We start from the raw sequence: 61,694 nt of genomic DNA, 5'->3' as shown, positions 1-61,694 counted from the left end.
TATGAAATAGGTAAGGCCACTCGATGCGATCTAATGCCTTTTCCGCATCTAAAGAGATCACAAGACCATCTATTGATTGCTGTTTAGAAAACTGTATCACATTCAACAAGTGACGCATGTTATTGACAGAGTTACGTCCTGCAATAAAGCCTGTTTGGTCATCTTTAATTAGAGATGGGAGAAGGCCTTCTAACCATGTTGCTAGGATTTTGGAAAGAATCAGCAGCGAGATAGGTCGATATGACGAACAATCCTCTGCCTGCTTACCTTTTTTCAAAATTAAAGATATATTTGCCTCTCTCAGGGACTGTGGTAGACGACCTTTTACGAATGAGTCATTGAACATATATAATAAGGGGTCAACTCAGGATATTTTTTAATATAAAACTGGTTGTGTTTACTGAAATAAGAAAGTCATATATACACCTATGGCTTGAGGGTGAGTAAATGATGGGATTGTTTTCATTTTTGGGTGAACTAATTCTTTAATATCTCCTTTCAAGTTTCACAGAATAAGTCATCCCAGAGCAAAGTGTAAATAATGACTGAGTTTTCATTTTTGGGTGACCAATCCCTTTAACATGTGATAAATTATCATGAATGTGATACACATCACACACACTCAGTACAGCGTGACTGTAAACGGGAGGATCATTTTTTTTTTTTTTTATTATTAATGCAAGAAAACACAATTACAATAAGGCAATGCAAAATCACATAAAATCCCTAAAGAACAGAGCACAACTCTGTAGAAATTAAACAAAAATTACAAGAAAGAAAGAAAGAAAGAAAAAAACAAATTATACATCCAGGTCTTCTAATAGTTTATATTTCTTCAATAAACCATGTAATCTTCTTCCACTTTTCGATTGTAACATTCATAATGATTTACAGTAAATCCAAAATTCATTCTGAAAAACAGAAAATAATGGCTTTGTTTTAAGGCACTTACATTTATGGATATAAAATTTCCCCAAAATGAAAATATTATTCAGTATAAATTGAATGTGTACATCTTTCATTATTATACCAAAAGTAATGTCATTTTTCGAAAAATTAAGAAATCAAATTCATTGTAATTTTAAGCCACTCGTACATGTCAAACCAAAAGGTTCTACTAATTATCAGATCTGGGCCTATCTAAGAAGTTGGATGGGTAGATATCGTTAAACGTTTTAAAGTAACTTTGGGAGGTATAGGAAAGGAAAGATACATAGTTTTAAAGGAGAACTCCGGTCAATTTTAACATTGAGCTAATTTTTTTGTAAATTTGGAGTGCTGTCAATACAGAGAACAACGACAAAAATCGGTGTTGCCTACACCGTGTTATCCTCTTTTTAAAATTTGCACCCTGTTGACTTCAATGGGGCAAGTTTTAAACCTGCTTTTAGCCTCTTAACATCCTTGATGTGTCATTACAAGTGCACAGGTCATGTGAGTGATTCCTTCAGAGTGATCACGGGTGAATCTGACTGCAGTAGATGTGCAAGATATTAATAAAAATGATGTTATTTCAGCCAGCGCACATACCTGTATTTACATCCTGTTTTCGGTCAAAGTCCATAGTAATCGATTGTCGAGTTCACACGCATAGGTTTAGTTACCTATGATCAGGCGCGTGAACTCGACAATCGATTACTATGGACTTGGACCGAAAACAGGAAGAAAATACAGGTATGTGCGCTGGCTGAAATAACATCATTTTTATTAATATCTTGCACATCTACTGCAGTCAGATTCACCCGTGTTCACTCCGAAGGAATCACTCACATGACCTGTGCACTTGTAATGACACATCAAGGATGTTAAGAGGCTAAAAGCAGGTTTAAAACTTGCCCCATTGAAGTCAACAGGGTGCACATTTTAAAAAGAGGATAACACGGTGTAGGCAACACCGATTTTTGTCGTTGTTCTCTGTACTGACAGCACTCCAAATGTACAAAAAAATGAGCTCAATGTTAAAATTGACCGGAGTTCTCCTTTAAATCTATTAATTTAGCTCTATTAATTTGTTTGGAAAACTACTCAAATCCAGTCCATTTAGTTTTAAAGATGGTATGAAGAGCTTCAGTAACATTGGGCACTGCATTTCTAACCAAGAGAGCAAAGGCCTTTGGAGTAACGTTACAATTCAAAACCTTATGATTAAGCTTATAATCACATTGAAAATTACACTTTTCACAGAAAGTCCTGTGATTCATAAAATTACCTTCCACATATAGAAAATGAACAACAGACCAGATGCAGGCTATTTCCCACCAATCTCTTATAAAGAGTGACTTGTTCCTAAATAAAATATAGGCTGAGGGGTAAGAGGGAGGATCTAGTGTTGTTTGGCTTTGCTGTTGCTACGGCAACAGACAGAGCTCTCTGGAGAACGCTGACACGTTCCAAAACAAAGTTGATAACCTGCCGATAAATATGTTTGAATGCGTTTAACTCGTTGGAAAAACTTTGACATTAACACATTAAATGCTTTGAATAAATACATTTCCTAATCATAATGCGAAAGGCGCAGTCTAGAGTGTCGAGCGCCGTCGATGATGCAGTGGTGCTGCAGCTCCGCGCGCTCTGGAGAACATATGAGCATCTCTGCATGCAGAATGACAGCTGTCCCAGTGCAGTGCTCAAACAGGACATCCTTCACCACATCGACAAACAGCAACATATCAAAAAGGTATTTTACGAAGGGAAACGGTTAATAAACTTTTAAAATCTTTGATTAAGGCCTAACGTTACATCTGTTATTTAATGTGTTTTTATATTGGTCTGCTGACGAAACACTGCAAAAATGAAGACAAAAAAGTGCTCAGGGAGTTCAGTCAGATGTTTGAAGGTGCTCTTTGGCGTCGGGAATTCAAATAAATGTGGAAAAGAGAAAATCCAAGGCACTCTTCTTCAAAATTATTTAAAAAAATTATTTTACTGGAAAAAACATAAGCAATCCACGCGTAGCGGCGCAAACAGCCTTCTTCAGGGTGTGCTTTCCAAACAAACAATTTCCCCTTTTGTGTGTGCTAATTACAAACACCTGAGTGACATGGTTAGTTTCCACATGAAGCATGCCAAAGTAATACATACACATACAAAGAGAGTCCACTAGGTGGCCACATTGCGAATTAAATCCAAAAACGATTGTATACAGAAAGAATGATCACAAAAAAGGACTGAAATCTATTTCTTCATTCAACCCAGGGTACACTGTGGCCTGTAAATCGTATATATAGAATGTTTTTCTCTGTAAAAGTAATTTTAATCTGTCACTGTCACCATCCCCGATATTCTTTTTTTAGCATTTCTAAACCATCAACCATTAGGCCTTCTGGATTGCTATTGTTCACATTTTGGAAGTGTTTTGCCATAGGATATAATCCAAATTAGCTTTTCTAATGGCATTTTTATGCTCCAAGCCTCCAATACTCTGTCTTTGAGATGTCTCTTGGTCCGGCCTACATAAAAGCATCCACATTTACATGATAACCTGTATACCACAAAAGTAGTAGGCCTATTGCAATTAATGAATGCTTTTATGTTATACATCTTATTTGTATTGAAGTTACAGAATTGTTTGCATTCTTTAATATTGGAACAGTGATACTGCCAGGAAGCCAGGAAGGGAGGGGGAGGGGACGGGATGAGGAGGAGAATGGGTCGAGCTAGCCTCCGTTTTGTTTGACAATACTTTGAACGTCAACATGAAGTGACCCAACATCGCTTAGAGAACCTTTAAATTTAAACAGAGATAAGACACACCCAAATTTAGATTGGTCAAGCAACATTTGCTGTTCTAAAACGGAAATTCACTTCTTGTCTTTGCAAACCAAGTACACTTGAATTGGTGTCAAATATAAGTCGTCACTAATCTGACGCAAAACTTGCGGTAACATACGAATCCGTTTAATCTACTTGGGAAAACAATTTCAGAGTCAGTCAGAATAAAATCAAATGTTTACAATTTATTGACCAGGTAATAGAACAATAATTCAAAATCCAATTCATAGAATAAAATCATCGGTCAATCAAATATAATAACAACAATTAGGAAATCGAGGAATTATAGAAATGTTTACCTGGCAACGAAAACTACACACAGCGATCGTGTGGGAAGTTTACCTGCAGACTCCTCGAACCTTTTGCCAATTTTCCTTATAAAGTCACATAATTCAATATGCTTACCAAATGGTGGTGTCTGTCATCATAATTCGATTTTGGTCCCCTATTGAGGGGTTCACTTCTGTGGGATCAGAATTTGTAATTGAATGGATTCTTGATACCTGTAGATTAGAAGAATACTTATTTACATACAGGAGGTAGTGGAGGATCTGGGGGAGGGAACACCTTTAAATGATATACCAAACATGTATAGTTACTCTTTTGTACACACTTAACATTGCATAGGTTTTTAGTGAGCTTTAAGTGAGGAGGAGAAGAGGGGGAGCAGGGGGAGATGATGAGACTGTAAAAGTGAGACTGTAAAAACGTCTCAGATGTTGCTGTTACATATGCAAGAGAGAGTTCAAATGTTAATTCTCATGAGAGCCTTTTGTTTTCTCGAGGGGTAGCCCAGACTTGCTGGCACCCGCCATACATACACTAGAGCTAGAAACGATCAAATTCACGACAAAAACTAGGTTTAACCATACATTCAGGCAAGCAAACAGGAATACACCACAAAGCACACAAAACAAACCAGCGAAGACATGAGAGAAAGAGGCACAATATAAGGCTACGTTCACACTGCAGGCTGAAACGACCCAATTCCGATTTTTTTGCCCCTATGCGACCTGTATCTGATCTTTTCATGACAGTCTGAACGACACAGATCCGATCTTTTCAAATGCGACCCAGGCCACTTGGGTATGTGGTCCCAAATCCGATACATATCCGATCTTTTGAAATGCGACTTCAGTCTGAACGGCCAGGTCGCATGTATCCGACCCGCACGTCATTGATACGCGAAAAACGTCATAATTCTGCATTGAAGTAGTCGTCGGTTTGAAAACGGACTGCATATTCGTCGAGCTGAGGTAAATCTGCCGAACGGGTCGACCTCGACGAGCCCGTTAATTAAAAAAAAAAAAAAAAAAGCCCACGGCCATTATATATACGTTATGTTAACTTATTTGTGCTGAATCTGATATTAGATAGGTCAGCGGCTGCTGTCTGGCTCTTGTGTAACGGTCGCTGCGTGCGCTCGTGTGTGTGTGTGTGTGAGTGAGAGAATCACAGTTAGTTAAAGCAGAGACGGGCTCTGGTTAAAGTTTAGCTACTTCCGCAAACAACAAGTGACGTCGTTGACCGTTGAGTACTCTTTTGCGCATGCGGGTCACTTCTGAGTCATTTCACGTTCACACAGGAGATCACAAAAGGTCGCATTTAATTGGAAATGTGAACGGCCTTGCAAAAAAATCGAATTTTTTCAAAAAATCGGAATTGAGCATTAAGCCCTGCAGTGTGAACGTAGCCTAAAGGGACCAGAGCACATGAGGATCAGGTGAGCAAGGACTAGACAAACAAGGGGGCGTGGTAACAGGAAACAAGGAGGCGGGACAAGAGGAGCACATGCCAACACAAACAAAGACAGAGCCATGTGCTCGGGCTCTGACAGTTTTACTTTACATTGCTTTTTGTGCGTTACAGTCAAAATAAATGTTTTTTTTTTTTTTGTATTACAATAATTAAGGTGGAATTCAGTTCAGGTGTCTTAGTATGTCACAACGCAATAAAAAAGAGAAAAAGGCTGCGGAGCCCCTAAAGGGACATGGTGAAGGTAAAAAAATATGAGCTTCGCTCTCTTGAAAAATGTGTTCCCAGACTTCCTTTATATTAATGTTTTGTTAAAAATGTCTACTGCATGCATCTCCTTCTCACTCACTGTTTCTGTTTGTTCCTCTCCCTTCCCTGTAGATAACGCTGTCATTTCCAGATTGCAGGCCCTTGGACGCTATTCCGTCCAGCCTTCAGCCTCTGTTAATGGCTATACGAAATGAGCGTTACACACATGCACAAGAATTCCACATCTGGAGTCTGTCTCTCAAGCAAAAAGATATAGTTGAGCTGGTGAGCACTGATCACACTTTACTGTAGATCCTAGTTTTGTGATTGGCAGTTATGGAAATCTTGTTGGATGCTTGTTCCACAACACAAGAGAGGGAAAGTGTCTTCCAGGGTAGACAAGCCTGCTGGAATTCAAACCAAACCTTTCTGTGCTAACTAACAAATGCTTGTTTGGTCACATCACTCACAGTAAGATATGTGTCTTTTATTTCAGCAGTAAATGGTAATGAGTCATAACTGTTAACATTTTATCTTAACACCAGATCAGTTTAGCTCTGGAAAGAATTTTGAATTACACAACAATTTCAGGTTCCAGAACTCTGAATGTTTTCTGTCATCTCTGCATTTTGTTGCAAAACATTTTGGCTTTGCGTGTTAAATGTACCTGCTTACTCTCTCCCTTTCCATTAATCACATTCTTTTCATCATTATCGAAGTGAAAAATGAAACATTCGCAATGAAAAATTAAACAGAATTAAATATAAGTCGTATCACTTTCATGATACTTTTGTGATGCTATGGCATTCCTTTTCAAGCTTGAAAGCTCTAGTCCCCTTTCATTGCAACTGCATGGCAAAGAGAAATCAGTATATTATTTAAAATGTCTCCTTTTGTGTTCCACACACCAAATTGCCATGTTTGATTGAAATTTTGCATAAACAAGAAAGCATCTGACATTGTTAACTGTTGTTTTGTTTTAGAGACACATCTGTTCTCTTTTGGATTTAGGAAACAGGCCTTATTATCATTATGGTGGGGCTTTTCTAGTTTTAGAGGCCACTGGCAGCCAACTACTGGCTTGTGTTTTCAACAAGAACCACAATACCTCTGAGGCTATGGCGGGCTGTCAAACCCATGGAAGCCTAATTAAAATCAGGGGATTTACTCGGCTACTGCCAAAACTTTTGATTATTTTTCCAGCAATATAAGACTTGTAACTTCTGTAGGAACTTGAAAGAAACCTGAGAGATTACAACACATCATAAACTATAATTTTTTTTTCATTCAGAACTGATACAGTATGTAGTCCTATCAACAAACACTTAGTTTGAAGCCAACATGCATTGTCATACAATTTTTCATCCTTGTTTTGGGCCTGAAAATAGCCTAGCATATAATGTAGATCAGGCTGCGTCATTGTCCTGTAGATTTTTAGTTCCAACTTGGAACTTGAAGACTTAGTTTAGATGTTTTCATGTTTTCATATTATGGCTACTTAGACCTTTATTATCCTGTGGTCCACACCCATTTTCATTCCCTTCCAGGGGCAGCATGTTCACACTTTAACTCATATAAATCGGAAAAATCTGTTCTATTAAAGGGTGAGATTTACTTCCAGAACAGCTTTGATGCTGCGAAAATCACTGCCATATTTTTCCAGACCTGCAGACAAAGAATGTAAGGAAAACAATATGGTGGAGAAGCATGCAATTGAAGTTCTGCACTTAAATGCTGTTAGGACAACCCTGACATATACATTTGGCACATACACAGATTATATGTGCCGGTCAGACGGTTATAACAATAAGTGCTTCAATAAGAGGTCCTTATTTTTAAAATGTTGATGAGATTCTGGGAGATTTATTTCTGCTGTAGATCATCACTAACCTATGGAATGATGTTCAAGGGGAGCTTTATATGTAGGGTAAGAATGATATCTCAATGGAATTACTCTTTCTCACAGTTAGAAAGAGATTACACACAGCCGCTTTGTCAAGAACTGCAGCTTTGATCTCTGTAATACTAGCTATTTATTTTAGTAAACCAGTTTGAGTGACATCTTCCCAACTGCTTAGCAGTGTTTGTGAGTGCACAAACCAGCGTTTAATCTCTTGGACTGTGGTGGAAATTGTGCTATTATGTGGTCTTTCTGTTGTATAATAATCAGTTGTATATTAAAAGAAGAATGAAACAAAGTAGCGCTGATTAAATTAACCAAATTTGTATATTCTGAAGAAAAAGTGAGTGCTGTCTGCCTGTGCAAAACTCACTATCACAATGCTAAAGTGTTATGGGTGGTTGTCAGGGCATTGTTGTAACGTCCAGTTGACTGTGTGTGTGCGACATAATAGTAATTGTTAAATCCATGATTGTAAATTTACCACATGGAAAATTGTGCATTTCACCAACCCAGCTGTTTGTTCTGACAGTGTCTTCTTTTGGAGAAAAGGGGGAGGACAGTATATCCCTTCAGATCACTGGAGCTGCTTGATTGCAAACTGACTGAATGGTCTCTGGAAAGATTGGGCAAGGCTTCAGGCATCAGCTACCTCACCACACTCTGCCTGGACTACACACTGTGAGAGGACATCTGATTGTGTTTTGTGTGAATGTCCTCAAATGCACTTTGTCATTCCAGTTTGTCAATCACAGTGTACATCAGAGATGGGCAACTTAGATCCTGGAGGGTCACTGTCTTTCAGAGTTTATCTCCATCCCTAATAAACACACCTGAAAAATCTTATGGGTGCTTTAACTTATATGCTGCCTTAATAGAAAGTCAGTTCATATAAAACTTTTTAATATAAAGTATTTTTCAAATAATAATTTTAATAGTAATTTCGCGCCGTGACCGCAGCTGCCAGAAACATTTATGACGTAGCCATGCGCACATACTAGACCGTCTCATTCTATTGTTTGATGTTGAGTAATACTCTAGTCTACAAGCCTCTGAAGTGCTAGACTAGGAAGGACGCAGCCTCACTAGGATGCAGCCTTCCGTTTGAGAACCACCCTATGTCTTCAGGATTGCTTGAAAATTACAGGCAGGTGTGTTTGATTAGGGATGGAACTGAAAACTGCTGGACGGTGGCCCTCTAGGACCGAAGTTGCCCATCCCTGGTGTTATCAACCTGATCTCACAGGAAAACTTAACTATGTTATGAGGTGGAAATTTCATATGAATTCATATGATGTGAATCGTACAAAAAAGTAGGATTATTGGAAAAAGTAAGCATGAAGGTCCACTCCTAAGCCCAGCCCTAAACATACCTGTCACTGGGGCGCAAGTAGATCATACGAAAACATACGAATGAGATTGTACAATTTTATACAAATTATTAGCCACCAATTCGCCAAAACGTAAAAGTTACAAATTCCATGAGATTGTCCTATGACAAATTGCCATGAGATGAGTATATTAAGTGTTTCACCAAGGATAAGCAACTGCAGTCCTGCAGAGTTTAGCTCTATCCCTAATTAAACACACCTGAAAAATCTAAAATGACAGGCATGTGTGTTTTATTATGAATGTAACTAAGCTCTGCAGAACAGTGGCCCTCCAGGACTGTATTGCCCATCCCTGTGTTATACTGTCTACATGGCAAGCATGTGCCAAGATATCTATAGAAAATTATATAATTTCCAATACCAACAGTGCTTTTTAAACAATGGGTTGTGATTGTAACCATAATTGTAAAATTGTTTTGCAGTATCTTGACGTAATCTCTTTTTTTTTATTAAAGCTACAATATGTAATTTTTTTCGCCGCTAGGGGTCGCTAGCCCCTTACAATAACAAAGGCGTAGGTTGATGACGCATAAGCATAAAGCGGAATTATGGATCTTGTCGTCAAGCTGATGGGTCTCATCATGTTTAAGGATGAGTGAATACATTGATGTTTTTAACATGACTGTGGTTTGAAGCAGGGCACAATTGCTAATGAGAGACAGATATCAGCGCCACACGCGAGTCCCGCGGATATATAGGAATAAGGACAATTAATTCTACCGAAATACACGCAAGTGCTTTATTACTACTCACACAGGTCAGTTTATTAGACAAACTAAACTTGTGAGGTAACGCAGCGCTGTTTCACTTGGTCTAACGTTATACTATCACATTCAACTGCATTTGAGTGTGTTGAATGTTATTCTGTGTGTTAGTTTGTTGGCTGTATGAGACTAGCAGTAAGCTAGATCAACATTAGAATAACATACATATCATATTCTAACATTTCATTATGTTGAACTATATAACATTGATTCGTTTTATGTACATTTGCTCACCTGTCTAATAAAGTACATGCAACACTGGCGTCTCTGTCAAGTCGAAGTTAGTCGCGGACGCGGAGCTCTCGGCATCTCGAAAACGCCACGCTGATTTTGATCCTCGTTTTAGTTCTCCTTTTGTCTCAAAGTCTGCTTGCCATGGTCCATAATGTTTAAACAAAACAACAATAGCATGAGCGTCCCGCTAGGCGTAACCCAGTTGTCCACGTCTGTTGCCATGGTTACTATGGCAGTACGAGCGGATATGACGCCATTGACTGGCGATTCCCTCACACCTGCTCACACGTCCCGGTTTCTTGGTTAAAACTGCAATTGTCTTACGATTCACAAATAGTTGGAAACATTTGGGATATTATTAGTAATCTACTAAACAAAATGTATAACACCGGCCTAGTGGTTTTTGGATATTTTACTGAAAAAATCTTACATAGTGCACCTTTAATTGCCATAATGCTGAGAATCAAACCCATGACCTTGATAGGGGCCTTTCACACAGAACATGTTTTTGTATTCAACTGCTGTACTTTTTCATTGGTTTTCTAGGTAAACGTGCTAGACGGAGGTGTTTGACCGTTACGCTCATGTCTTGTGATTTTTGTAGCGTCTCGTGCATGACATGCCATTCTAAGAAGTTAGAAGAAGTCTAGAAAAACGTGTTTCTAGACCTTGCGAACCCCCCCATTCCACCACCCTGTGTCCCACGTTTTTAAACACGAAAACATTTTCTGTGTGAATGGAACCTTTCAATGCTATTCTACTGTTTGAGCTACAGTACTTTCGAAAATGTTTTAGCCTTTTGTTTCAATGGTTTTTGTATGTATTTTTTCCTATTTAAATATTTTTTTTAAGTCATCTTCAATGTGTTTTTAAAGGTGTAATAATGACCTCTCTTCTCTGTCTGCTTGTTTCTCTCTCAGCGTAGGACAGGAGGGATTGAAAGGTTTGCTGAGTGGAGGTTTGGGGACCAGTCAGATATGTTCCTTGAGTTTATGTTATTGTGGTTTGGGTTCATGGAGCGGAACTCTGCTAGCTTCACTTCTCACCAGCAGTTCTGTGAGGTACGGAGGACTGTTATGACCACTGATTCTTATGTTTCCCATTAACCTGTGACTCTCTGCTGTGACTCATGGGATCCATTATCTTCTGCTGAAATATTTCATCACATATTATTTCATGAATGTGAGCTTCAGCTGATGACATCTTACTGGGCCACAGGGGTTTGGAATTACAGTAGGAGAAAGGCTATTTTGACAACCCAATAGAATTTTCTGACTTTTCGTGTAGTCACTATCACTATGAACGAGTACAGAATCTCAATCATCAACATTAAACAGCATATAAATCAAAACTGCCTAATGTTACCGAATTAAATGTTGACCCAGGACTAGATATAGGATTGTGAAGCTTTGGAGATGTTGATGACTCAATCTACTCCATCTATGTTTTTATCATCGTTCTGAATCCGATCCAGATGTAGTCTTTGACAAAAATGTGATTTTTCTCAGCTTTTTGCTTGAAATGTTGCTTTTTTTAGTGAAACTTTCCCACATTCAAGTGTTGTCAAGTGTTCTTTTTTTTTTCTTCTTTTTTTTAAAAGCAGAGGGCCTGTACTTTCTTTTGATAAAATGCATGTCCAGATAGTCATACAACAAAATATTCTGGGGGCTGTGAAACTTTTGTGAAAATTATCAGAAATGCTGGTGCTGGCAGGCAACTTTTTTCAAAAATGCTGGCAGGGATAGAGTTAATATGATCATTGCATGTAGTCCACTCAAATATAATTTTTAAGATATATTTTTGGCATTTCTGCAATGTTTGGAGAGAGACAGGAAATGACTGAAGAAGAGATAGAAGAATTAGATTGGGAAATGACCACAAGTGAGACCTCAAACGCTGGCAAGAAGCACTGTTGTGGAAATGAGTCTTGAAATGAGACTGAAATGCATTGGTCCAGGGTCTGTTGTAACACTGGTCCAAAGATTCAACCTTGCACTAGCAGCTGCCATCTCAAGTCGTTCCGAAAGACCTCAGGCAAGGGAGATTGAGCTAACCAAACTTGGTGCCTGGATTGCACTAGAGTACCAAAGTAGTTGATGCAATGACACGCATAGCCTGCACCTCAAGTTCAGTAAAGCAAAAGCAAAATCAAACAACAAACTGGTGTGATGTCTTTTTGAACAAAATCAAGTTTCAAAACAGCTTGCCAAAGCAAACTCTCTGGAAACGTTCACTCCAACTGGTAAACACCCATCACTGACATCGCTGAGGCTCCGCTTTCTTTGACATGGAAATCTTTTCCGGTTAATTTCTTCTGTTTAGTCAATCGAGGTCAGACGTCTGCAAGTAAAACATGAACACTTTGGAGAGCTGCTTTATATAGAAATTGAAGTTGCAATTATAATTGAAAGAGAGACTGACATTTGTTTTCTCATGTTTAATTAAAAGCTGCTGTAAAGCTGCTTGCTTTGAAGCAATCTATTGTATAAAGTTCTAAATACGTAGCATTACTTGATAGCAGCAGAATTACACAACTCATGCAAACATATCCAGCATCTCCATGAGGTGCTCAATATTGAGGCAGGAAGGGCACTGATTATTACCACCCATGCTATCCATCACACTAAGGCATGTAGACCTTCTAACTGTATCCACATTGAGCTTCAGTACTCACCTAAGAGCAGTCCCAGTGAGGTCAAAATGAAAGGGATACAGAATGTGTGTGTTCACAAAGTTGATATGTGCAGTCCGGCAGAAATGTGGAAGTCATCTCAAACCACTTGGCCATCCTGGGTATGTCTTTTGGAGAACAAGCCGCTTGTAAAATCAGCACGTTCTGAAGAAGAAATGGTCATAAAAAGAAACGTTCATAAAACAGCTCTTTGCAGGCATGGAAAATTGCAGATTCCAGAGGAAAAAAAAAATGCAATGTACAAGGCTTAATTTGAAGCTCTTTTCAGATGAAAACTGCATAGAGTATCATAACTAATCAATTTCATCAACCGAAAATGAAGAAGAGATTGAGTTGACATGTTTGGGGGCTTTTATAGCTCAAGAAATATCTTGCATCACAGAGTGATGCATTAACTCTGTAATTGGCTTCTTTTTAAAATGAGAATGCAGGTATTTCCTCTAGTCACTCTGACAGTCTGTAATAAAAGGAAATAGATGTTATATACAGTGTCTCATCATAAATATCACTCTGTCTTAAGAAAATAAAAATATAAACTAGTTTATATAGGATTGGTCTTTCATCATAATTTACTGATAAACAGGAGACTGGCTTGTCTGTGTATTGAACAAAGACTTCTGACATCTATCTTTAAAACTGAACACATAACAGAGTCTATAGTTTAATGTAAAATTAGGTAAATGCATCGACTGTTCTGAACTGAATTTTTTTTTCCTTCATTTAATTAATTAGTCAGTCTCATAAAGTAGGCTTACTTTGTCAGCCCTAAATGCATTAATTGGTTGATCTTCGCCTTTAGGGAGCTCTACATCAATGGCAATGAGCTGCAATGTGTGGGTGCCATTGAGCTGCTGAGACCTGTGGCTGAAAACAGCCGAAAAATGGCCACATCCATCACAGGTGTGTATGTGAGTTTATCAACTCTCACCTAATTCATTCAATAGTACAGATGTATTTCGTCAGTGGTGGAATATCTGAGAAGTGAAAGGCTATATTCTGGTGATTGTCCGATTGGACGACGTCTGTTGGTGCAGTGTGAATTGGTCTTAAAAAGATCAAGATAAGACTTCAAGATAAGGTTTCTCTGTTTTTCTAAACCTCAGAGTTCTGCATGAGTGGGATACATACATGCAGTGTGTCATGTTATGCAATGGAATATGTCAAGTAACTAAATTATTAGAATATCTCCTCATCATTCTTTTTTCTCAACTTACTAGTAGACAATAAAGGGTGTAAAGTAACCCCATTTTGTGCAAAGTGATGTCATTCACTGGTTTCCTCCTTTCAGACGAGACAGAGTTGATCTCCCAAATGAGCAATACGTCTTCCAGGCAAAAGAAAGCAAAGAACAAAGGTACTACTAATTTTCTCTTCCTCAGAAAAACATATCAGGAGCCTCATAAAGCCTGAAACATATATATTAGATTATTTAGCTATGTCCAAACATAAACATATTCATACAGCCTTAAAATAATAATAAAACAAAAACCTAACTAAACTGTCTCCACATATTCACAGAGTTATCACTAAGAGCTCTGATGGGATCTTGGTTTCCCTCGTGTTAAACAGCACAAAACCCCTATTGAAACCACCTGAACAAATATTCTCGCTTAGGACTCCTGTTACAGCACCTTGACAACACAACACATCCACAGACAATGTGGAGGAGAAACAGGAAACATTACAACTGTATTGGACACACATGCTTGTACAGTCCTAGGCAGATATACACCAAACTCTTTTAATCAAAGCAACTTATTTTTGTGGCTTTCTGTATATGAGAAGGAACAGAGTAATAGTACATGAAGATTCGTGGCCCATTTCTTTTCCATTTTTGTCTCATGACAATATTGATATAATTAACATGAAAAAAACTAATAGTAGATAAGGGTCTAATTCTAGCGATTCACATGAAAGATAATCCAAGATAATCCATTAATTCATAAAAAAATAAAAATAAAACACACCAGCTTTGCATACATGCATAGACAATAACTGACAGAAAGCAGTAGAAACTACATTGTATACAGTAAATATATTGGGTGAGAGAGAATGGATACATAGGATGTTAACTTACTGAACAAGTGTGGAACATATTCAGTAACTAAGGGAACAAATGAGAACATCCGAAATCACCCTGTATAAAACTATAGCTTTAAATAGGGTACTATTTGAGGGGACATATGTAATGGTGTCTTGAACCATAGTGGACTTTTAAAAAGTTTACATTTAAATGTTGGTGCAGTCTTTTGTGGGTCCTCCCACTTTCTATGGCGATTACTGCCATTTACATGGATTACATGTATTTTTTTGTTGAAAGATCAGCTGTAACCTTTTCAAATTAAAGTGAGACCAGCTTCACTCATCAACACAAACCACAAGTTCAGTTATGGCCTCCCTTTGACAACATGATTGATTTATGTGTGTGAAAACATTTTCATAACATAACCTATTAATGAAAACATAACCACGCACATGTACGGGCACTTATAAATTACAAATGACAAATGTTTTCACACACATAAATCGATCATGTTGTGAAAGGGAGGCCATAACTGAACTTGTTGATGAGTGAAGCTGGTCTCACACTCTGGTTGCCAAATTCTCAGTGTGACCAATGGCATTTCGCCGTTTCCTCAAAAACCTTCCCTCTATTCTGTAGACCAGGGGTCTCCAAGCTTTTTTCATTTGAGAGCTACTTTTTAAAAATGAAAGTGGCCGAGAGCTACTCATGTAATACATTACTTAAATCTCTTAAATAATGTCTCATTACTCATATTAACAACTATCCAAACTGTTTAGACCTAAAAGAGTTTTTGTAGGCCTATATATGTCACCCTTAAATGTCAGAGAAAAGAACAGAATCAGAGATTAATTTCTTTTATAGAAAATTGTACTTTGCAGATTAAACTTTTAAACACAAAAAATTTTGTAAAAGCATAATTATAGTTGATTTTAGTTGATCATAACTAGAGATGAAATGGCATGAACATTTCATTACGTGATTATAGTGACCAAAATGATCACAGTTATCACAGAATCCTGTTTAAAAAGTACTAATCATGGCTTGGCTTCACGAACGAAGATTTAGGAAGGACATCCACGTCATCTACAGGCACGCTGATGGCTGACGAGGCCTATGCGGGACAGGCAGGTCCTACCACAACGGCTGCAGGTAAAGGTCTTGTCCAGGATAGGTGCTGAGGGGACACGGTTTTTTCTTCTTCTCCTTTTGTCCTCCGTACTGGCTTTGCGGGCATCTTCAAAGAGGGAGGTAGCCTGATGGACTGTGCGCCGCCAGGAGTCGTGATCAGCTGCTTGTGCTGCCCACTGACGGTGAATGATGCAGCAAGCGGTGAGTGACGTCTTCAGGGAGTCTTTGTATCGCTTTCGTGGTGCCCCGATGTTGCGGTAGCCAGAGGACAGTTCCACGTACAGCACGATCTTAGGTAGGCGGTGATTCTCCATCCTGGAGACATGCCCTGCCCAGCGAAGTTGTACCTTGAGGACCATGGCCTCGATGCTGGTAACTTCTGCTAACTCGAGGACTTCAGTGTTGGCGACGAAGTCACTCCAACGAATGTTGAGGATTGTGCGGAGGCAGCGCTGATGGAAACGCTCGAGAAGTCTCAGGTGATGACGGTACGTGACCCAGGACTCAGCGCCATACAGGAGAGCGGTCAGCACAACAGCTTTGTATACACTGACCTTCGTGTCTTTTTTGAGGTTGTTTTTGTTCCAGACACGCCTGTATAGTCTGTTGAATGCACTGTTTGCCTTGGCCAGCCTGTTGTCAACTTCTTTGTCGATCTTGGCGTCAGACGAGATAACGCACCCCAAGTAGCTGTAATGGTGAACTACCTTCAGTTCTGTTTGTTCGATAGAGATGCTTGGTGGATGGTACTCTTCTTGTGGTGCGGGCTGATGCAGAACTTCAGTCTTCTTCAGGCTGACTTCAAGGCCAAAGATCTGAGCAGTTTTTGCGAAACAAGACGTGATTCGCTGCATAGCTGCCTCTGTGAGAGCAAGGAGGGCGGCGTTGTCAGCAAACAGCAGCTCCCAGTTCAGTTGCTCCATGGTCTTTGTGTGGGCCTGCAAACGCCTCAGGTTGAACACGCTCCCGTCGAGACGAAAACTAATATATACGGCATCAGTGTCGTCAAGGTCCTCTGTAGTCTGCTGGAGCATCATGCTGAACAAAATGGTGAACAGTGTGGGAGCGAGAACAGTTTGTTTCACACCGTTTGCAATAGGGAAGGGCTGCGAGAGGTCGTTACTGTGTCTGACTTGTCCAAGCTGATCTTCATGAAGCTGGATGATCATGGTAAGGAACTTTGGTGGGCAGCCTAGCTTTTCCAGAATTTTCCAAAGTCCCTGCCTGCTCACGGTATCAAATGCTTTTGTCAGATCCACAAAGGTAACATACAGCGCTTTGTTTTGTTCCCGGCACTTCTCCTGAATCTGTCTCAGGACAAACACCATGTCTGTGGTTCCCCGGTTGGCTCTGAAGCCACACTGTGTCTCTGGAAGGTGATCTTCTGCTATCGCGGGTACCAGTCGATTCAGCAGTACTCTTGCAAGGATTTTGCCGGCGGTGGACAGAAGTGTTATGCCACGATAATTTGAACAGTCTGACTTCTCCCCTTTCTTCTCGTTCTTGTACAGAGTGATAATGACTGCATCACGGAGGTCTTGAGGGAGTTTTCCCTGCTCCCAACAGCAGACGAAGAATTCATGGAGTTTGGTGTGCAGTGCTGGGCCTCCGTTCTTCCATACCTCAGGAGAGATGGCATCAACTCCTGCAGCTTTTCCGCTCTTCAGATGTTTAATGGCTTCCTCAGTCTCTTGTAGTGTTGGTGCCACATCCAGTTCAGTTTTCACTGGTTGCTGTGGGATGCGGTCAATCGCTGGTTCTTGGACTGAGCGGCTAGCATTGAAAAGGGTGTAGAAGTGTTCAGACCAGCGGTTCAGGATAGAGTCCTTTTCGGTGAGCAATTATTTTCCGTCTGCACTCCGCAGGGGGCTCAGGATTTGGTTTGAGGGGCCATATACCGCTTTCAGAGCTTCATAAAATCCCCTGTAGTCACTGGTGTCAGCGCAAAGCTGGGTTCTTACTGCAAGGTTGGTCCACCACTCGTTCTGAATCTCTCGAAGCTTACGCTGGAAGGTGCTGCATTCCAGGCGAAAGGCTGCTTTTTTATGCGAGCAGGCTGGTTGGGTCAGGTGGGCCTTGTGTGCTGATCTCTTTTTTGACAGCAGCTCCTGGACTTCTAAGTTGTTCTCATCGAACCAATCCCTGTTTTGCTTCGTAGAGAATCTGAGGGTGTTTTCAGAGGTTTGCAGAACAACAGTTTTGATGCGACCCCACAGTGCTTCTGGGGCCAGAGGCGAGTTGGCTAGGCAGATGGGTTCCTCTAGCCCAGACCGTAAGCTCTCCTGGAAAACTGCTCTAACTGCGGCAGACTGAAGGCTGCAGACCTTGAGCTTCTTCCTCGGTGTGCAACCTTTCCTTGGTTTGAATTTAAAGTGGAATGTGATTTTGCAGCGGACGAGGCGGTGGTCTGTGTGACACTCAGCACTGGGCATTACCTGGGTGTGAAGAACATCTTTTAGGTCACGCTGGCACACTAGGATGTAGTCTATGAGGTGCCAGCGTTTTGACCGAGGGTGCATCCAGGTTGTCTTCAGACTGTCTTTCTGCTGGAAGATGGTGTTGGTAATGGAAAGCTGCAGTTCAGCGCAGAGTTCGAGTAACAAGCATCCATTATCATTGCAGCTGCCCACACCATGCCTTCCAAGTACACCTTTCCAGGTTTCTAAATCTCTGCCCACTCTGGCATTGAAGTCACCAAGGATGGTAATCTTGTCATTTGCTGGGACATCCTGAAGAAGGCTGCGTAGATCAGAGTAAAACCTGTCTTTGTCTACAGGATCTGCCTGGGGAGTTGGGGCATACACACTGAACAGTGTGGCGTGTTGCTGGGCACGAAGTGGTAAACGCATTGAGATGATATGATCAGAGTGGCCAGTTGGCAAGCTTGCAAGCTTGGTAGCGATGGAGTCCCTGATCATGAAGCCGACACCTGAAAGGCGTCTCTCTGTTGCTGGGTTGCCTGACCAGTAGAGGGTGTAACCTTCGCCATGCTCCCTTAGACTTCCTTTCTCTGAAATGCGGATTTCACTGAGTGCGGCGATGTCAACATCCAGCCTAGCAAGTTTGTGTGCAATTAAAGCAGATCGACGCTCGACTGTCAGCTGAGTCTAGCATGGTTCTGATGTTCCAGCATGCGAGTTTGAGTCCTTTCCCACCTTTTAAGGCGAGTGGGATGCGCCACTGTTTCATTGATTTAGTTCGACCGCATAAGAAGATGCCTGTTGACTGCAGTTAGCCAACTGGGAGATGGGGAGATGAGCTTTGTTTAGGCCACCTTTTCTATGCCCCTCTCCATGTGGAGCAAGCAGTGCTGTCCCTAGAAAAGGTCGCTTGGTCGCTCAGGGTGCTGCCGGGTGATGATGTCGTCTCCAGGTCATCATCAGACGATCACTAGCGCCTGAGCCGCCTGCATGCAGGATCGAGACTGTGGCTTCCAGTGTCATCTTACACCTGCCGATTTGCCCGTTTTCAAGTGGAGTGCAGTGTGCGCAGAACTGACCCCTCCCTTTAAGCCCGGGCTTCAACTGCCATGGCCTAGCAATCTGGGACGGTGACAGCAAGGTCCTCGGGCCGTAGGTTTTACATCAGATTTTCCATCTCCTAGGCAGATGGCCAATCAAGGCTGAAGAGATCTGCCTCCCCTGCCATTTGAAACCATAGCTGGTAGGTGGCCGGTGACTTCGTCGTGGGAGTTCATTCACCCAGTGATGCAGTGTAGAAACATCACCGGTGTACTGGGGTGTGGCACTAGGAGCCAGATGTGAGAGATTTAGGAGATGGATGAGGACCAGTGTGTCCGTCCACTCAATAGTTGAGTGCAGCTATTAGGAAACAAAGGCACTACCTCTACCCAGAGCTCCTTGTAATGAAATGACGAAGATGATTCAATCGCAAGTTCAAAGATATATTTATTAAGGTGAGCAGGTCAGAGACGGTGAGAGTGGTGAAAGATAATGTCCAGGGATGAATTGCACTTGGCAGCACAGGGACGCTGAGGACAGATTTCCAATGGAGAATGACAGCGATGATGGTGATGAACTCAATCCGGAAACCAGAAAGTATGTAGCACGGGTGACAGAAGTGCAGGACGATGACGAACACACAGGCTCTGACGACAGGCAGGATCACACGGGAAACAGGCAGGATTATACGGGAAACAGGCAGGAACACACGGAACATCCAACAACGCTCTGACAAAGACAAGGTGACAACAGAGAGACTAAATAGGGTGAGCTGATCAGCAGCAGTGATCAGCGGCTCCGCCCATACACACACACACTCAACAACAAGACGAGAGAGGAGACAGTAAATATATAAACCGTGACACTCCCTACCCCCCCCCCCCCCAAAAAAATACTAATACTACACAGTGAAATCAATTCACCAAGTTTTATGTTGAAAACCAGCAAATAACAAATAAAATTAGCATAAACATTAAAATAATAACATTAAAAAGTATGGCCAGATTTTAAAAGAGTGTCTTGCAACATGTTATCTACTAACATGTACAAGTTCAAAAAAAGTTTTGACAAAAAAGGTTTTATAAAAAGATAAACCTCACATATTTCAGCCTTTAAATAACTTTTTACAAAAAGAATGAATAAAAAAAGGTAAACTACTGACATTTACAATGCATATTAGCGTATCTTTTATTATTAATAGTAAAATTCGGTCCGATTGTCGTTGCTATGCAACCATGCACTGCCCTCTCCACAACGACAAGGAAGTTTTAGTAGATAATGGATTTCCACCCCCGAAAAACACTTGCTGTAGTTTTGATGCAAGATTTATTTACGGTGAAGTGAAAAACACCCGTAGTGTTTGGGTGCACCCCATCCTTCATGTTGACTGAGTTTTCAATGTTGTTACGGAAAGGGTGAAGCTGATTGGTTGGTTCTTGTCACATGACCTGCGGTGCGTTTGTGGCATTCTGAAAAGTTGAGATTTTTTCATCTCGCTGCGCCTGGAAAAAATGAACGCTGTAGACCAATGAGAGAACTAACGGACAGACAGCCTCTGTCACTGTGTGTGTTTATATTTACAGGCCTCTCAGTCGGAGTTAATTAATCTAGTTTTCTAGTTTAATTATATTTTCTTGTTTATGCACTGTGTTATTATAAAATTGAATTGCATCTCTTGATAAATGGGAGGAGGTAGTGAGTCATGTCAATTTGATGGATGCCAGATTAGTCTCAGCTGTTGATGACATGTTGTTGTGGTTAGGAAAGAAGACGAAGAAGAAAAGAGGAAAAACAAAGAGCGGTCCTGGTGCTGCAGGGGGTCCGTGGCTGGAGAAGCTGCACATGTTTGATAACTCAATTGATCACTCAGGAAAGGAGGGACCAAATCAGCTAACTCAATTCTTGGAGCTCCTTTGCATGTGAGTGTACATGACTCTGTATATACAGTTGAGTATATTGTTCAAAATGTCATCTGTCTTTTCTTGGCAACTGGAATTGTCAACACAGATGATGTAATTTTGACCATAAAAGATAAGTTTAAAATGCGTTGACAGGCTTAACGCTACTGTAAGCAATGCTAACTTGCACCAGATAAAGCTACTGCTGTAACATGTATGTTCTGTGTTCCCTCCTTCATTTTGTTTTTGGTTCTGTCCTGTGACCTGGTTTTCCTCTGTTTAATTAGTCATTATATTCACCTGTGTCTTTTTAATTAACTCATTAGTTCATAGTAACAGAAGAACTGACCCAAAACCGATCAGCATGGCTTCACCTGCTGTGTTGCTGCTTTGCTTGAAGCAGGAGCAGAAGAGCCTCGAGGTCCACTCATCTGGATTCCAGCGAGCCTCACGCACTATCCAGACCACTCCCTGTGCGCTTTTTATTTGGCCAGTTTGAACGAGCGCACAAAGGCGTGGTTTGGGTCCTCGAGGATCATTCACTGAGTTCATTGAGTGGGTGTTGGTGAACTGCGGTTCAGCCTATACCATCGGCCCCGCTGAGGATGACATCGTCACCAATCCCAGTCTGAACACACCGCCAGAGACTAGCCATCCACCACCGACCGCGACTGGCATGATGGAGTTGCCTGTGGTCACCGCAGACCGGCCCGCTGCGATGGACGAGTCCGAACCAGAGAAGAGGTCAGAAGGAGTCATCGCCCCGGGGCCTGTACCATTGCTGGAGTCTGATCAGGTGCGTGAGCCGGCAACTTCGTGCATCGCTGAGGGAGGGCTTGGTGGAAAGCCCCACCCTCTACCCCACCGCTGTGGATAAGATGTTAATTGCCTCTGGTACTTATTTTGAAGAATTAAAGGATTTATTTGAGGTAGATTAAATGGGTTTTTTTTTGGTGATATCATTCCCAGTTTCTCCAGTGTTCACTGTATCTCCAGTGCTTCCTGTAAATCCAACGCCCTCTGTATCTTCAGATTGCCAACCCAGCCTCCCTCTCCCACCTCTTCAAACAGCCTGTGCCTCAGCCCCGCCTCCGCTCATCTCCCACTTACTTCGAGGATCTGCCAAGTGTCTTCAGGCCACCAGTTCCACCAAGCCTAGAGGATCCCCTGGCTCCACCTTCAGCCTCAGGGCCCATCGCTCCACCTCGGCCTGTTGACACTTCGGCTCCACCTTGGCTCCTCCCTCCCTCAGCTCCACCGGAAACCATTGGCCATACCACTCCACCAGGCTCCCTCGTCCCTCTGGCTTCTCCTTGGCGTGTCCTGCCTCCGCCTTCGTCCTCTGTTCCTCCAACTCTGCATCAGTCCTCTGGTTCACTCGGATGTTCGTGCTGCAGATCCACCTTGGTCTCCAGTACCATCGGTGTTGCGTGGACTCTTCGGCCTGTCAGCTCCACCAGTGTCTCCATCATCGGTGGCTGCATCTTCGCTGGGGGTCTTCCATCAAGTCGTCTCCACCATGGCTCCTTAAAGTCTATATTCTAGTATTATTCATTGTCTTTGTGTGTTTCGATACCACATTCCGTAACAACTGCACTGCAAAAAGTAATTTTCTTACTCAGTATTTTTGTCGTTTTCCAATACAAATATCTGAACATTCTTAACTCAAGATATATTTACCTGAAAAGAAAAATGTAAAAAATAAAACGAAAAAATCTGCCAATGTTGTAAGAAAAGCAAGTTTTTCCCCCTCACCCCATTTGCAGATATTTTTTCTCAATTTAAGCATAAAATCACTTTTATTTTGATCCAAGTTTTTGCGATGCCTGTATAATATTTAGAAAACAAGACTTTTTTTGACATCTTGCTTCTCAAGTAAATGTAGCTTTCAGTAACACTTTAGCCCCTTCAGACCTGAATTATGTTTTAGGTTTCTGAAAAATATAAAAGTACATTTTCCCAGCTCATGAGGCTTCTATAAATGAGACCAAATTAAAAAAAAATTAAAAATGTTTTGCTTTAATTGTAATTTTTTTTGTCCATTTCAATGGACGTCAGGTCAAAACAGGTGTACTTCACAAAAATGTACCAACATAAAATTAAATAATAAACATAAAAATTGTTAGTATATACTTAAAGCTTTTTCTCAAGGTCAAAAACTTTTCAACAGTATACCATTTCAACTTTAATTTTGAGGTTTTTGTTTTACAGATTGCACATTGTTTGTAACAAACTAAATATCTTAGTATCAATCAATATGGTCATGTTAGAGTCATTTTCTTTGCGCATCTTTCTTTTTTAGATCAAAAACTTGAACATTACAACATTTCAACTTTAATTGTAAGGTTTTTGCTTTATAGATCGCCCATTTGTTTATTCATAACAAAATAAACCTAGGAATCAATCAACGCATTCACGTTAGAGTAATTTACTGTGTGCATCTTTGAAACAATTTCTCTGTTAACGATTTTCTTGTATTTCTACAGTACATTATGGCAGCACGGTTGCCATGCATGATGCATGTATTTCGATTTCCAGTAACTGTACTGTAATTCACTTTACAGTACACAAGATCAGTACTGTAAACTACCAAATAGTACTTTACTGTATTTGTACTGTATTTCGTCATTTGATCTGCTTTTGCTGTAATTAATTATACGGTGTTGTACTGCAATATCTATATTGATAAATTACTGATAAATATTATTATAATTTTCAAAATAATTACTAATAATGATAATATTATATCATAATAATATAATATGTAGTTATTAGGAAATATAGGCTATAGTAGGAAAAAATATGGAAATCAATGGCTATACTGTCAACTGTCTAGTTACCGACATTCTTCAAAATATCTTATTTTGTGTTCAGCCGAATAAAGAAACTCATACAGATTTTGGACAACATAAGGATGAGTAAGTGATGACAAATATAATTTTTGGGTGTACTATACCCATAAAGGGATAGTTCACCCAAAAATTTAAATTGGCCCATGATTTACTCACCCTCAAGCCATCAGGTGTATATGACATCATTCTTCTTTCAGACGAATACAATTGGAGTTATATTAAAAAATGTCCTGGCTTCCAAGCTTTATAATGGCAGTGAATGGTTGTTTCTGTTTTGAAAGTCCATAAAAGTGCATCCATCCATGATAAAAGTGCTCCATGGCTCTTGGGGGTAAATAAAGGCCTATTGAAGCGAAGCGATGCGTTTGTGTAAGAAAAAATAATTCATTTTCAAGTTACGCTTTAGATTTATGTCAAATCCGAATGTTTCGTTTGGCCGGAAGCTAGTCATTTTACTTTATAAAGTTTTAAATACAGATATTTTCTTACATCTCCATCTTCCTCATCATCACTACACATAGAGTCAACATCTGAGATATTTCCATCAGCTATATGTTCAAGCACTTCAAGAACTATATATTCTGCATGAAAAAGTAAAAAAAAAAAGTATCGGTACTGTGATATAGATTTTTTATATAAGAAATTTCAATCAGCATTACTGGACTTCAATTACTGGAATGTGATTTCAGTAACAGGCTTTTGAACCCACTGTCCATTCTAATGGACAGACACATTTGAAAAAATCCTGATTTAAAATTTGAAATTCTACAATCGATTTTTAACTTTAATTAATAAGTTCAATCTTTCTATTTTACATACAAACTATGAAATACTGACAAACATATCAAAAAATGTAAATAAAACTACAGAAAATGTTGCTTGCTTCTGTGTTTGGAGTGAAGTGCTGACATGCTTCTCTTCAAAGTAGTGTTTTTTTCTATAATTACTACATGCAGAGCTTTACTGCCCTTTGATTGGATGACAAGTGTCCAATCTAATGGACTGCAGGCTTTAAACTAGGTGAAATGCTCCAGAAGTAAAAAAAGGGGGGTTGACACATAGGGGTTGACATGTCATGTCCATTGTAATGGACGCAGGGTCTGAATGGGTTAGAATAGTTCTGTCATTGAAAAAAAGTAGTCACTGATTATCTAAAAGTGAACTACCAAATTCAACTGAGCGCTATTTCTTAATATTTCTGTAATCAGAGTTTCTTGTTAGTAAATAGTAATTGCTATAATGTTAATATTGCGTTACTCATTTGTTTCTGTGTATTCATTCATTAATGACGGAAGAGTATTCTAAAGTGTTACCTATCTTTCTTCATTTAAGAATGTTAAGATATTTGTACTGGAAAACAAGACAAAAATAGAGAGTAAGAAAATCACTTTCTCGCAGGTCACGTACTTGACCTGCATGCTGCTGTCTTTACTATTGGGCTCTTAATTTGCATTCATTTGCTCTTAATTTTGCTCTTAAAATATATTTGTAATAATTACACATTTGCAATTAAGTTGCAATTTCAGCATATTTAAAATATTTTTACTTAATATCATTGAATACACTACAGAGAAATTATAATCAAGTGTTTTACATGTGGTTTAGTATGTTTATCAACACATCAAAATAAATGTACTTCTTTAAAGCATGACAAAAGTTTGTTAAAACAGTGATTTCTGTTTTAAGTCACATCTACATATACTAGTTTCTGGACTGATACGGATGCGTGTAATTTGTTGATATGATAAGTATGATCATAGTAGCCATTAAAAATAAAGCATTTCCCTTCTCACTCTCAACAAATCCAATACATTTTTAGTGAACAGAACATTTTCACAGTAGTCTTAAACGAGGCAAATCATGCATTACTGGTTATTAATTTTTTCCCCTGAGCCTGAGGTCAGTGAACAGACTTTTGGCATTGCCATCTGAGCAACAAAACACACTAAATTTCTGATTTACACTAGCATCTGCAACATGTATGCAGGTCTTATTTATTTGAACATCCATATGAACAGATTACAGCACTTTCAGCTGCACAGCAGAACAAAAATTGCAAGTAAAGTTGTGCACATCACATGTAGAACTCAGAAAACACAATCCAAATACACACCCATTGTTTGAAAAAATATGCCTGTTGAACTTGATACAGGTTCCACATGTTGTGACAGGCACACAAACAGCAGTTTCTACTCAGTAAATCTGACTGAATCCAGATGATTTAAGTAGTTTATAGCTTCACTTTGGTGTTCTGAGTAATTACCATTTAGATTTGATTGTGGTTCCCTTTCTCATGTAAATTGTATAATTTATGACCATTATCATATCGGAAATGTTCAGTAACCCAAAATTTAATATATTTTTTTCTGTAGGCTATAAAACAGCAGTTTGGTTGCACAGCAGAAAAGCACAATAGGAGGCTGCTGTTGTAGTTACGCTGCTACTTTGCTTTCTGTACAACAGGAAGGACCAGAGAGAGGGCGGAAAATGATCATGAACAACTAAACTATGATTGTTTTTGGCGCAAAACAACATTGGCTAACATTATAAGTGAAACTGATTTCTTTGGCGACTCACCAAATATTCTTAACTAATACTGTTTAAAATACCTTCTGTTGGCATTTGCATCGTTACATCGTTTCTCAACATGTTTGTATTAATTGTTTTGTTAGATGGTAGATTTAAGTTAGGATTGGCCACAATGAGAGAATACTTTTACCATATGTCAGAGCAGTTGATTCTATAATGCATCAAACTCAACTGTACATGCCTATAAATGTCTTTCAGTCTTGTCCAATTCTCCAGTCACCTGACCGAACTGGACCTTGGTGAGAATCACATCGGAGAGGATGGTGGGAAAGTGCTTTTAGAGGCCCTGAGAGAGAGACAAACAGGTGTGAACTCTAATATGATGGAAATATGACTCTAGAGGTGACCTCATGAAAAGATTTTAGGTGACGTAGTTACATTGTACTTACTCAAATAAGTACTGAGTAATATGAACTAATTACATGTACTTAAAGATTCAGTCCGTAACTTTTGGCGCTCTAGCGGTTAATAAACAGAACTGAATGCTTTTTGCGGATGATCATTGTAGCCGGAGCTACTTCTCTCTGTTTATGTCTATGACGACGAGTCACACAGGTACTGGGCTACTCCGCAGCGATTCGACCAGTATCAGTCTAAAATAGTCTGAATATAAACACTTATTATAGGTGTACCATAGTGATTCGGGATAAGACAAAAACACGGTTTGGAAAATGGATTCATGATGTACTCGCTCAATATATAATTTTTGGTAGATTTTGAACACAAAAAAAGTTACGGCCTGCTTTAAAGGGGTCATCGGACGCCCATTTTCCACAAGTTGGTACGATTCTTTAGGGTATTTATGTAAAGTTTGTAATATACTTTGGTTTAAAATTCCTCAATGGTTGTGTAAAACAACACCCTTTTTAACTCCTCAAAAACAGCTCTGTTCACAGCGACCCGTTTTGGTGCATGTCTCTTTAAATGATAATGAGCAACTGCTCACCCCACCCCTCTCTTCCATGTGACGTGTTGAATGGCTGAGGGCAGAAATATGCTAATACGGGACAGTCCGTCAGCGGTCGTGGGCGGAGCATGAGCATTATGACATCATAGTACTCTGATTATTGAGTGTTTAGACTCTCTGAGGATTAAAAAAAAAGAGTGAATGGATTTTTTTCATTGTATGGTGGTTTGTCCACACACTGCAAAGACATATATATGCAAACACCATATAAAAGTGAATTTTGCATCCGATGACCCCTTTAATATTGAGTTATGGTTAGGGTTTGGTTTAGAGTTAATTGTAATTATGCATAATTGTATCTGTTGGCGTTCCTATTATTATTATTATTATTCCGTTTCTTCTTCCGCTCTTGAGTCTATGGTAGCCCATAGAACTGTATGGTTAAAAGTTGTTACATTTTGCACACAGATAGAGGTCAGTCCAAACATTCACCATAGCAAATTTGGAGTCTCTCGGGTGCACATTGCAATTTTGGCCACAATTTGGCTGTCTGAGATCAATTTTTCAAATCCTAAAAGATTCCTCTGATCCAAGCAACAATCGTAAAGGACTATTATAAATCGCAGTGTGCACCCGGCTTAACTCAATCCCTTTACCACCAGCTGTCCAAAGTTGCACTCATGTTTATGCCAATAACCTTTGAACCGTAAGGGCTAGAGACAAAAAAAGTTTCCTCTGATTCCTTGTCTAATGAATAACATGACCTGAACATATTCAATTAGTGAACTCTGGAGATGCCATTTTTAAAAAGTAAATAGGCCTACTAATTATTTTATCTTCTTTCTCATCACTTCCCAGAATGTTCTCAGACAATTCCCTAACCTAAAGTAACAATGTTATTGTTAAAAACATTGTCTATACATCATTCATGGAATGTTCGTCAAACATTATTAAATGTTAGTTTGTTTGAGAGAACATTCAAAAGTAACATTCTTGTAATACTTGCTAAATGAAATGTTCCCTTAATGTTCACATAATCCAGAGAGCATTCAGAAATAATGTTTTCATAGTCTTAGAACATATTTTTGTTAGCTGGGTTCTTTCTCATGAGTGCTACATTGGAGAGGAAAGCTATTGCAAATCAATGACTTCAATTTAGGTTTGTTCCTCACACAAACTATGGCTTTTATGGATTGAGAAGCCTTGATACTGTAAAAGTCTGGATATGTGCTGGATGACAGTTTGGTAAAATGAGATTGTTAACCATTTTCCCATCTCCTTGACAGCTAAACTATCTCCAATTAAAATCCAAGTTTCAGCACGCATGTCCACAGAAACATTCAGTGCCATTTTGAAAAGCGCAAAGGAACTTAAATCTGGGAAAAAGAGAAGAAAGACAAAGGTGCGGTAAGATGTTGTGATGCTGAAAAATGTACAGTGGCCCTAAAAAGGTTTTGGTAATGCCTGTATTTATGTGTAAACAAATGATGCTCGAGCGAACTATCTCTTTATTTTTGCAACACTTTTTTAGTCATAAGGCTTCAAATAATTTTTGGGGACTCTGTATTTGCTTGAAATATCATAAAAAAATGTTAATTAATTCATGAAGAATAACTATCTGTAATAACTGTCTTATTTGATCATTTCTAGGGAAAAACAAAGTAATGCATCTGTCTGGAGGATATTGAAAGTATGTAACTGGTTTACACAAGAATGTTTTTTCAAACTATTTCACCATGTTTTCAGTTTGTCGCCATAGTCTTTTGGGAATCATCCTCTTTTAAGTCTGAATTGTGTTTGAATGCATTACCAAATGTGAGCGCACAACAGACTCATGGATTATGAAGCATGTAGCCTATTTGTCAGTGGTGCGTAGGGATTCTGGATGGGATCTTATTTTTTTGTCACTATTGGGAGCTCGAAATAACATGTTATTATAATAACGAAATGTTTGTTCTTCTTTAGTGCTTCTTCCGTTTCCTTCTCCTTTCATCTTTGCCGACAAAATGTGAGTCCTTGTTTGTGTGTGTGTGTGTGTGTGTGTGTGTGTGTGTGTGTGTTTTTTTCCGGAACAGTCTAATACATGCAATGTTTACATTTTACAGAATAATGTGGAAAAAGTTGTAAGCATTTATTTGTGTGTCTGCCCGTCATGTGGAGAGCAGAGCAGACTCGTGGATATTTTTTCTGCTAAATTTGGTTTTGTCTCCACCCTATGGCCAAGAATGATACTGCACTGTTGTATTCATTTCTATTGATTAGCCATCCACAGGCTAATCGCCTGTTTTACTTTTGCCTCTGTTATGGTACCTCACAAAATAAAGTGAATCCAAACATGAAGTTTGACTGCCTAATGTAGAATTTGTTTTGTCTAGCTTACATTTAATAAGGAATTATTGGTTACATGGCTCCAAAATATAAGGGTGCAAAATAGTAAAATACCATAAACCGCAATGAACAGGCAAAACCAATCAATAACAAACGTCTTGTAACAAACCGCCTAACATATTGCAGATCTGTTTGTCACTACCAAAATGATCAATTATCAATATCTTTTAAGCCAATAGACCTTACTTAGATTACTTGACTTTTTCTAAAAACATCCATTAGGTCCTTCTAAATAAAATTATATTGATTGTTCTTAATGGTATTGCAATTTTGATTTTATTACTTTTTGTTTAAATCTTTTAACTAATTCAGAACTGTTCTTCTGAACATGTTTTTTTTTTTTTTTGTCCTGTTACAGAATTATGCAGAAACAGAATAAACATTCATTGTGTTCATTACAGTGGGTTTCCATGAAAAATGAGAGAGAAGTAGTAGCTGTATTAAGTTGTATAAGTTATCAACTGTAAGATGTATATGCATGCCAGTTATGACATCTTTAGGTATTAGTGTCAAAACTAATAATAACAATAATTATTGAGAAAGATAAAACACATCAGAATGAGTTATACAGAAAATACACAATCTGCCCGGATAAAGCATTGTTTTGTCCGCCGCCACAAGGAGTCGCTGTGATTTATTCACGCGGCACAAAGTTAAGGTCACGCATGCGCACAAACTATTTCCATTCATTTCTACGGAGTGGAGTTGGATTTGTCCTCATTATTAGCTCTGCACACTTTAATACAGAGCTACAGTAACTTTATCATGGATTTGGAAGGCGGCAATTATGAACCTGGTTTTGTGGGCATCAGGTTTTGTCAGGAGTGGTGAGTTTAGATGAGTTTGCGCATGTTGCTGATCTGATGTGCGTGTTTGTTTGCGGCTCTAATATGAATCTCTCTCTCTCTCTCTCTCTCTCTCTCTCTACAGTAATAACATGTTGTATCCTAAAGAGGATAAAGAAAACCGCATTCTGCTCTATGCGGTAAGTTCTTTTTTGTTACATGAATAACGTTAGACCTTTAATCCAGGGTAGAGTGTTGTTTAAGCAGTGAGTTTGTTTTACGTCGATTGACTCAGATTGATATATTTACAGTTTGATATAACTAACTTTTAATTATTTGGAATGCATCGAGCTAACTTTTGAGAAGAGGCTTAGAGGCTGATGGTGTTCACAGAAAACTGTATAAAGAGGTTTAACAGAGGGGTTAGTGTTCAAACTGACAGAACAGTCCCTTACTAGTGTGTGTTCATGTATGTTTTCAGTGCAGAAACTGTGACTATCAACAGGAAGCCGACAACAGCTGCATCTATGTGAACAAAATCACCCATGAGGTCGAGTGAGTGTCTTGCTATTTTTTTTATTATAATTTTTTTTACAGAGAAGTTGCGAAAGGTATTGACATTAGTATTATTAACAAGTGACATGGCATCTTTCTCATCATATCACTGATTGGCCAGAGAGAATCTTCACGACCAGCGTCATTGGATTTGCGACACGAACTAACAAACTTCGTCTTGCAGTGAAAACACTATAAATAGGTGGTACTATTTAAGTGAGCCGTACCATCCAGTGGAAAAAACACCTATAGTGGCAGTATTCATTCAAGTTACTATGAAAACTGAATTGACAGTTTTTTTTTTAATGGAATATTGCTGTATTTTATAAATGATTTATTAGTGCACATAGTTTTTTTTGTTGTAAATTCATATGCCCTTATCTCCAATCACAGTAACTTTTTTTCCTCTGATGTGTTTCCGAGGGCGGGACAAACTGTCACTCACGTCACATGAGATCCACAACCATCCAATCAATATTATTACAACACTTAAGCCACGATAGAACTTTATTCAGATCATTTTTATTTAATAAGATAAAGTTCTGAATGTCAATTTCACATCTTCATATCAATCTTATTTCGTCCCTTTCCTTCAATATTTTTCCTTGTATTTTCAGGTAGAAATTAGTTGTCAAATAAAAATATTTGCACATTTTAATGTTTTCACATGCATCTAAATCTATTTGTTTTTACAATAAATGTTGTTTTAAGCAGTTTTAGAAAGAACGATGACCTTACTAAAACCCTAATCAACAAGTCGAAGGTGACCGTATTCAGTTATGAAATGTAATTGTGCTAAATCATATTTGTATTGTTATAGGATAATGAATAAATTAGCCATTAACAGCGCATAACGTGGACACTAGATAGCGCTATGGAGTTATTTTTGTTGTGAAATAGCCTACACAAAAACGTAAGACAGTTCGATTTCAAGAGAGCATATAACCAGTATCACCGACCGTATGTAACAGGTGAACTCCCAGGTAATGATGATTCAGGCTGTTTTAAGTAACCTTCTTCACCCTCTCACAGCATTAGACACATTTTACGGCTTGCATTTGCATGTCGAATTAGGATAAAGGGTAAACTTATGCACAATACTCTTAATCACCGAAATACACGACCTGAAAATATCGATACTTGGCTTCCGTGTATCGATACAATATCCCCACGCAAAATATCGCTATACTATGCTGTATCTATCAATCTCCCCACCCCTAATCATAATTATATGAACCTATTACAGTATGCACATATTAAAAAGTCAGTCTGTAATAATACTTACAATGGGACACAAGACAGATAAAACATTACAGTATGGAGAAGCCTAATGGTTCTTGTACAGATAAACTATATAACATAGCATGATATTGGAGGTGCCACCATTTCTTTAATTTCCACTGGCACATGACACTACAACCGGATGTGCCTCTCAATGTGGACATGTGCTGATGGCTTCCTTGTGTACTTGGATGCCATGCCACTTAATGTTAACACCGCTACTGGAGGATGCACAGATGTCACTTGTACTAAACTGGACTTAATGTGTCTATATGCACGTGAAATGACTTTGGCTTTGTGACAGTGTTTTTCAGGTCACACGGGCATATTTAGGACTGCAGAGACTTCAGAGCTAATGTGGATAAAATAAGAATAATATTTACTTAAATAGCCTATCCAAAGCACAAATGCTCCACCTACCACACTCATTAACTCTGATTCAGTTGTTCTATAATGTTTATCGGCTGAAGAGATTTTTCTGGACACTTCTAACCTTGTCTCGTCCCTCTTCTCTGCAAGTGAACTGACTCAGATTATCGCAGACGTGGCCCAAGATCCAACACTGCCTCGGACGGAGGACCACCCATGCCCAAAGTGAGTGATAAATATGTTTTGTGATGTACATGTATATTAATAATATGATATGATGGCCATTTTAAAATGATTTTTTTTTTTAGGTGTGGCCACAAGGAGGCGGTGTTCTTCCAGTCTCATAGCATGAAGGCTGAGGTAATCTTTCATGCAGATTATACATTGAATCCACGTGACAGATTTTGTGACTGGAATTAAGTTTAAAAATGCTTATATTTTGGTGTTTTTAAACAGACTATAAGTAATATAAATAGCTCTGTTAATTGTAATTACAGCAATATTACATGATACCTACCTACTAAAAAAACTGAAACTTAAGAGGTGCGTTTTGATTTTCTGAATGCAGGACGCCATGAGGCTTTACTATGTCTGCACCGCCCCACACTGCGGCCACAGATGGACTGAATGAGAAGGATAAAGCTATGAATGTCAAAAGATGAGGACGTGCTCTTCGGCCCCGTCTCACCACTGCTCCATTCCTACACGTTATTTCTCAGGTTAGGGGACATATGATGTGGAGCGGACATATCTGGTCAGTGACCCAACTGTAGGTCACTGATGCATTTGTGAATAAACTAGTGTTTATTTTTAAATTTTCCCTCTGAGCGTGAGACTGGTGCACTAACACCAGCATGAAGTCCGAGACTTTTCTTCCCTCAAGGATCTTTATAGTTTCTCATTTTAATATTTCACACTGTATTTTTTGAAGGTTTGTAATAAAAGATTACAAAAACTGAGTTGAGTTTTTATTTTTTTTAAAGTACTAGTTTTATAGGGATCCTATTATGCCCTTTTACAAAGTCTTGATTTTGTTTTTGGGGTGTTTTCATGCTTGAATGTTCAAAAAATGCATTTCCAGTCTGGCTCGAACATGCTGATTTCGTTGAAGCCCTTCCTTCGAAATCTGAAATGTGCTGTGATTGGTTAGCTGTCCCAGTGTGTTGTGATTGGCACTGGTTAGCGCGTGTTTGGGAAATGTCCCGTCTCTCCATAACTGCAAGTTCTGCGCTAGACATATCAATGATGGCATCAATTTCAAACCAATTCGAACCAGATTCAGACCCTGACTATGTTAACGCACGAGATTTCATGCACAGACTTAGCTAGCATGGATTTCACAGGACATTTGAGTGATATGTATTTTGTAAATTTCTTATACATTGGATACAATATACATTATAGATGTTATTTGTCAGAAAACTAAGGTATTACAAACAGTAATCGACCACAAAACCATGGTTATTTTTTTTAAGGAGAGGTGAACCATCTTACAATAGCAACAAAACAAGCTGTTCTCTTCATCGCGTGTCTGGAGATTACATTGCTGGAAAAATTTAATTAGATTTTTTATAACACCCAAAATTAGGAATAAACATACTTCATTACCACAACCATGTTGGAGAAGCTGTGGAGATGTGAACGTGAATCATTCGCATGTGTTCTGGCTCTGTCCTAAGATCGCAAAATTTTGGGAAGATGTTCACTTAGTTATAGGCAAAGTTCTGGGTTATGCTGTACCCAAGTCCTGTACATTATTATATCTTGGTGTCATTACGGGAAATGTGTTGAAAGAAGATAGATACATATTGAAAATTATGTTAGCAGCCTGTAAAAAGGCAATTACAAGAAAATGGTACAAGATTGACCCACCATTACAGGATGATTGGATGACAGTTATGGACGAATTACATATTATGGAGCAACTGACCTACAGAATAAGGACTCAAGAGGATCAATACTGCCAAAAGTGGGAGAAATGGACTGAATACATAAATTCGACAGAACAAAGACCATCACATTGACATTGAGAAAGGATCAAACTGTAGAAACATGGTGATCCAACATGTTCTTTTTCATTCCTTTTTTTTTTTTTTTTTTTCTATGTTTTTTTTTTTTTTTTTTGTTACCCCCTACCCCCCTGTATAATGTTTAAAGAAAAACAATAAAAAGAAAGTATAAAAAAAAAAACAAGCTGTTCTCCATAAAATGTGCAGCACACAGATAAATGTTGGGATTATAATGTTCAGGAACAGTGTTTAAAATAAATTTGAACTCTAATGCAGCTCAACCAGGCCTCGTCCCCTTTTTTGCGTATTCCGTGGGCGGGGATTATTTAAATGAGTAACATTATGACTTCATAAGATCTGGAAAAATCGCGTTGTAGTCAAAACGAGCCGTTCGTTGTACAGTAGTTGTTGAAAAGGGGATTTTGTTAAAATATAGACTGAGCCTTGTAACCTTGCAGATCTTTTTTGCAGATCTGCTCAAACAGCAACATTACACACTAACTAAAGTTAAAAAAGTGGAAAAGCATGATAGGACCCCTTTAAACTTCAGAGATTTTGATAACAGATACCGTTTATTCCATGGTGGTTTAGAGTAGAAATAAATCTGAATAAAACCTAAATTGTGATATGGTTCAGTGCGATTATCAAATCACATAGGCTGTGATTTAATTAATATTTGAGTGTTCTTTTACATACAAGCTGCACATCTCAGTGTTTCAGGGTGGCACGTTTCACACGCAAGCTAGATTTGAAAGCATTAGATCCCACCCTCCCTTCCAGTGTTGGGGAAGCTACTCTGAAACTAGTTTGACTAGCTACTAATAAGTTATAAAGTAGTTAAGATCAAATTACACTTCTGTAGAAGTAGTTGGCTACACTTACATTTTTTTTTTTTTTTTTAAACTATGGCACTGCATATTACAAATACCTGAATAAATGTTAATCAAGAATGTAATCAAGATTTGGTGTTTAAAAAAAACGTAATGCAATACAATTATGATTTCAAAGAGTATTGTTTTATTTTGTAAACTATGTAAAAAAATGGCAGTGCCGGCAACCAGTCCAGCCCTGATCCAACATACACACAATACTCAAGAATATAGCTCAAAGTGCAAAGTTGCTACAAATATAACATCAATGTAAAAAACAAGTTTGCAACTTGATACACAGGAGTAGTCAAAAATGCACGTTAAACTCACATGCAGTGATGGAGCTCGCAGCATTTACTGTGAACTGAGCCGCTCTGAGACGTGAATCATGCGCTTCACTCTGCTCCTTTCAGAGCGTCTCCAAAACCACTCCTCCTTCAAAACACATGAACGCACATAGCAGAGTCTGCAAAGTGTCACAAGAAACAGTGTTAAATTACCTCATGTCTCAAACCACATAATATTACAATAATAATGAAGGTAAACAACTTACAGAGCTCTTACTTGTACCACCTGACTGCTGCAGATTAATTTCAGCGTTGAGTGTTGACATAGAAAATGCACGGGTTGCCATCTTGTAATTACGGTTACGACATGGTGTGAAAGCAGCATAAGCTTGTTGTTTTGGTTCAGGAGGTACTGTAAAAGGCTGCAGCTGTTTATCTGCTGTGCTCTGTGGCTGTCAGTCTACAACTTTGTATATCATACAATGGTGTCTATGGTAACTAAAACTGTTTGGTTACCAACATTTTTCAAACTACTTTTTTTTTGTGTTCCGCAGAAGAAAGATGTAAAAAGTGAATGTGCAGTGGTTGCTTTAAAGCTACACTGTGTAGGATTTTCTCCCATCTAGCGGTGAAATTGTTTATGACTACCAACTGAATATTACTTTCCAGCCCCTCCCATTCCGAGGGCGTTTTAACTCCTACGGTGGCCGTATTATTTCAAATCTGCCGGCAGTCGCGACTAAAATCTCCCCCTCGCATTTGTCACACTTGTATTTCCAGGTATGTCCCTCTTTGGCTAATGTATTTTCAAGACAACATCACAACATGGCTGCCGCCATTCGAGCGACTTGCTCGTATGTATTCTAAATGGCAGATTCTACGCTTACGAGAATACTTGATTTGTTGGTATAAGTAATTACACATTAATTAATACAATCGTTTAAATTAAATCATTTTACCCTAATCATATTTTTCACTAATCGTGTTTTTTGCAGGGAATCAACTTAAAAAATTACACAGTGGTTGCTTTAAGGAGGTATTTCTACCTGATTCAACCTATAAAATAAGAATGTGTTGTGGTTACCTAATTCAATCAGGTTTAGGTAACATAAAAGGGAATGTTGTTTTAACTTAATTGAGTTACACTGACCCAATATACAATTTCCAATAAAGCTCAGGATGAACATATTTGACACATGCGCACTACGACTGCACCAGACCTCTTGAGGGCAGTATAGTCGTGACTCGTGTCAGCTACATGACATTCTGTTCTGAAGTACAAAGAAGAAGAAAGGTTAGCGTTTGGCTGCTCCTTGCTGAACGGCGGATTTTGCTTCAATGTGAAATTGTGATTTGTGGTTATTACACGTTGCGTCAAAGTGAAAATCACAATTGATGTTATAAAACAAATATACACTCAAAAAAATGTTTTTGCCTCTTGTTCAGTTTAATTAAAATAAGCTAAAGTAACACAATTTAACATTTCGTCACAACTTAATTTATTGTGTTCAATCCACCCAATATATTTAAAAGCGAAGTATATTTAATTCATTTGAGTGAAACTAACTGGGCAGTGGCTCTGTACTTCCCAGCATGCTGCAAGGGTATGCACTGGGAGAGTAAATTTGGGGATCAAGTGTTATTTTATGTGTTTTTTAGGAATGGGAAAAATGTTGGTAGTTAATGTTAATGTTATGTTGGACATTTAGAGGCGTTTCTGTTATTGAATTTTGTGGCTACCATTGTGCTGAAGAGTAGCACCTGTGGACACTCAAAGTTCTATACCAGTATCAGTACTTATATTTCAATTCTTACCAGTTCATTATTTACTGTATAATGATGGATAACACTACTGGCTTAAAGATTAAGGCTTTAAATTAATTCGACCTAAAGCAAATAAATTGTGTTGACCAAACTAAACTGATTTATTTTGAAAGAACTAAATTAAGTTGCGGGTAAAAATTCTTAAATTAAGAAATACATTTTTGAGTGTATTTACATCAAGGTGAAAAAGGACTTTCATCATATAAAACAAAAAAAGATTATACCAAAGTTATTACAGTTTTTCTCAATTGCTAAAACACAATTTCTGAAACCTTGCTCCATTTTCTGAAAACATTAAACCTCATCTTCAAGCACTATTTACAAAATCTGTGACTCCTTTTGCAAAATGAAACTTTCGCCTCAAAACAGTTTTACCCGTGTTCAAAATCAAACACTGCCTCAAATCCTAAACAAAGTGATCAAAATGATATACACTATCAATCAGTCAGTAAACAATACACCAAAAAAAATAGAAAACACATTGTTCAAAACATATAGTTCTCAGGGAGAAGTACATTTTTAATCTCAAAACAAATGTCCTATTTTTCCGTCATTGTCTTTTGATGAACGAAAACATGTTCTATCATAGTAGCTCAAAATTGATCAGAAATGACTACTCTGCTTTGCTCTTTGCAATTTTTACCCTGTACCCTGAATCTCACAAACTTGTCCTTTGTCTCTACTGTAATTCTTGTTCTTTGTTGATTTGAACCTGCAACCAGTCAAAATCTATTGAGCAGTCAGTATTGTTAACAAATGGAAAGCACAATGTTCAGGGCCATACAATTTGTTCATTGTACAGTATACAGCCTACAATGCAATGTAAAAACAGGGGCAAAAATCAAAGGAGTAAACATGTGATCAATGTGTTTCTTCTTGTCTTTGGGCTGGGTCACGCCAGGCCAGAGCACTTCATCAACATCACAAGCAATATTGTCCCTCCTCCTTTCTTGCCCTCCTCCCCCTCTTCCTCTTTCTTGCCCTCCTCCTCCTCCTCCTCTTTCTTGCCCTCCTCCTCCTCCTCCTCCTCCTCTTCCTCTTCCTTGCCCCCCCCCCCCCTCCTCCTCCTCCTCCTCTTCCTTGCCCCCCCCCCCTCCTCCTCCTCCTCCTCCTCCTCCTCCTCCTCCTCCTCGTCGCCGAACCTCGCATACGCACTCGTCCTTGTCCTCTCACATTGTTTCTTCTATCCATTCTCAGACTTTCTCCTTCCCACCATCAACAACCTGTTTGTTCTCTGAACTGGCTTATATTGGTTGTGTCACATCATTTGAAACAGGTTAAATCAGTTTTGAGTGCTTGTGTTCAATCAATGACATCTGTTCTTTATTTGTATTTGACTGTTGCCACTTGTGTTTACCAGTATGGATGACATGTGCATTAGAGTGCAGAATGTGTTTTGAGAATGGTAATGTGTTTAGAGTTTTGCTGAAAAGTCTAAGTGAGATCTGCAAATTGTGTTTTACCATGTGAAATGGTTTAAGTTATTGACATCAGACTGCAGAATTAGCTAAATGAGTTCAGGCAACTGAGAACTTTGTTCAGCCAATGAGTTTTAGTGTTTTAGCAATTGAGAAAAACTAAGTAATTTTGCTTTGCTGGAGAAATCAGATTATATCAACTGACAGTTATGCTTCCTGGATTGTTTTTTTCAGGTTGGTTGATTAATCAGTAATCTTAAATAATTTATTCATTTCAACAAAACCAGTTATTTTAGATGTTACCACATGAAGTAGGCTATATATTTTCTAAGTTGAGCTGACAAAACATATATATATATATATTATTTATATTATTTTATTTTCACGAGGGTTAGCAAAATATGACATTTTGGATGAATTATCCCTTTAAATCTAATACAAGGGAATTCACACTTTTGGGGTCAGGCTAAATGAAGTTATAATTAAAAAGAGGATAATCACAAGGTTTGACTTGTTCTCACCATGTTCAGAGATTGTGTAATTGCTGTGTATATGCAAGTGTAACTCTTTTCATGCCAAGCTGCAATGCACTTCTGTTATTTTTGCAATGGAAAATATCACCATTCTTTCATAGCGGCATTTCCATAGATCTATAAAAAGCCCGTGCAGCATAGGCTAATTTCTTCATGTTGTTGCAGGACTCGCGAACAGAATGTTTTGCACGAGACAGGAAAGTACGCGGAAGTATCAACAACACGTTTGTACCTCCCTGTCAGTCAAAGCTAATAAACTTGTCAGTTTGCAAGTCATGTAGCCTACATTCGCCGGCTGTTGAAAGAAAAGTTTGTCGCTGATATGGACGGACACACACCTGGAGAAACCGTGGACTTGAACTCGGGTGAGAGCAATCATCCACAAGCGATCGCGCACGCTATTTATATGTAATTTCTAGCATTTTGATCTGACCACACTGTTGTTTCGCAGCGGCTGTAGTGTGTCGTCGTGCTTGGAACGCAGTGGATCCTCGAGACAGGACAGCGATGAAGAGTCCCGCGCAGAATGTGATCGTTCACCACACGGCGCTCCGGTACTGCTCGCGTCCGCGCGATAGCGTCTCTCAGCTCGCGCACATCCAGCGCATGCACATGCAGGAGAGGAGCTTCGACGATATCGGTTATAAGTAAGATGTTAGAACACTACATTTAACTTCTGACCACACGTTTATTACGTATCTAATAAATACAAATGTTTGTAATTGTTTTGCAGAACTAGGCTTGTATAAACTTTGTTTGGACGTCAAATGGTAATTCCATGGATTCATGAATAAATTTAGCATGGTATGGATCAATGACGTGACTCTTTTTTGCCCCGTTCAGACAATTTAAATGCGATTTAAACTAAAACAAACAAAAGAAAACTGTAGGACGTTTTCTATGATGAACAACACGATTAATTTTCTGAATTATTTTTTATTTTATTCTCACTTTATTTTACAGCCCTGTTCCCCATGTAGCCTACTTACTTACCATAGTGGGCAGCTTTAAGGTATAGCCTAGTCTAATTACTTGTAAGTGCACGTAGCCTACTGTAAAATAAAGTGCAACTAAAATGTCTTGGTGCCGGTGTAGCCTAACTGTCTGGTTATATCACCCAGCTAACAAAAATATATTCCAAGAACGTTTTGCTAACGTTCCCATTAAGTTATGAAATGTTGCATGAATGTTCAAAACGTCCAGTTTTTTAATCGTTTTAAAACGTGTTATAGCCTAGAACGGTAAAAGAACATTCCATCTGACCATTTTGCAAACATTATGGTACGTTTGAATGTTCTCTGAACATTCTGAAACAAATAACATAAAAAAAAAAAAAAAAAAAAAAAAAAATTAGATAGCGTCCAACTAAAATGTTTCAGAAAAAAAAGTTCCATGAACAATGTGTAAATAATGTTTTTGTGCCAACATTATTAACTTTAAACAAACGTTATTTTAATGTTACTGGAATAACTCTCTCGAATTTAAAAAAAAAAAAAAGAAGAAGAATTAATAGACATAAATTCTGTATTTATTATTAATTATTATTAATTAATTTTCACCAAATCTAAGTCAGGGAGGTGTAACCTATATGCAGGAAGCCATTTTTAGTCATGTGACAAGAAAACCATAAAACAAAAAGGTGCCCTGTAGAGCCTTATGACTGTCCTGTTTTTTTATAATCACATATTTTCATCTCTCTATAAAAAGGCATGTTTTGTCCCGTTTCAATTCTGCTGACATAACCGGACTGCCTCTAGTCTATACGTTAATTATCAATTCTGTGTTCCTCCAGCTTTCTGATCTCTGGAGATGGGGTGGTGTATGAAGGGCGAGGATGGGGGATTGTAGGGGCCCATGCAAAGGAACACAACTTATATTCTGTTGGCATCGCCTTCATGGGTAACTTCAATGGTGAGAACACGACCACCTCTATTATTACATTCATTTTCATCTTATATTTATTGTCTGTTTACACTATTGTGATATTTAGTGGTTTTGTAAATGGAAAGAGAAATCAACATGCATAAGAATTTGATAGTAATGAAGTACTGAACCACAGTTCACACATCACAAAGAAGATATGTTGTATTTTCTATTTGTCTGTAGATGATTTGCCCAGTTCTGCATCACTGTCTGCTCTGCTGAGACTACTGCACTTTGGAGTGCTTCACGGTCATGTGCGCCCTAATTTTGTGCTTGTGGGACATAGAGACGTGGCAAAGACTGAGTGTCCGGGCGAACATTTATACGCTGTGCTGCCAAAACTAAGAGACCAATTACGAAACCAATGATGACTGCGCAAGTTGCATTAAACCCCTGTAGTGTATGTAGGACTGTGTGAATGTGAAAGTGTATGATAGGTTTATTTGTGTGTGCCTTGTGAAAGTCTCTTGTGAGAAATAATGGATACATATAAATTCTATCACAACCAGTTTGGAACCAATTCTGAACGACATAATGAAGAGTCGTCAAACATGATCCTACTGAAGAGAAAATAAATTCAGAAAATTCTGAAGATCCAGTAAGATCCATGTTAAGAGGATTCCTCTGGTCAATCCTACAAATCCTATTAGCATTCCTTTATGGTTTTATGATATATTTTACTGATTAAAATTATTTTTTTCTTGACTAGACTACTTGAAAGCTACAAAATCATGATTATGGTATGTTTTAATTTATCTGCACACACACACACACACACACACACAAAATTAAAATGGACTGTACAGTGACGTGCAATAATTTAGTACTCTGGCTAAATGTAAACAATGTATATGCAAATACATTTTAAAGGCTAAAAGAGATGTACTTGTGAGCTCATGCATTGATAAGGATTTTTTATTTCTGCCAAAAAGCAAAAGCGAAGTTTTAATGTCATTGTGTCGGTTTTTATCACTAAACTTTTATTTGTTTGCCCTACTTGTATGTAGTCTTTCTATGCACTTCTTATTATGCAATACTTAGACAAATATGTAATTATTTTACTTTATCTGTTGTTTACTACTTGTATTATTTACTGTAACTTGGTCCCATTATATAATATTGTCTTTATCATTTAAATTAATAATTTGATACAATGCACTTACTGTATACACGTTACTGTACTTTACTTATACTTAAAAAAAACTGCATGTAATTATTATTTGTACATGTATAGCTAATTAAACTGAAAAATAAATTGTCTGAACAATGACACTAAACATCTAATAGTTTAAATTTGAAGAAATTTCTTTAAATGTAACATATTGCTTATAATCAAAATGTAGGTCCACTTTATATTAAGCGCCTTTAACTACTATGTACTAATATTTAAATTAATCATTTGATTCAATGCACTTACATGTTTTAACAATAGCAGCATTGGTAACACTTTATTTTACAGTGTCCGTTACATATGTTGCATGTACTATATGTACCATGGTAATAACAGTAAATTATGCATACAACTAACCCTCAACCAAACCATAATCCTACCCTGTTGTTAATTAATATTACTCAGTACTTTAATATATAAAATTACACTGTAACAATGACACCTTAAAATAAAGTGTAACTGCAGCGTTTACAACATGAACACAATAAATAAATAGATAGGCTATATTTTTATGTAGGCCTAGCCTACATACATAGCAGTTAATGACACCTATAAAGTTTGACCTAAAATTCCAATGCATGAACTGGTATCATATGAATAGGCAGTTTCTCTTGTTTAATTTGATATATAGCTAACATCTAGCCTTTCATCTATTATGTAGGCCTAGCTAAATTAAGTTCATGCGCAAAATTGAAAACGTCCATGTTTTCTAATGTTGTCCAACTCACTTCGATTATGGGGTAGAATGTAACCACAGTCGGCCTACTCCTTGTACTTGACATTAATTTACAGTTTACGAATTAGTATATTTCAAAACAACGTTAATTTGAAGCAGACAAATATGGGAATATTTTATCAAAGTTTGAAGCACATGGCGAAAAAAAGCACTGAGTTACGTTAAAGTGTTTCTTTCTTTTTTTTTTGCGCGGTCCGTGAAGGACACGCTCTTCTATGGGTTCATCCTCCAGAGATTAGGTTCGTGTCCATCCTAAGCTGTTTGTTTACTCACATCTCCAAGTGTTGTCGTATATCAGAAGTCCTTAGCGTAACGTCTTTTTGCCTCACTCGCTTCTGACAGGCATTCAGTCAGATGAATGTGTAAACAGAAGGGCGGTCTCAGGTGAGAGGCTTGAGTTTCACCGGCTTTCGAAGTGTTATAATTGAGCCTTCGAGTTCATTGATCAGTCAGAGAGATTGGCTGTGCCGGAAACTTATCAGATCTTTTTGTTTTTCCGCAAGCGTTTCCGAAGAATGGACGGGCACTTTGTAGGTTTTTTTCGAAACTTTTAAGTCCTGTTGGACACCTTTAGGAGAGTGTTTGTATTGTTAAACATGGAGGAACTAAAATCCCCCGTGAGTTTTTTCCACAAGTCGTCTTTCAGCATCAGTAGTTTACTGCTCCGACACGAGCGCGCGAGGAGCGACTCGAGCGCCGCGCCGGAAGCACCGCGCTCTCGTGCCGCAAAGCCACCCATCGCGCGCTCCCATCACCAGCAGACAAATGACGGAAAAGACAAGCCGATTTCAAAGCGGAACGAAGCGAACAGACCGGATATAAAAGAGTCTGGGGGAGATGGAGAGCAAAAGTGTGAAGGAACAGATGGACAGTCACCGGAGAAGAAGAGCAAACCCGATAAGCCTCCGTTTAGTTATAACGCGCTTATCATGATGGCCATCCGCCAGAGCCCGGAGCGACGGCTCACCCTCAACGGCATCTATGAGTTCATTATGGGCAACTTCCCGTACTACCGAGAAAACAGGCAGGGTTGGCAGAACTCCATCCGGCACAACCTGAGCCTCAACAAGTGCTTCGTCAAGGTCCCGCGCCACTACGACGACCCGGGAAAAGGCAACTACTGGATGCTGGACCCGTCCAGCGACGACGTGTTCATCGGCGGAACCACTGGAAAACTCCGGCGCCGGTCTACGGCCGCGTCTCGAGCCAAGCTGGCCATGAAGAGAGGCGCACGGCTATCCTCCACTGCCGCCACCGCAGGACTGGCATTCGCGGGCTCGTTTTACTGGCCCGTCCCGCCGTTCGTGACTCTCCAGCATCGTCACCCGAGCTCCGCGGCTCACCACAACAACTACGCCGCGTCGGTTCTGTCCCAGAGCTCGCGCCACTTCAGCTCGGTCGGTCCCGCTGCGGAAAGACTGCTTCTCCCGTCCGCCCAAGAGGCAGCTTATTATGGAATGGGCTGTGAACAGATGACCTCCACCTCCTCCTTCTCCACATCTGCTTCTGTGCCTCTGCCTCTCTCTGCTCCCCGCTCTTTCAATTTACTTTCCAATCAGTCCAGTTACTTTTACTCTCACCAGGTGCCTCACACAGCGGGACTGTCACCCTGGTCGCAGGAGGAATCGTACCTCTCCAAAACATCTCCTTCTGGACAGTTATTCCCTGGAAAGCCATCTCCTTCTTCTGAATACATTGGAGGACTATGTTCAGACATTCCCAGTTATTTTCCTCATTTTAACACAGCCAGCTCCATGCACTGAACATTTTCAGCTTTTTGAAGAGTATAGACAAGCAGTTCATGTGCAATCTTTTTATCCATTATTTAATTTCACGTGAGGCCAAATATTTGTGGCCAAACAAGTTTTCTTTTGTGATATCCAGTTGTTTACAGTCTAGTCACCGCAAAAACGAGTTAGGCAAATATTTGTATGCACATGACGGCTGAACTAAACGTGCCGATCTGAAAGTCAATGCACTTCTAAAAAAGGGAAATAGCTGAGGGAAACAATCATGTTTTGTTCTGACCACATATGTCTCTTTTTTTATGTACGATACCAAAAAGAAAAGATTAACTGCATGATTCTGTCCGGTGCTTTTTCATAAGATGTCTTCGTGTTGTTCAGCATTTACAGTCACTCACATAATCTTAATACTGTAGATATTTGTCTAAGAAGAAGCCTACAGGTCTTGGCCTGTAATTTTGACCTGGCCCAAACATGTATCCACTCAAAGGAAATAAATGTTTTGGAGGAACAGACCTTTGTTGTTCATGACAATTAATTGTTTATTAATTGTTTTATAAAAGAAATCTCCTACTGCAATTTCAAATTTGCAGACAGGTGATAACATTTCGGTGTAATTTACAATAAGGTTTCATTTGTTGACATTATCAAATACATCAGTTAACATGAACTAACAAAGAACAACATCATTTATTAATCTTAGCTAATTTCAACATTTACTAATACATTTTTAAGATACAAAAATTGTATCTGCTAACATGCACTTTGAAGTTGAACTAACAAGGACATTTTTATTAAGTAACATTATAGGTTAATAAAAATGTATTGCTTATTGTTAGTTCATGTTTGTTAATTAACTTGTGTTAACAAATGAAACCTTATTGTAAAGTGTTACCAACTTTTATTCAAAATGTGTATGTAAAAATATCCTTTATTAGTTTTCAATGTGATTTGAAATTTTACTTTTTTTTTGCTTTCAATTAACAACATCCTCCTTATAAAAATATGTGAAAATATGTTAATTTAATGTTTTTACTCTTTTATCATTTTTATTTTGTACGGCACTTTGACATTCTTTGATTCATAAAGGTTAGAACAAATAAAAGCCCATATTGTATAATACAAAGCTGGAGTTTGAGAGTTCATATGCTTAAACCTCGTCTCATCAATAAATAGATTATCCATTTATTCAACAATGCAGGGAATTTAGAGCAGGCCTATATGGCCCATGATTTAATACAAATTGTAATGTTTTATGAAATGGTTTATGTGTATATTCAACTATATGCAGATAAATATCTGATTAGCCTTCCATGGAAGAAATATGAAAATATTGTACAGTGCTTTGTTTTTCCACATCTTTCTCCCCTCTCATTCACACACACACACACACACACACACAGAATGTCTGAGGGTCTCTAGAGTGCGATCACAGCCTCAGCTCAGTAATGAAGTGGGTCTCCTTTTTCAAATGACTGAGGAGGGGAGAGATAAAAAGAGATGATAGAAGGAAATTCAGAGAGAAAGAGAGAATCCAACCACAGCACGCTAGAAATAAAAATCACATTCATCAGATTACACCACTTCAAATAGACACAAGTGGTTTTCACATTTGTACAAGCTGTGGTAATTGAGTGAGCTGGATGAAAAGTGTTGCCCTTGAACTAAGGAAACCAGTGAGTCCAGATTTCACCTCGCTGAATGACCGATCTGAGCAGACCTCACGTGCCCTCGTCTGAGCCATCAATGAGTCTTTTCCAGTTAACATATCTGTTTTAAAATCGGTTTTCTTTTATTTGTCTTGATATTGAATTGATTTTTTAATTAGGTGATTTTAATATTAAACCTAATTTAAATTTCTTTGAGTGATATAATAAAAAAACTACCACTTTGATGCCTCAAGAAGTTCATGAAGAGATTGTAAAACTAATCCATATGAATTGAGCGGTTTAGTCAAAATTTTCTGAAGAGACTCAATCACAATCAACAGACTGAATTTAGGCTTTTACTCACATATTGATCAGCGAACATAAACAGAAGCTCAACCGAACCTGCTTGACGCGCGAGAACAAACCTCATTGGTTCTTGCAGAAGCTCAAACGTGCTGCGCGGTTCTCACACTTGAAGTGAACATGCTTGAGCTTCAGTTTACCTTAAGATAAGATATGACGAGACACACACTTGCACAATTTCCCATCAAAAACACAACCATCCCGTCAGGTCTAAATACACTTATAACAGGCTTACCATAGTGAATCAGGGTAAGACAAAAACACTTTTTTTTTTTTTTTTGTAGTTTTTAAGGCTTGATTTAATAAAAATGACAAGACCCATGATTCATTTTTTTACTGTAGCAGCACAGTTATACTTTCACATTGTATCTCATTATACAATGTTGAACTTCACCTCACCTCTCAGTATCACCTGATATAAAGAGAGGAACACACAGATGTGTGAAGACGCCTCTCAAGACAGGTTTCTGGAGCCTCTTCTTCATCAAACAAAGAGAGCTTTATGAGGACACGATGCTATTTCACCAATCTCACACACACACACACACACACAGGCGACTTCAGGCGTGCTTCACTGTACCTTACTGGAAAACTGTTGGCAAACTACAATCTCTGATGCAAATGATAACCATAATACTGATATGACTGCTGAGTAATCGTGTAATTAGTCTGCAGGGGAACGAGAGCCGGATGTGAGAGGAGTGAAAGGAAAACAAATAGACAGGTGAAGAGATGCCCAAAGGCTGCTGTAAGTTGATACTATTTTCCTTTAATTTGTGTAATAAATAACATCCTCCCTTTGGCAGGCTTGACTAACGATTTCTACACCCCTCGATCACACTATACAGCCTACAAAACAAACAGCTGGGATATAAATCAGAAACTTTTGTGCATGTGCTTCTCCACGTGATTCCCTGAGGCTGGATTATAAGGTGTTCACTGAAACCTGCTGGTGAGACCACACACACACACACACACACACACACACACACACACACACACACACACACACACACACACACACACACACACCTGGTTTGTTATCTTTGTGGGGCTTCTCTATAGACGAAATGGTTTTTATATATATAGTGGTATATGCATACATTTTTTAATGGCTAAGATTTGGGTGAGTCTGCAGTAATATAATATATATTCTAATCTGTAATAGTGATCTATGTTTCATGGAATTTTATATTTTTTACTGTTAAATGTACAGCTTTTGGAAAAAGAACAAAGTCATCCTATAATTTACAATGAAAAACTATAAATTGACGTACCCAGAATTCTCTGTGTAACAGATGCTGTTTCATTGAAATAACGGTTACTTTTTCTTATCAGTTATGTACATCTTATGTTGTATAATTAATGTTTATTGAATTATTTTCATGCCGTGTGTTGCCATGATGGCGTTTAGTATTTGTTGTGAATGACAACGTGCACTTTCTATATATTAGCTAGTTGTGATGAACTTTGATTCATCATGTGGTTTTCTCTTTACCACTTGTGTTTTCAAGGTGGTTTTCAAATTTAAGTTCCATCTGTATTTACTATCATATTTTTTACAGTAAATTTCTGGCAACCACAGCTACATTTTTTTTACTGTAAAGTTAACAGAATTGAATAATACCAAGCTCAAACATTTAACATTTTTTTGTAAAAATAAAAAATAAAACAAATGTTTATGTATAATTTCCTCAATTAAAGATGCCCATAGATGTCTTAGAGGTCTTGTCAAAAGAGATCTAAAGCACAACTTAAAGAGGTTTTAAGCACAACTGCACTATGTTTTCTGATTATAAGGAACACTTGTAAGACTCCAAAGATGCATGGTGGAAGTCGAGAGAGAACCCAGTCTGGAAGGAAGGAAGTGATCTGGAGAGGTAAAAACATAAGCCGATGTACTTGAATAACTCTGGGCTCGGTGTGTATTTCCTAACCATAGTTAAGCTTTGTAAACCAATTCCACAGACATGATCCTCAAATCTCCACACTATAGGGTGCGATTATCCCGAGCAAACTCACCAACCTGTGAAATCACATGGGTGGGATTGTGCTCCGCGGGCGCCCGCCTGTCTCTAAGCAGTAAGCCAATCCCCTGGAGTCTGAGCACCGTACAGACACACATCTTTGTCTGTCTTACAAACTCACCCCATCATACAGCCGTCTTCCCTGTCAGTCATGACACATAACAAAGAGATGTCTGTTTGGTCTACAGACCTGACCCCTGCCCCGTGAATATTACCCCACACCACGGCTAAGAGGCCAGACACATTCTTCGGTTATCTATACATGAATACTTCAATGAGGCAGATCACTAGATCAGACTGCTCTGTTTCATAACAGCAAAATATTTTAAAAAGTAAAATATGTAGGCATATGAAGCATATGTAGGCTATATCTATAAAATATATAGAATGATTATTAGAATGATTTCTGGAGGATCATGTGACACTGAAGACTGGAGTAATGGCTGATTAAAATTCAGCTTTGCATTGCAGAAATAAAATATATTTTAAAGTATATTAAAATAGAAAATGTATTCAGTTACTAACGTAACCTTGGTTCTTTGAGATAAAGGGGAATGGGAAAAACTGAAATACTGAAGCCTGATTGAATCATGCAGTGAAACTGCACAAACCTATGGGGCTGCATACCGCCGAAATGGCCGGGGCTACCCGTCTATATAAACGGGCAAAACTCTCCATAATCTTTAGAATCTTTCGACTGAAAATCGACGAGCGCCGTGTTGTGCAACGTGGTAGCGTGGCCAGCTAGGCAATACCCGTTCCCGTTATCTCAGGGAACCTAGGTTACATTAGTAACCGAGCACGTTCCCTATCGATACGGTTCACTTGTATTGCATCCTAAGACACTATGGGAACGCAATTCAATAGCGGACCAGACATGGAGGGGCCCATAACTCGGGTTGGGGGAGCCAAATCGTCCCTATTGCCTGGGAGAGGAGGTCCTTTCTCAGGGGAATTGGCTAGGGAGCTGCTGTGAGCAGATGCATCAACTCGGGGAGTCATGACTGGTTCCGCCAAAGAGAAGAAGGACTGCGCATCTGTCCTCCCTGATTTGTCTGATGACCTGAGGGAGCAGCGCGACTCGGGGAAAGCCATACAGGGAAAGCCACTTGTGGGCCAGCGAGTCCCTGTCCTTTGAGAAGAATATTGGGCAATGTGAATTATCTTCTGAAGCGAAGAGGTCGACCTTTGCCCTCCCTAAAACACAGATCATGTGAACCGTATGGGGGTGAAGCATACAATCCCCTGAGGACACATTGCCCCAGAACAGCATGTCTGCCCCTTGGTTCAACTTGCCCGGCATGTGCACTGCTTTTAGCGAGCGCAGGTTGCATTGTGCCCATAAGAGGAGGCGTCTCACCAGTTTGTACAGAGGCCTCGATCTGAGTCCACTTTAGCGGTTTATATAGGACACCACTGCCATGTTGTCCAAGCGGACTAAGACATGGTGCCTTTTCAGGTCTGGTAGGAAGGTTTTGAGGGCCAGAAAAACTGCCAGCATTTCTAGGCAGTTGATATACCACTGTCTCTCCAAGCTCAACCAAGAGCCGGATGTTCGGCCCAGCCTCGAACAGAGCTCTCTAACCCGTGTTGGAGGCATCTGTTGAGACCTCCTTCCCTCTGGAGACCAACCCCAAATCTGCGTCGGCCTGGTACAGATGAGGGTCCTTCCAAGGGGCCAGGGCCATGACACAGCCTTGGTCCACCTTGATACAGTGGGCTGGAACCTGGGGTTTCAGCCAATACTACAGGGGCCACATGTGTAGCAGGCCCAGCGGAATTACCAATGATGCGGCCACCTTTAGGCCTGGCATTCTCTGAAAGGCTCTGAGGGGGAGTGAAACCCAGACTCTGAAAGATGCCGTGAGCTGCTGAATAGCCAGAGTGCGCTCCGGCGTGAGCAAGGCCTGCCTTTGGGCCAAATCGAGAACTGCTCCCGGGAAGAAGATTTGCTGGCTGGAAGACAGTGGCTAGGTTGATTTTGGAACTTTGGAACGGAGGACGTGCGCCAAGTTGCTCCATAAGGGCAGAGGTGCACGGCCACGGCTTCTTCGAGATGAGGCAGCTTCTCATACCAATTTCGGCGGGCTGCAGTGCCATAGGTCCGAGCAGTTTCACTGTGTGATTGAATCAGGCTTCAGTATTTCTGAGAAAAAAAAAGGAGCTTTTCCCATTGACATTATTTTAAATTGTAATAATATTTCACAATATTAGTGTTTTTTCTCTATTTTTGATCAAAAAATGCAGGCTTGGTGAGCAGAAGAGACTTCTTTCAAAAACATTAAAGTGCCCCTATTATGCTATTTTAAAGTCTCCTAATTTTGTGTTGGAGGTCTCCTACAATAGGATTACAAGCATCAAAGGTTTCATTTTCTCATAATAAACATTGCACATCACCACATTTTTCAATGATTCTCAAACGACTCCATGGATGAATCAATCTCTCTAAATCTCTCCTTTCTGCGAGCTTCTCTGCTCTGATTGGCCACGCGTAAATTGCTTACATCACACGTCAAAAACAAAAACGCCTATTACCATAACTGAACTTCAGCTCCATCCGGAGGCTTCCTACAGCTCTGTGATTGTACATCGTAAACTAAGGACAGTAATGGACGATGACGTCAACTTTACCATATCAATCTGAGCGCGAGTCCGAAGATGAAACATTGGAAGAACTAGTTATTCAACCCAAACTTCCATCGCAAGGACGACTTGAGCAGGATGTTTCTCAGTGATACACTACTCAGTTTGAGGTAGGCTACATTGAGATTTGTTTGAAAATATATACATCAATAATTAGTCATACTTACAGGTTGTGATTCTGAGGAGCAAGTTGGTCCAAATAAGCTGGGTACTGACCCATCTTTCTAGAGCAAGCGTTTTGCAAATCCCGCATTGAACTCTGAGATTTGAGAAGCAGTCGTCAGTAAAATGAAGGGAGCACAGCAACAGTTTGGGATTATACTGCTGTGGTATCGTGGTAAAGATGAATTTTGGCCACTGATTCTTCACAGCCTCATCCTTTGGAAGTGAAAATAAACCAAATTTACTTTCACAGCAGAGAGCACAGCATCTTGACCACATGATATCCACACGAAAGAGCTACAGCAATTCCTGTCCACGCAGAACACATGGGCATTATGCAAATGTGGTAAGCTGTGACGTGTGAACTTCACGAAAATAGATTCGAACACCAAACGACTCGTTTGAGCGATTCAGAGTCGACTCTTTCTTTTGAGATAAACTAACTTTATTTATGATGCACTTTCAGCTTTACAACTTTGCAGACTGTTTTTCACATACAGCTGCATTACAAAAAAAAAAAAAATCTGGGGCACTTTAAAAATAGTAATGTTTCCAAACTTTTGACAGGTACTCCTTAATATATAATAATATATTTAGGAAAAATACAATTAGCCTACCTTGTTATAATGATGACATTGGAATTAGTTGGGCTGAATTCACACAAAACATACACATTATTAACAATAATAATATATTAATTCAAGGTCTCTGTGAACTAGATGATTGCTATCAACATACAAACCACTGCTAGAAAATATAAACATTTGTGTAATTAAACTTTAGTTTCAAAACATAATAGTTACTGAGAGATAGATAGCCTTTGAGACCACTTCCTTGTGTGACAACTAGCCCCGTTTAAATATTATAGTTTAAAACGATTAAGTATAATTAACTCATCACTACAACTCTATACGAACATAAAAACCTAAAAACAAGTTTATTTACTTTGCGGGAGAAAACCGGAACCGGAACTTACAACTGAGTAAGGCGGCACAGCAGACCCGGAAGTGACTTTAACGTTGTGGAAACGTGAGGCGCCTATGTGCAGTTGCTCATTTCATTGAAGACATTTGAGAAGTCGAAACCTACTAAAACATGTAAGTTCACTCTTCTGCACACCGTATATTATGATAAATGTTTGAGTTGTACTGCTGGGACAGAAATAACCAGTTAATAGTTTTATGGCCGCTAAAAAAGTCATTAAGCAAGACTAATGCTAATGTTAGCAGCTACAATGAACTATTGTACTGATGATTAGGATTCGTCCTAAGTGAATACTGTTATAATATCTAACTTATGTATTTTTTTGGCAAGCGTTGTCTTTGTCAAATTGCGTGGATATTGGCTTTGTCTCTAATTTAGTTTTATTGTGTCTTTTTTTTGCGCACTTAATATCTGAATCATTAACGTTACGTTATGGCTTACGTTAATTTAGTGCGTATGATTATATGATCTCTATAACGTTACCTAAAAACATGAAAGAAAGCTAGATTAACTTCTACATTTGTGGTATTCTAGGCTTTTGAGCTCTAACTCTTCATATACTTTACCTAACTCTATATGGTGTAAATTGAGTGATATTCGTGTTACCTGTTCATCCACACATTCTAACTGTTGAAATGCTTTGTTAGGAGTTTGTTAAACAAGCCTAAATCTGAGATGACTCCAGAGGAGCTTCAGAAGCGAGAGGAGGAAGAGTTTAACACCGGTCCACTTTCAGTCCTCACCCAGTCTGTGAAAAACAACACACAGGTTCTTATCAACTGCCGCAACAATAAGAAGCTACTGGGCAGAGTCAAAGCATTCGACAGGTACGTGATGTGAAGCCTTCTGTTGGATTTATTATATACACTGCAACCCTCTACCGACACACTAAAGCTCGAGTCGCCAATGGCTAGTACGTTTTTACATGGAATGCAAGAACAATGCAAATGAAAAAATTCGACATAACAATAAAATACAAATTTCAAGCACTATTAAATTCAGTGTCAACATCATGACACAAATGTGTCCTTTGAAAAATGCCAAGACAGTGGGTCTCATTCACTAATAATTGTGTGGATTATTTCGTATTTTATATGCCCAGGAGAACTTCTCTCACATGAATTTCTTAAGTTCTTAACCTCTTTATAATGTTAATGAATTTGGAGTATTCTGTATGAGCGACCATGTGCCCAAGATTAGTCATTTGCATAAAATGCACATATATCTCCAAATAAGGGATTTCTTTTACAGCCTTTCATTACTCTGACGCTCTCGAAAAAACACAGTCTAGCCTGAAGTACGCGCAGCAAGATGTGCCATCGTCAAAACCAGTTCAAACACAACACAGACCTCTCATTACTAGCCAGCTGTACATATGCGTGTCGGTGTTATGCTGAAAAACCTCACAGCTCAAGCTATACTAACGCAGCCTTTCTTATTCTTTCATTGTATATGAAGTATATTTGAGATTAAATATCTGTATAAAATGTCATTTTAAACCGAATATAAGGCCACAGGCCACCCAATATATGGTTGAATGAGACACAAGCTGCGTCTGAAATTGCGTAGGTAATGCATTTGAATTTACTTCGCGACCATTAAAAAAAAGGGTGCTCTATGTAGTGTGAGTTGCGTCGCTTCACTTCCATTCACAAATAAGCTAAAGTGGCTTCACGGGATAGTAAAGTGTTCATCGAATGCACACTTCAGAATCTCTGTGGAAGTATAAAATCATTTAGAGAGACATGCTGTAGATAAACCGCTACTGTAAAATATGTGAATAGATACTACAAATTAATTGGCTCACATCGTTCATGTGTATATAAAATTGTTAAACAAAGTTTCCATGATATGGACTTTCAATAGGCACGCTGATTTCACGCAGCCGCCATTTTGAAATCGAAAGTGAGGCTCCGGTGGGAAAAACCCCGGAAGTAAAGATAAACAACAATGCCTTTGGACTACCAACCTGAAGCTGCTGCCGCGATTTACACTATTGGATGTTAATAATCAATATAGGATAGGTATATAGTTCATTCCTGCTTCTTTTTTTACTTTCTGAATTATATAAAAAAAAAATATTTTATTTATAAATGAATTTCACTGTATATAGTCTAAAGTATAAAAGAAATGTATGTACAGTTTTAGAATTGACACAACATCATTAAACACAACAATACGCCATCGCATTCACGACTCTCCTGTGATTAAAGGCGACACTTCCGGTTTTCTTCCCACCGGAGCCTCGCTTTCGATTTCAAAATAACGGCTGCGTGAAATCAGCGTATAGGCACTAATTTTGTCAATCGGAAGGAATCCAATCATATTTCAGATTTTTAAAGGTCTGTTTATATTAGTGGATCTCAACCTTTTTGACTTCTAAGGCCATCCTCATTTTTCACACTGATATTTGAAGCCCCCCCCCCCCCCCCATAACTAGAAAAAAATCTCGATTTCTAGTTGTTTTGTCTTATTTTAAATCATTTTAAGTCATCTTGAGGCCCCCTGTTTGGGAACCAATGGTTTAAATGAACCCTTGACATTGCAGTCTGATTCACAGACTCCTGCCTAATCTCTCAGGGGGGCAAATGTTTGGATGATTGATAAGGATAAGGTCCACCCATGCAATGGATAAATTAACAGCTTAAGCATGTAAAGGCAACTTCACTACTTTAATATTAATGAAAAATAAAGTGACTCTTACAATAAATCTCCTTGTTTGTTTCTATATGAGTGTTAACAATTCAGCAGCAAGTCAAAATCAATTCAAACAAAGCCCAGCCAGGATGCGAATTTCCAAAAACGTTTACTCCAATTTCAATTTAATAAGAAACAACTGAAATCACATAACTCACTATTTACGCTACTTGCTCTGGCCAAATCGCTCTGAATCTGAAGGGCTACATTTTATTTCTCCATTTAATAAACAAACTATTCCGTCAGATAAATATTTGTTGTGAAAGAAATAGTTACATTTTCAAGCATTTTATCCAAAATTTAAGCACTTTTCAAACCTTAAACGCATCAAAATTCAAGCACTTTCAAGGATTTCAAGCACCCGTACGAACCCTGCACATACTCACTATTTACACTACTCACTATTAATACACTGCTTACATCACATTACTCGCTTAATACACTGCTTACTTATACTGAAATTTTGCTCTTCTCTCTTTCAAAGTAGCAAAGTGATAAAAATTTTTATGACACGATAGAATTAACTGCGTTCGCCATGACATTGTTCAAGTTCAACTGGCCTAACCTCGCGAGATGTCCCAACAGTCTCTCTCGTTCTCGTTCTCTTTTTTTTTTTTTTTTTTATCACATTTAATAAAGATATTAAAGTAGTGTTTCATTTTTTCTTGTTGTTCAAATTCAAAATTGTTTTCAAATATTATTTGTCACTTAATCTTAAAGATTTTTAATAGTGTATGTTTGTTCCCACCAATCGCTGCACAAGTTAAGGATACGTATGATGACGTAAGCACGTTAGTGCGAGCCCTCCCGGAACCCATAGAGAATGCATTGCAGTGCCTGCAGTTCGAAAAAAAAACATCTTTGAATGTAAGTCTATGGGAACACTCTGGGCGATTCTCAGCCAGAGTGAAATCGCCCAAAAAGAGGCGGTACTCCACAGAACGTGACATGACGCTGATTGGTCTATATCCAGAGGCAGAACATACAGTGACGGCTAGCGTAACTCTGTGGTTGAATGAGATTGTGAATGTGATTGAAAAAGTCCCTTTCACACTTTGGTGGTGCATCGCCCAATCGCCCTAATGAAGAAACCGCCCCTGTTCACAGATCTGTTTACATGTGTGTGTATTCCAACCAAAACTTCAGACCAGTCGCCACGTTCAGAAGCTGAGGAAGGGTGGCATGGTGTTTTTAAATCTGATGGATTCAAAAATTCACGTGATACATTTATTATGTTGATCGGATCATTACCCATTTTAGTCTGATCGAAATTTTATTCAATCAGTCGGATCAATTGAGGCTTTTCAGTCCGATTGAACTGTCAGTCAGAACAGATTATTTGGTTGCATGTAAACAAATGCTACTGTCTCTTTTCTCTGGATTTTCAGGCATTGCAACATGGTTCTGGAGAACGTGAAAGAAATGTGGACTGAGGTGCCTAAGAGCGGCAAGGGCAAGAAGAAGTCAAAGCCAGTGAACAAGGATCGTTACATCTCGAAGATGTTCCTGAGAGGCGATTCAGTCATTGTGGTGCTGAGGAACCCACTCATCACCGGGAAATAAACTTGACGTGTAACACGTCTGTTCAAGGACAGGCAATCTCCTGGACACTCATACACCAGCTCGCCTGCGAGCTGAACTCCCTTTGACTCATCAGCACCTGTTAAAGTGTTAATTAGGCCTTTGAGCAACTTAATTATTTTGCCCTTAAGAGACAGTACACAGTTTGCCTTGTGCTGTAACAAATGTATTTTGCTGGAAAATGTTTAGCATCATCATGAGAGATTGTTTGGTCAAAGAATTTTTGTTTGTTTTTGATGTTAAAGTGTGCTTTGTTTTCTAAATAAACTTTTGGATATTCAAATCTCTATAAATCTGTTGTATGATTCTTTCAGAAATTAAAGGGGACCTATTATGCCCTTTTTTTTAAAGTCTTGATTTTGTTTTTAGGGTCTACTGGAATAGTTTTTTTGCCCTACATATTTTACATTATTGCAGCACCTCTCTTCCCAGTCTGTCAGTAACACTCTGGGCTGCGTTTCTCAAAAGCATCATAACCCTAACAAGATCGTAGAGCCATTGGCACCAGTGGTCTCTACAATCAACTTAGCTCATGATGTTTTGACAAACACAGCCCTGTTTATTTCCTGTCTCTGTGAAGCCCCTCCTTCCGAAAAGCACAATGTGCTCTGATTGGTCGACTGGACCAGTGTGGTGTTATTGGCCAACCATTTTGAGTGAATTTAGGAAATGTCACCCTTACCATAACCGTAGGTTTCAACATACGAACACAACTAAACCAGGCCTCGCCGCTATATTTTTGCGTATGCCTTGGGTGGGAATGATTGAAATGAGGAATACTGTGACGTGTTTGTTCCCGGTAGAAGACTCAGACTACAATGCAGGCGTTTCAGGGAGTTCAGAAACTGTTTGCACTGATAAAGAGAATAACTCCCTTTGGAGTGACTTTGTGCTTTGTAACTTCATGCTCAAATAGCAACATTACACACTCAAGAAAGTTGAAAATGTAAGAAAGCATAATAGGACCCCTTTAACTGTTTCCAGACAAGGCAGAAAGTGTTCATCAGAAGTTTCACGTTGCTGTTTGTCCTCTTTCCTCTCCTCTCATCCCCCCCACCCCTCCTCTTCATCCGACTCTCATTTGGTAGAGTCCCTTGGCAGCAGCTTGGGTGTCAGTGTAGATTTCAGCAGGCAGCACTCAATAAGTGACAAACTGCCGTTTAAAGGCCTCTGCATTATTAATGTGACCAGATGTGCTGACTGTCACTTCACACCCCTGCCCTCCACAGTGGGCTCCGCTGACCCCTTGTACTAAAAGCCATTTTAAACCATTCATTTTTGTTTAAAAGGATTTGGCTAATGTTTCTGAAAATGACAATTTTTGTTTTGAAAATTAGAATGAGCTCTCTGAAAGGGGTTTATCATGGTAAAAAAAAAAATATCTAGGGTTAATTATGTGTGTTTTAAAAGTGTATATATGGACAAAAGGGTTATCTCAGGACTTGACCTGAGAGGACAGTCTGAAAATCACTCAGTCAGGTCACTTAAATATTCAGTGGAACGGTGAAAATCCAACTCGGTGTATCAGTTTGGGTTATTGTGATCCACTGGTGTCATATTTATTAAATGTGTTTATTCAGTCATTTTTGTGTGTTTTAATGATAAACTATATCAAACAAATGTATATTGATGGAATGTTCTTAGTTATGTTCTATAAATGGTTAATATGTGTTAAGTTAAAATATTTACATTTGTATTAATTTTATACTTTTTTTGATTAGAAAAGAATCACTATATTAATATTCTAAGCAAATTTAAATTAAACTACGGTTTAAAACTCGTCAAACATTTTTTTTGAAAGAAATGAATACTTTTATTCAGCAAGGATGCATTAAATTGTTCAAAAGTGACAGTAAAGACATTTATAATGTTTTATTAAATTTTCCATTTCAAAAAATGCTTTTCTTATATATTGAATTATATATTATATATTGAAAATATATTGAAATAGGAAGCATTGTTCTGTATACAATTGTTCTGACCCCAAACATGAAAGATACCTCAGATTGTACAGCGTGTTGAGAAGTAGTTTCTCTATTTCGTTTCTTAGAGCTGAGTTTATGCCTAGGGAACAATAAATGGATGAAAAAATTAGGATAGGAACATTAAACCACAGACATTTTCTTTAGAAAATGTAAGAAATTGTTCCATACAGTTTCACAAATGCTAAATTGGTATCTATAGCAAATATAGATAGCAGGGTAAAGGAAAAAGATTTATTGTACCATTAACAGTGTGTCTGTTTTCGATAGAGTTAATGAGCTTTTCCCAGGCTCCTGAGGTGTTCTCTAGTGTGAGACGCTCATCCCGCTGTCCTCCGTGTTCCCCTGGGCCGCTGCACCTGGATCTGCGTGTGGGTTAGCCTGAAGCTCTGAATACTACAGCCATGACTTACAGCTGACGCTTCAGCCTGAGATCTTATCATGCTGTCAAAACTGAGATTTAGTGGTTTAGGTCTGCAATGTGTTGGTCATGTTTGAGTCATTTTGTGGGGAATTGTCTACTGGATCATGGTTTGATCTGTTCCGTTAAAGACATGAATAGTGAAAAACTCATCGTTCAGCAGTGAATACTCAATCCTTGCCCGGCAGAAAGAGAAAAACTTTCCTTACTGCATATTAGTGTCTGTTATATTCATCCACCTGCTCGACAGCTATGCAGAAATAATGCCGTAAAACAATGGATAATGTAATATCCTGAATAACCCACACCTAAAGAGTGAACTTTTGGAAAATTATCCGTCTTGGATTTGGCACAGTTAAAGTCAGATCATTGGTCCAGTTACAAACACACCCTCATTATTGCACTACATATAGATCTGAATTAAACTTCCAAAACATCTTCATTTGGCACCGCAGCATTTCTTAAATGTAGTTCTTTCACTTGTTCTAAATAGGCGTAAAAGATTTTTTGTTAAATGGGACATAATTATGGGACATAATAAATGGGATAAATGGGGTAAATGGGGTAAATGGGGTAAATGGGGGGGGGGGGGGTATTTGGATATTGTATTTGGATATTGAAGCCACATTGTCTAAATTTCTGATTCTCATTGGATTACAAATGTTCAGAATCAGTTTTCTTGACAGAGGTGTAGTTCATCATCACATTAACATAATCAATTACATTTAACAATATTGTAATAATATTCTTCATTTTCAGCAGTGGGGTAAAATAAAAATAAAAAAATCTTGTTTTTGCTAAAATTACTAAAACATTGTGTAATACTAAATATTGTGATTTAAAGGTCTAAAAATATCAAAGTGAATTGTCAGTGTATTAAACCATGTTACACTTTAATATTGCAAACACTCTTAAAATAAAATAAAAATTGTCTGGTTTGTGAAAAAACATGCAGCATAAGAAGATTCATTTGGTTCCCTTAAAGAACATTTCAGTGAAAAGTTCTTCAAATAAATTGTAAAAATAAAGAACCTTCTATGTGCAATAGAAAGGTTTATAGATGTTAAAGGTTCTTTAATGAACCAGAGATACCAATAAAGCCAATAAAATATAATTACGCATATTAGTTCTATTATATAACTTCTTGTTTTATCACTTGGAATTATGCTTTTGTAAAACTTTACATTTGAATGTGTGCTGTTTCTTTCTTCTTTTTTTTTAAATGCAACTTCTGATGCATTTTTAATGCTCAAGTGTCCTTTGGGGCATTTAGTAACAATAAAATATGTACATTGATTAGTTTTATATGAAGGCATACAATAAGTGAGAATGTCTCCTACAAAATGTGGCATATTGGTATTATTAGCCACTAAAAATTACACATTACAAAAGAAAGTGTTTTCTTAAAATTAGATAACTAAACAATAACAGATATTTTAGGGGAAACTATATGTTGCATGTACATTTTTGAAAGGAAAGGATTTTTTTTTTATTATTTTTTTTTTTAATATGCAAGTACAAGTGAGAAAGCATGGGTTAGGTGCAAGCTCCAGAAATTGGATAAAGCCTATCACATATCTATGAGAGAAAATCAATACAAAAGTGGCCTGAAATCGTTCATGGAATATTTACTTATTTCGCTGTTTTCTGAAACAAACGAAATAATATCGCTGCC

General features: G+C 38.6%; 5 protein-coding genes across 5 annotated transcripts; all 5 read left to right on the top strand.

Moving 5' to 3' along the window:
• Positions 1-2,436: 2,436 nt before the first annotated feature.
• Positions 2,437-29,529, top strand: LOC307160209 (uncharacterized protein). Its single transcript, XM_079874136.1, has 10 exons — positions 2,437-2,677; positions 5,908-6,060; positions 8,208-8,356; positions 10,985-11,125; positions 13,556-13,656; positions 14,045-14,110; positions 21,134-21,290; positions 26,909-27,015; positions 28,904-29,019; positions 29,268-29,529. The coding sequence occupies exons 1-10, from the start codon at positions 2,504-2,506 to the stop codon at positions 29,280-29,282; spliced, it is 1,179 nt and encodes a 392-aa protein (XP_079730262.1). The 5' UTR covers positions 2,437-2,503; the 3' UTR covers positions 29,283-29,529.
• Positions 29,530-30,678: 1,149 nt separating this feature from the next.
• On the top strand, positions 30,679-35,283 carry polr2i (RNA polymerase II subunit I). Its single transcript, XM_079874135.1, has 6 exons — positions 30,679-30,832; positions 30,936-30,990; positions 31,272-31,345; positions 33,146-33,220; positions 33,304-33,355; positions 33,564-35,283. Exons 1-6 carry the CDS (start codon positions 30,771-30,773, stop codon positions 33,624-33,626), a joined length of 381 nt encoding a protein of 126 aa, XP_079730261.1. The 5' UTR covers positions 30,679-30,770; the 3' UTR covers positions 33,627-35,283.
• Positions 35,284-40,006: 4,723 nt separating this feature from the next.
• On the top strand, positions 40,007-42,607 carry pglyrp5 (peptidoglycan recognition protein 5). Its single transcript, XM_079874134.1, has 4 exons — positions 40,007-40,300; positions 40,387-40,582; positions 41,728-41,846; positions 42,042-42,607. Exons 1-4 carry the CDS (start codon positions 40,258-40,260, stop codon positions 42,224-42,226), a joined length of 543 nt encoding a protein of 180 aa, XP_079730260.1. The 5' UTR covers positions 40,007-40,257; the 3' UTR covers positions 42,227-42,607.
• A 394-nt stretch (positions 42,608-43,001) lies between these two features.
• Positions 43,002-46,627, top strand: foxg1c (forkhead box G1c). The gene has a single exon (XM_079874133.1). The coding sequence runs from the start codon at positions 44,362-44,364 to the stop codon at positions 45,526-45,528; it is 1,167 nt and encodes a 388-aa protein (XP_079730259.1). The 5' UTR covers positions 43,002-44,361; the 3' UTR covers positions 45,529-46,627.
• Positions 46,628-53,346: 6,719 nt separating this feature from the next.
• snrpd2 (small nuclear ribonucleoprotein D2 polypeptide) lies at positions 53,347-57,957 on the top strand. Its single transcript, XM_079875136.1, has 3 exons — positions 53,347-53,451; positions 53,986-54,165; positions 57,424-57,957. Coding segments are annotated over exons 1-3 (357 nt in total). The 5' UTR covers positions 53,347-53,449; the 3' UTR covers positions 57,599-57,957.
• The last annotated feature ends 3,737 nt before the right edge of the window (positions 57,958-61,694 follow it).

This window comes from Squalius cephalus (genome assembly GCF_949319135.1).
Source record: "Squalius cephalus genome assembly, chromosome: 6".
NCBI classification, from domain to species: domain Eukaryota; kingdom Metazoa; phylum Chordata; class Actinopteri; order Cypriniformes; family Leuciscidae; genus Squalius; species Squalius cephalus.
This window is presented reverse-complemented; position numbering and strand designations above follow the sequence as displayed.

Bases quoted from the DNA above. Each gene is read 5' to 3' on its own strand.
- LOC307160209 (XM_079874136.1), top strand. From the start codon at position 2,504: ATGCGAAAGGCGCAGTCTAGAGTGTCGAGCGCCGTCGATGATGCAGTG. The intron at 13,657-14,044 runs GTGTGTATGTGA...TCCTCCTTTCAG, and splicing joins AATGGCCACATCCATCACAG to ACGAGACAGAGTTGATCTCC. The intron at 14,111-21,133 runs GTACTACTAATT...TGTTGTGGTTAG, and splicing joins AAAGAAAGCAAAGAACAAAG to GAAAGAAGACGAAGAAGAAA.
- polr2i (XM_079874135.1), top strand. From the start codon at position 30,771: ATGGATTTGGAAGGCGGCAATTATGAACCTGGTTTTGTGGGCATCAGG. The intron at 30,991-31,271 runs GTAAGTTCTTTT...GTATGTTTTCAG, and splicing joins ACCGCATTCTGCTCTATGCG to TGCAGAAACTGTGACTATCA. The intron at 31,346-33,145 runs GTGAGTGTCTTG...CTTCTCTGCAAG, and splicing joins AAAATCACCCATGAGGTCGA to TGAACTGACTCAGATTATCG.
- pglyrp5 (XM_079874134.1), top strand. From the start codon at position 40,258: ATGGACGGACACACACCTGGAGAAACCGTGGACTTGAACTCGG. The intron at 40,301-40,386 runs GTGAGAGCAATC...GTTGTTTCGCAG, and splicing joins AACCGTGGACTTGAACTCGG to CGGCTGTAGTGTGTCGTCGT. The intron at 41,847-42,041 runs GTGAGAACACGA...ATTTGTCTGTAG, and splicing joins CTTCATGGGTAACTTCAATG to ATGATTTGCCCAGTTCTGCA.
- foxg1c (XM_079874133.1), top strand. From the start codon at position 44,362: ATGGAGGAACTAAAATCCCCCGTGAGTTTTTTCCACAAGTCGTCTTTC.
- snrpd2 (XM_079875136.1), top strand. The intron at 54,166-57,423 runs GTACGTGATGTG...CTGGATTTTCAG, and splicing joins AGAGTCAAAGCATTCGACAG to GCATTGCAACATGGTTCTGG.